This window comes from Euprymna scolopes, chromosome 38, assembly GCF_053919585.1.
Source record: "Euprymna scolopes isolate OS-2025 chromosome 38, ASM5391958v1, whole genome shotgun sequence".
NCBI classification, from domain to species: domain Eukaryota; kingdom Metazoa; phylum Mollusca; class Cephalopoda; order Sepiida; family Sepiolidae; genus Euprymna; species Euprymna scolopes.
In genome coordinates, this window is record NC_136519.1 from 84,189,789 (window position 1) to 84,261,877 (window position 72,089).

Below are 72,089 nucleotides of genomic sequence, written 5' to 3' on the forward strand. Positions count from 1 at the left end.
TAGAATATATAAATAGAAATATAACAATCTATGTTTCTATAAAAGTGAAAATGTCTTTGTTTGTACATTTTCCTACACAATAACTCTATCAATTTTCGGTCTACAAACTCGAGATTTCACATAAGGGATATTGAGATTTGGGAAAATCTTTTTGATCAGTTTTTTTCGGCCAGACATTTTGTTGTTAGGGGTCAAAGTTCAACGATTTCACCTTTGAGAACTCTATCAAACTTCTCCGACAATTTTAGGTCTAAACACTTGAAAATTTAAATATTGGTTCTTTGGACATGGATCAAACTTTATAATTTTATTTGAGCCCAAAGCAATAAATGCTAAAGGGTCAAAATTGGGGTCAAATTTAAAAAATACTCACCTAATTTTGGATCTAAACATTTGAAGGTTTACATAAGGTGCATTCAGACATAGGGCAACGTCTTTTTTTTCTTTTTTACACGGTGGTCACCACTTATCAAGGCTCGGAAGCCACTCAGGGATAAGGGTTATTGGAAGTACATTACGTTAATGTGGAGATTTGATGAAGTGTTTACTTAAGGGGGCGGTTCATTAGGAATTTGTTTACGTTGGACTTGAACACATCCAGGTTTTAGTCAGGTGGGAAGTAGGCAGACGGAACAGAGTTCCACTGGCGTGCAGTTCTAAGAAAGAAGCTTTGCTCATGGAATCTACGTTTTGATTTAGGCACAGATAAAGAGTGGGGAAAATTTTTGACAGTGGATTCAGTTAGAAGGGTGTTTTTTGTGAAAGATTGGCGAGGGGAGGATCAGAGATTGGAGCTCAGACGAGCACCTGCCATGGAAATGAGGGTAAAACAAGGATAGGCTCGCAACGTCTCTTCTGTGGGAGAGAGGTTGCACGGAAGAGATAAGGGCATCCCCCACTAAACCACGAAGTCTATTTTGTACTCTGCTTTTTATTCAGTTTTTGGCCGAAACTTTGGCTTCCAATGAGTCAAAGTTCAAAAGATTTGACATTTGCGGTCTCTAGCAAACTATTCAGCCAATTTTGGGTCTAAACATTTAAAATTTTACATAAAGGATATTCAGACATGCAGCAAGCTTTTTAATCATTTTTTGGGCGAATGTTTCGCTGCCAAAATGGCAGGGTTGAAATAGTTGACCTTTACAGACTCTACCAAATTCCTCCGCCAATTTTGGTAATAAACATTGGAAATTTTAGATGTAGGTTACCGAGACATGGGTCAAACATTTTAATTTGATTTGAGCCCCAAACAATAAATTGGGGTCAAAGTTTAAAAAATTTTTTACCCCTGCACTCTCTACTAACTTTTCTCTATTATATAGAAAGGCATTACCGTATATGTGACCACTTTTTAATACATACATGTGCACATAAAGTTATGAACAGTGCATAGCGCCCGAGTAAAGCCGGGCTGAACTGCTAGTTAAAATATGATGGTACTCACGATATACTTGTGTTCCAACCGTCCATTTTTCAATGGATGAATCTCCTTGCTGCTTCGGTTGCTTACCGACTGGGTACAGCTACCAGTGAACAATCCGTTGATAATCACCCCGACGGGTGCGGGCCCAATCCCTATTGGACTCGAGGATGTCGCCCAGGTAGTATCTAAGAGGTCCACCCTTCCAGACGTTACCGCCCGGCTTTCGGGTGGGGAAAGTTTATCACTTACTGCTTGAGGCGCCCTTAACGGTGAATGCCGACGGGGCTGTCTAGGAAGTTTTTGTTAGGCCAGAGTGTTTCTTCTTTAGGGGCACTGGCTTGAACACCTTAACATTCTGCCTTTGTGTCACATCATGCTGAAGTGAGAAGCATGGAAATGTCTGCTTGTTTTTCAACTGATCGTCATAGAGACGGGTAGGGTGATAGGTCCACCATGTGTGACTTCCTCTACAGTATTTCTCTGTCAATGACACGCCCACAACGTTTGCTTTCCGGCATCTCAACTTTTTTCCGTGTTATTTAATGCAAGCGTGTTCATTTTGTTAAAAGGTGTAATATTTCCAATATTTATTCATGGTATTTGGTTTGCTTGTTTTGTAGATGAAATTGTTGTTTTTGTTTTTGACTTAGCAGAGCATGAATAATTTTTACAAAAGGGAACGAACAAAACGATAACATGAATGTTTGGCGCATTTTAGGCCAAGCTGGTTGGTTGGTTGGTTGGTTGTTTGTTTTTGTTTTACGGCATATCAACCCTTTTCAGGTTATTTAATGCCGAATCAGGTGATTTTGAAGAATTTTTTTTTAACAGAATATATTTGTTTTTTGCAAGTCAGTTTCTATTTAACCCATAGTTGGGACCCTAACAGGTGCTATCACTCCGGGTCAGAGTGGACCTGGGAGCAATGGTAATTAAAGGGTGGCTCCACACTCCCCAGAGCCCGCAAGCTGGGGCCTCACCATCGGATATAGTTTAAGGTTATATCCAGGACCCCCATTGAGGGACTTTTACCCTCTCCAGGGGGGGGGGGCAGTCGGCGTATTCTAATGCCCCACCGACAGGGCCTTTAGGTCAGGCAGCTAATATCTTTAAACTGCCTGATCTGTATGCACCAGTGCTAATGTCTATCTTAGAAAACTTGTCTATATTCGAGTTTTACAGTTAAGCTCATTCATGTATCTTTGAATTCTGCTAAAATCATTTACAAGAAAAAAAAAACCCTAATCTTTTAATAAAATCTAGTAAACGTGAAAGAGGATAATGTTTAAAATGCATATGTAAATATACTGAATGATTTATTTTAGAGGAAAACCTATTTCCGGTATGGATGGACCCTTCTTGCTTCAGTGTACATAGATGCACGCTAAGTTCCTGGTGAGAATAGATTAAAATCGATTTTATATATCGGACTGCGAGATAAAACGCTAACATGCAGAATCATGGAGAGAATATAGATTTTTATATTCATCGCAACAAATCAACAACGAACTCTGGACATGCAACAGAATCATCAGTGAGGTGACGGTAGCTTAGTGGTTAACGACTTGGGGTAACAACCTAGGTGTGTAAAGTTCAAACCCAGTTCATTCCACAGAATCACTTTCAGTTAGGAATGTTGGCAACCTTCACGTAGTCCCTTCCGTAAGTATTCGGTATCCTTGTTGAATGAAGTCTAATAGAAACGAATGTCAACAAAAACCGCCATCATAAATGTTGGCCAAGCATCGTATTCGTGACACATTCTTGTTCCAACTAGTATATGTGGAGACGAGTGGGGCGATAGGCCCCACCATGCACGAGTTCCTAAACAGTGTTCCTGTGTAAATGATACGGGGAGGACCATTGGGAACTGACTAAGCTTGACAAGTGTTTCTCAATCGCCACTATTCGTTAAAATGACCCAAGTCTGTTCTCGGCCAACTAAGCCCGTAATGGAACGAAATTGAAACCACTATCTCCAGACAATGCCCACCGGGAACCGTAGAAACTCGACGCGTATATCCACTCCGCCACGCGCAGCCAAGGTTGGATTTTATAAATCAAATTTTATGTTCTTATCTGGTCTTCAGTTATCAGGGTCGTACCGAATGGTATTATATATATATATATATATATATATATATATATATATATATATATATATATATATATATATATATATATATATATATATATATATATACTCGGGGTTTTTTATATTAAAAAATAATGGACTAATGAATTCAACGAGATTGTTAGATAGTGCTCAATAAAAAGAGCTGATAATTCTTGTTTATTGTTATATAAACAAGTATTATATATATATATATATATATATATATATATATACGCGCAAACAGTTAATAAAACATGTTAAAAAACACATTGAAATGAGTTAAAAACATATTTAATCTGAAAAGGAAACACTAGATAAGTGGATAGTCCTTAATCCGCGGAGTTTCGAAGAAATACTTTCCTTCTCATCAGAGGGTAGGAATTAGCAAAATGCGGGATCGGATTTTGTATGCAAAAGTATTTGATGAAACAACAAGTAAGTGAAAGATCTTACTTGATAACAAAAAAAGTGAAGCAGAGGGAATATGGTTAAGAAAAAAGTGATTAAACATGAATGGATAGTCTGGTGGAAGATAAAAAATCCAGTGGCGGTAAAATCCAAATATATAACTTCAAGAAAGTTAATTGAATTTCCATTTGCACAAGTATTTTATATTTTGCACGTTATATATATATATATATATATATATATATATATATATATATATATATATATATATATATATATATACATATATATATATATATATATATATATAATAATCCACATACAGTCTTATTTCATTGCATCACAACTCATCAGTGCCGCTAGACATACACATTTACCCAGTCGTGGATCGAACCTATAACAGCAACTGTTGCACTGACAGTTGGCAGCTCTAACCATCGGACCACGACTCAGTGCCGTCTATATTTCTTCTCGAGTGTGTATTAAATCCACACCCGGCCGTCGCAACAAACCACCAGTTTTGTTTACAAAGTAACAGTGCGCTTCGCTTAATTGCTTAAATAAGTATCGTATGCAAATATATTTCAAGTTACGGCAAAATCACATTGACACACCGGTTCTCGCTATATCACCGAAGTTAAGCAACGTTAAGCCTGGCCAGTACCAGTTGGGTGACCATTTGAGAAGTCTGTGCATGTACCGCGCCGAGTTGTAGAAATTTCCAGGTTGGTATATGGAAGCGCATTAATTCATTGGGAGAGATGCACCCCCTCATCTTCGTTAAGACATGCAACTAGGAAAAGGGAACTGTGATGTAAAAAACTTGCGGTCAACTGTATACTCTATCCCGTGGCAGTTGTCTGCACCGACAAAGGTTAGCAGTAATACCGAAAAGCGTGGTTGGTTCTACACAAAGCCTTCACCACTATAAACAAATCATCTGTGTGGATTTCCGAGCAACTTAATTATTGTGGCGGGAACTCATACGTCGGAATCGATGGAGGAAGTCATATATGTTTAGCGTAATGGTTTAATGCCTTGACTGTCGCTTGGGCGGTCGGGTTTCGATCCTGGCTAGAGGTAGTTGCCTGTCTAACCGCACTGATGAGCTGTGATACAGCGAAACAGTCCTGTACGTGGATGACTATAATGCTCCTCATCTTGAGTTGAGCATATTGAGAAGTGATACACGAATTACCATTAGCGTATTAAGCGATGCACTTTGTGTAAACAAATCGAGCTTAGGTATTTCGGACGATGTCAAAACATCGTTAATTCACGACTCGCACAGAAGCTGCCGGGTGGTCGGGGTTCGATCCTAGCTTGAGGTAATTGCCTGTCTAGCTGCACTGATGAGCTGTGATACAACAAAACAGCACTGTATGTAGATGACTTTATATATATATATATATATATATATATATATATATATATAAAGTTATAAAATGTATATGGCGATTAAGTCGTCCACTCTAGGACTCTTCAGGCTTATATAAGCTTATATACATTTTATAACTTACTAACTAGCTCTACCTACGTATTGAGCACTTTTGAAGTAAATACTTAAAGTTTACGCATAAATCTATACTTTTGTATATTAATTTATGTGAGTAAATTAAGTAGTTATATATATATATATATATATATATATATATATATATATATATATATATATATATATATATATATCCGCGTATATTTTCTTCTAAGTTCGTGCTTAAATGCTTGTATGTTTATGCAGGTAAAAAAAAAAAGGATAAATGTCGATACTCTGGCCAAATCACCGCTAATGAAATAATCCGCGTTCAGCCAGCTTTAACACAGAATCGTAAACTCGGAAACGAACCGAAACGAACTTTATTTTTATTACCAGAAAAGATGCATTTTCCCTGTTATTGATTTAGTTAGAACGAATTCCTATTTCGTTATATTTTTACTGAAATGACATAAAGTTATTAATTCTTTTATATCTTTTTATACGTATTTGAATAAAATTAATTGAAAATGAAATAAATAAATAATGAAATTAAAAAAAACAAACTCCAATTTCTTATTGATCAAATAACCCGACAAATAAGTAATCTATCTTCTATATATCTATAAAAGTGAACCAGTGTGTGTGTGTATGTGTCTGTCTGTGTACATTTCCCTACGCAATAACTCTTTCAATTTAAAGTCTAAAAACTCGAAATTTTATATACAGGGTATCGAGATTTGGAAAAATCGATATGATCGGGTTTCGACCAGAAATTTCTCTGTTAAGGGGGGTCAAATTTCAACGATTTGACCTTTGAGAACTCTACCAAACCCCTCCGACAATTTTGGGTCTAAACACTTGAAATTTTAGATATAGGTTCCATGGACCTGGACCTTACTTAATAACTTAATTTGAGCCAAAAATGATAAATGTTAAGGGGTCATAATAGGGGTCAAAGTTAAAAAAAATTGACCGTTTTTTTTGTTTGTTTGTTTTTTTGCTCAGCATACACCTCATAACACCCGGACAACGCCGGGCCGAAATGCTAGTATATCAATAAAAGTGAACGTATGTGTGTGTCTGTCTCTCTGTCTGTCTGTGTACATTTCCCGACGCAATAACTCTGTCAATTTTAAGTCTACAGACTCGAAATTTGATATGCAGGATAGGGAGATTTGAAAAATCTTTGTAATCCGTTTTCAGTCAGAAATTTGGCTCTTAAGGAGTCAGAGTTCAACGATGTGACCATTGAGACCTCTAGCAAACTCCCCCGCCAGTTTTGGGTATAAACAATTGAAATTTTAGATATTGGTTCCTTGGACATAGATTAAACTTAATAGCTAACAGCATTGGCTTGAACAACTTTAAGTTCTCTCTGATTCTCTCTCCTCTGATATCAAGCGCGTGGTTCAGTGGGGGAAGACGTGGCTGGTTACCTTTAATGCATCTAAAACCAAACTCCTATCTTTACATCATCAACGTCTGATCCCCATCTGGCATCAATTGAAATGGATGACTCTTGTCCAGGAGAAGCCCCATGTTTTGACAAGATTCTGGGTTTGTCCTTTACTCCTGATCTGAAATGGAACACGCACATCAAGTCTTTGATGAAAAACACCCGTCTAGCTGAATCCACTGTGAAAAATTTCCCCCACTCTTTATCTGTGCCTAAATCAAAACGTGGATTCCATGAACAAAGCTTCTTTCTTAAAACTGCATGCCTGTGGAACTCTGTTCCATCTGCCTGCTTCCTACCTGACTACAACTTGGATGTCTTCAAGTCCAACGTAAACAAATTCCTAAAGAACTGCCCCCTTAAGTAAACGCTTCATCAAATCTCCACACTTACGTACTGTACTTGCAATAACCCTTATCCCTGAGTGGCTTCCGGTCCTTGATAAGTGGTGACCACGGTGTAAAAAAAAAAAAAAAAAAAAAAAAAAAAACTCCACAGTCTGATTTTGTGTCACATCATGCTGAGGTGAAAAGCATGCAAATATTTACTCGTTTTCCAACTGATCGCCATGGAGACGGGTAGAGTGATAGGTCCACCATGTGTGACTTCCTCTACAGCCTTTCTCTGTATATGACACGCCCACAGCGTTTGCTTTACGGCATCTAAACCTTTTTTTTTCCGTGTTATATAATGCAAAGGTGTTCATTTTGTTAAACGGTGTTATATTTCAAATATTTATTCATGGTATTTGGTTTGCTTGTTTTGTAGATGAAATTGTTGCTTTTGCTTGCAATATGCAAACAAAGAAATGATTTGCCGTGATTTTAACTGGCTCCTTTTCTTTCATTATAACTTGAATTCATTAATGAGAAAAATAAAAATATAACAAAATGGTAAGATATGCCCGGGCTTGAACACCGACGTATATATCCAGATGACACTATATATGTTTTTATAAGAAGAAATAATTTATTATTTCCCTTAGCCGGCGTAACGTAAAATATTCCCCTGTGAAAATTCTTTTTTTAATCTATATGAACGAGAGACTATTTTTTAAGATCAGATTTTTTCGATTTTAGAAAATGATTCGCTGAGATTTTATTATTTCTCTTGACCGGTGTAACGTAAAATATTCCCCTGCAAAAAATCTTGTTTTTTATCTATGAGAAACGAAAAATATTTTTAAGATCGGATTTTTTCGATTTTAGATACTTATCGGATTAATCTCTGTACATAACCTATCTAAGAACACTGCCAGGCATATTTGTGTTGTTTTTTTTTACATGGAAGTCACTACTTATCAAGGCCCTGAAGCCACACGGGGATAAGGGTTATTGCGTGTACAGTAATCAATGGGATAGTATCGTAGTAATCATTAGTATTGGAGATTTGATAAAGTGTCTTACTTAAGGGGGCGCTTCATCAGAAATTTGTTTATGTTGAACTTGAAGACATCCAAGTTGTAGTCAGGTGAGAATCAGGCAAACGGAACAGAGTTCCACAGGCGTGCACTTCTAAGAAAGAAGCTTTGTTCATGGAATCTATGTTTTGTATTTGGGCACAGATAAAGAGTGCGGAAAATTATTTACAGTGGTTTCAGCTAGACGAGTGTTTATCGTGAAAGATTAGCGAGGAGAGGGGCCAGAGTTGGAGCTCAGACGAGCATCTATCATGGAAGTAACGATAAAAAAAAAGTCATGCTCGCAACGTCTCTTCTGAGGGAGAGAGGTTGCAGGTAAGAGAAAAGGGCACCCCCACTAAGCCACGAAGTCTATTTTGTACTCTGCCAAGGCAATGAAATTTGCAAAAGATAGGCTGAGCGGTTTCAAATTCTATAAGGAAGAAACACCCACACACACACACACACACACACACACACACACACACACACACACACACACACACACAAAGTGACTTTTATATAAGAAGAGATATACTAGCCATCCCTATCTGGAATCTTCAGGATATCTGATTGCTTTAATGTTTTTAAAGTCTTTTTAAAAGTATGCCTGTATAGAAAAAAAAAGCTTTAAGGAAACAAACGTTGATTAAAAAAAAAAAAAGAAAAAAAGTGATCCGTATTGCAGAAGACACAAAGACACGTGTCGAACAATATAACCGAAACGAGCATCGGTTCCTTTTATGGAAGACGCAACGCCGACAAAGAAGAAGAGATTAAAGTCAGGAACGGATAGAGAAGATGGCAGTAAATAAAGCCGCAGCGCCAAATGAAATAACGATCTCGCTGAAGGGACGCTTTGATCGGCTCTCGCCAGGAAATTAAAGAACCAGCTGATATTTATGTAAAAACGAAAAGAACAATCGCGCAAGAATACGTGTTTTTCGTCAAACGGTATGGAGTCGCGAAGCCGAAAACGCGAAACACGAAAGCCATTTTATAGAAAATGAAAAGGATGTTTTCCAGTTCAGGAAGTAAGGGGAGCATGGTGTCTTAGGGTCGGGGTTCTGGGGAGGAAGCGGGATTGTACTAAACAACTTTGTAGCAAAACATGTTCAGCTTTTTCGACGGCATCGGTATGCAAATGAAGAGAACGGGAGTCTGCATCGCGAAAGCGACGGGATAGAAAAAGATGAAAGAATTCGAAAAGGGAGATGAAAAAAAAATGGAAACTTGGAGAAAGGCATCGAGGAAATTAAGAATAATTGGTTTTGGGCCAAAATTCCTCATTTTTTCCTGAACATTATGCCGTTGAAGAAGAAGAAAAAAAGGGGGGGAAAAATGGTAAAATAAATTTGGAGAAGATGAGTTTTGTTTGAGATGAGATTCTGCGATGATGTATTTTCTAGTTCTTTGAATCTTTATTTCTCTTTCTTTTCTTCAACTGTCGATAAACAGTAAGAGGGAGAAGGGGGAGGAGAAAGAGGGAGAGAGATGAGATAAAGAAAGAAAGAGAAAGAGAGAGAGAGAGAGAGAGAGAGAGAGAGAGAGAGAGAGAGAGAGAGGTGACGAGTGAACAATAGTCGCTTTCTGCTCACTATAACAGTTTTATATTAAAGGTCGCAAATCCCGGCATTCAAAAAAAAAAAAAAAAAAAAAAGGGACTAATTAAAATCGAATATAATAATTTCTACAAGTACTTTAACGGTGAATGCTCTGACGAACTGAAAGCACTTGTGCCCCCTCCACGTAAATACCCCTGACAAACCCGACAAGCAGCTAAATCCCACCCTTTTACAGTAGAGATCCCTAGATGTAAGAGAACCTTCTACTCCAGTAGTTTCTTCCCCAGGACAGCTAAACTTTGGAATTCCCTGCCGGGTCCCTACTTCCCCAACTGTACTGACATGCAGAAGTTCAAGTGCAACGTGAACCGACATCTTGCTGCCCAACTTCCTACACAGTACCCCTGATGCCCATGTCCCTGATAGTAGCCCCCTACACGAAAGTGGCAATGTGCCTTGTTTGGGGTGAAAATTAAAAAAAAAAAATTATTAAAAGGAGAATGCGAGAATCGAATGTAGTTATAACAAGTGAAGCATGCATGCTCCCCCGTGAGTGCACAGGTTACGAGGTATAAAAATGACTAAGTTCAGCATTTCCTCCCCCAACAAGCTCTCCAAAAGTCCCCAGGAGAATCAAATCCTGGTGAAAATGTACAAACTGTGCAGTTTTAGGCCTTTACATATTTAAATTTCAATTCAGCACCATGCAAAACTGCTAAATAGACATACACAGAAAATTTGGAACAAATATGGCAAAATGGTCCCAAAAATGGGGTGGTTTATTAACCGTAAAAGAGCCCTTGGGGCACACCCAAGAGTTATCGCGAAGTATAGACAAACAAAATTATATAGAAATCAGTTAGTTAAAACTTTTCAGAAAGTTTTATAACTTCCAAGGTGTAGTTATTGAGAAAAGTGCAGACGGACGAACGGACAAGGGTGAATTTACAGGTCCACCCTCGTTTTGTCGGAGGAATAAAAAAGAATTTGAAACCGTTCCTTGAGCGATATAGTTTTAAGATATTATGTTGGTGCAAAAGTAATGTCGTGTTTTGACGTTCAGCTATATATAAAAAACGATGGGTTGTATTACTGTACACATAGACTCGAAAAAGTTGTCAAAAAGAACAAAAAAAATATATAATAAGTAAATGTTATCAAAGGCAAAATAAGTTACGATTGTGACTTTGGATATTGTCATGAATCAATCCAACAATTAATACAAATTTGGTGTAAAAATAATTATTTCAGCGAAAGAAAGAAAATGGAGGATAATATACAAACAGGCATACACATAACAATGGAAGTAAATAAGATATTGAGGGATGAAAAGGGTCACCAGTTAGCAAGTGCTAACTTAAACAGAGTTTTGTAAAATAAAAAATGGTAAAATAAATTTGGAGAAGATGAGTTTTGTTTGAGATGAGATTCTGCGATGATGAATTTTCTAGTTCTTTGAATCTTTGTTTCTCTTCCTTTTCTTCAACTGTCGATAAACAGTGAGAGGTGGAGGAGAAAGACGGAGGGAGAGAGAGAGAGGGGTGGAGAGTGAAAGAGAAGAGGGGGTGCTTAGTAATCGAAAATTTGAGAAAACGAAATGTTATAACAAAATTTTTACGTCTTCTGAATTTTTGAGATGAGGATTGGTTATTCGGATTCATCAGACAACTCTTCTCACCTTGAGTGTGATTTTCGCAACGTTTTTTTTTAACATGAGGGTCACTACTTATCAAGGCCCGAAGGCCACTCAGGGATAAGGGTTATTGCGTGTACAGTAATCAATGAGATAGTATTGTAGTAATCATTAGTACTGGGGGTTTTGATAGAGTGTCTTACTTAAGGGGGCGGTTTGTCAGGAGTTTGTTTATGTTGGACTTGAAGAATTCCAAGTTGTAGTCAGGTGGGAAAATGGCAAGCGGCAGAGAGTTCCACTTGCGTTCAGTTCTAAGAAAGAAGCTTTGCTCATGGACTCCACGTTTGGATTTAGGCACAGATAAAGAGTGGGGAAAATTATTGACAGTAGTTTCAGCCAGACGGGTGTTTCTCGTGAAAGATTGGCGATGGGGGGACAAGGGATTGGAGCTCAGACGAGCACCTGCCATGGAAAAAACGTTTCGATCGATATAACCTCCGGCCTTTTTTAGGTGTACCTTATCGAACTCAGGAAAGTTTCTGTCTGTGGTTGAATGTGGAAAATTCAATTCGCAGTGAGGGCGATCAAAAATATAATTGCTTAGGACCTCTATCCAGTCATGGCTGATGGGACGAGAGCATGCTACCTCCATGAAGTTAATAAAGAGTTCCGTTCAAATTTTGTCCAAATTATCGAGCAATATACACCCGAAGTAGTGTTACATGATAAGGGCTGTCCCCTTTTCATGTAAGTATAAAAATAGAGAGATTTAGTTAAAATGAAGATGATATAGCATAGGCGAAATTCGAACCTCGTAATTTAGGTTTAGAAATAGATTACGTGTGAGAATTAGAAAATGGAATGTAAAGCAAACGATTGTTTAGAATAGAGCTAAAATATTTCAAGAAAAGAATGTGCACTGTTAATTTTGTTATGAAAATTCAATTGAAAGAATGCAGCTATAAGATAATTTAATAAACATGTTTTAACATATTGGAAATATAGGTTACTGAGTATAGGTTAAAATTCCTTTTGTAAAAAAAGGAAAAGTTTTGGACACGCATGTCTAGAACACGTGAAAGAAGGCACATGTTTTAACATGTGTATGACGTCATGGAAAATAGAAAGTTCTAGAAATAGATAGAAAAACTTTAGAGTTAAGAGAGGAGAAACTGGGAGAAACTCGGAAAGAGTCTGAGGATTCGAACGTCTAGAAGCGAGACGGTCACTTTGAAACTTAATATGTGAAGCTTTGAATTCTTGATGATGAAAACCACGGCCGGTCGTGAGAAGAAATAAAACCATCAGGTGTTTTTGTAAACGTCGTCTTTGTGTTGTGATTCCAGCAAAAGGTAAAGTGAATTGTTATTATATGTCTATATGTCTGTGTTATAAAATGTCTTGATATACACATCTCATATCTACAATGTGAACTCTACATCTCATATCTACACTAAGGCTGTCTGAACACTATCTCCTCACTCTAAGAGCTTTCTTCTTCTACACGTCTAAGTAATGAACTTTTAATAAATATGAATCGTCATAATAACGAACAATCTTTATAACAACAACATCTCACTTTTAATGAAACCTATATAACAGTATAAGACTCACTTTTAATGAAACCTATATAACAGTAGCTCGAAGGTTACATCGACCGAAACGTTGTGAAAATGACACTCAAGATCAGAATTCCAATATGAAAACATTTTCATACCTCAATTATTTAAATATATAAAAAGTTATTTTTAGTCAGTAGATATCACTTATGCAAATTTGTGTTTCATAAAGAAAGTTGAGTAAGCAGACGCAACTCCAAATATTCATAATATGAATAATATGTGAACATAAGTAACCTATCATTGTGAGTATTTGGCAGCGTGGCAGTGGGTTTAAGTGTTGATTTGTTTGCGAGGTTACGTCACAGTGAGAAATATAGAGGGACTGGGTATGATGTGCCCTAAACATGGCTCGACAAAGAGTATATTCAACACGTTTCAACTAACTCATTCTTTGGCCTTCTTCAGGTGATTAACCGCGACGCGATAAGAACGCTCAGTGTTGTAACTACATCCCCATTAATTACTGCCTTTCATAGTTGTTTCATAGGAACTATTTACAATGCCTCCCCACGGGACAGAGTTAGACACCAGGGTCGTTTTTTAACGTGGAGAAAAGGAACAAAAATAAAAATTGTCTCAGTCGTGAAGGATTTCTCCTCCACTGACAGAGAACAAGAATTGAAGTGCAGCATCTGAAGAACAGATACTACACTTTGAAGTATTTATTTGCTCCCCCACCGAGCAAATTAGGCACAAGGCCTATTTTTAATGTGAGGAGTGAAGGGGAAATGGGGACCAACTCCCCGGGGAGTAGGGGAGCTGGATAGTAACTGTTGGTATGAAGGGTTGCCCCTACATTGACCAAGGTCTTATATGTGGGGTTACCCCCACATATGGTCTTTGCTTGCAGTATCTGTCGGAACAGATGGTATTTATTTGCTCCCCCACCGAGCAAATTAGGCACAAGGCCAATTTTTAATGTGAGGAGTGAAGGGAGGGAGAAGGGAAAAAGGGGACCAGCTCCCGAGAGGTGGGAAATGGGAGCTGGTTAAAGGTCAGGCATGTGGAGTTGCCCCCACATCTGGTCTTTGCTAGTCATAGCTGGTCTTTGCTAGTCATAGCTTGCAGCATCTGCCGGAACAGATGGTATTTATTTGCTCCCCCACCGAGCAAATTAGGCACAAGGCCGATTTTTAATGTGAGGAGTGAAGGGAGGGGGAAGGGAAAAAGGGGACCAGCTCCCGAGAGGTGGGAAATGGGAGCTGGTTAATGGTCAGGCATGTGGGGTTGCCCCCACATCTGGTCTTTGCTAGTCATAGCTAGTCATAGCCTGCAGCATCTGCCGGAACAGATACTACACTTTGATCTTGTCCTGAAGGCCAAATCTCATAGTTGTTGTTATATCACCAGGTTTTGGTCAACAAATCTTCTGGCCTGCATTTGGTAGGATAGAGAATACCTTCAAACAATGCTAACCTGGAACTGTATAGACTCAACCTCTCTATCCACTGCGCCAAGAGCACCGACGGGCAATAAAGGTAGGATTTTATGGTCTTATACATCCATGTTTGCGTTCTTATCTGATCTTCCATCGTCGGATTTGCACCGAATGATATTATATATTATTTTTTTCTTAATATTGGAATTCTTTGAGCTGGGGCTTCATAATTCGTGTAATCAAAGACAGAGTACCACTCATTAACACGATAAAGTCTTGTTACACACTGGAGCAGGAGAAAACTTTGTGTTGCGTTGTGTGCACTCAGTATATATAACTGCGTGGACAAATGGTCGCCGGACAAGTTTACCGACGAGTGTATATTTGGAATGACAACTAAAAGACTCGACTGTTTACAAAAGAATTCGAGTTTATTTTAAACAATCTTTCTTTACACTTTGGTGTCGGTTGTCACTGACTCCACTAGCGAGGAGAGAGGTGTAGGGAGAGATAGGTGGCGTGGCGGGGGTGTTGACAGATGACAGACTTGTCTCTCACCGCGTCGGTCGGCTACTCTTTTTTGTAAAACCAAAACATCTTTGTTTATATTGGTATCGGTCACGTTTCTGTAGCCCCAGCTGCGAATGTCAGCTGCATTCCGATCTGGTCATAAAATATTTGTTGATGTTATTATTTTTGATTAATTCAAAGCATAATTGTCCCAATAATCCACAACCGTTGTTTTCGATTGTAGGCCAATTTCCTTTTGTTTGTTTGGCCTTGAAACATCACCGCATTCTAATTATGTGTGTCACTAGCTCAGGTGACGCTCGTGTCCAACATTTCATGTTGCCATGTTTGAAACGTGACCCTCACATCACGTTCTTGGCTTGCCTCTCCGATTTCTTCACAGCCTGTCCCCTTATTATACAACATTTGGAACAAGAGACAAGACGTTATTCTGGAAAGCACTTGTAAATAAATGTCTGTTGTTTCAGCTAAAGATAAAGTGAGTCATGTTATTTCCTTGTCTTTGTTTCTTTGCGACTGTCTGCATACAACGTGTAGGTCCCGAGCATTGACATGTAAAGACTATGTTACAGGTGTACCTTGTTCTGTTTTTGTGTGCATAGATGCGAGTATAAGTTTTTTTTACTACTAGCAAACCTATGCCCCCCCCTCGTCAAACATTCACGAGAAACACTCGTTTGGCTGAAACCACTATCAATAATTTTGTGCCTAAACCTAAATGTAGATTCCCCCAAAAAAGCTTCTTTTTTAGAACTGCACGTCTGTGGAACTATCTTCCATTTACCTGCTTTTTAGCTGACTACAATATGACCGTCTTCAAGTCCAATGTAAACAAGTTCTTGATGAGCCGTTCCCTTTAGGCAATCCAATTTACCAAATTTACATTTCTAACGATTAATATAATATTGTCTTTCTGACCACTGTACACTCTTTAACTCTTATCCTCAACTGGCCCCTGGGCCTTGATAAGTGGTGATACCTTTGTAAAAAAAATCTGTTATTTTTGTCAAAATCTAGAAAACTGAAATTGTCTATCTGTGTCTGTGTGTGTACATTTCTCTACCAAACTACTCTGTATGCGAATTATTGAAGGTTTCTTTGCTATTTACCTCCACCCCCACCCGGCCAAAGGTATGGGGGGGTTAATCGTACATTCTTAGTCCATGTTTGATGCGTCCAGCTGATGTAATTTCATTCTTTTGAGGTCGTTTGTTTTATTGGATTTTCTAACTTATTTTTGAATTTTTTTTTTACGGAAATCGCTCGAGACAAGGCAGGAAGCGACTTGATTTAAGGAGCTAACAAGAACGAATAATAATTATTACAAAGACAGGAGATGCCTGCTGACCTTAACATTGAAAAGCACAAGGCTGTAGGTGGAATGGAAAATAATGAGGGGAAAGAGAGTTCCACGACCTTGCAATGCTTGGAAAAGAAACTGTATTACAATGCTGTATTAAAACTATGAATTGATGAAGACCAACGAGCCAAACGAGCTGGCAAAAAGGAAGCAGGGCATAGATCAGACAATTCTGTAGAACACGTGCCATAATAGTATTTGTAGAAAAGACTGGGATTAGCAACATCAAGTCTGTGAAAGAGAGGTTACACTAAAGAATGTGTGGAGCCAATCAAATTACAATTACTCACTTTTTTTATTTTACTTCAGTAAGTTTTAAGAGATCAAGGGGCTAATCCCTCCTGGAGCTAACACTTGATTCTTATGATTTAAATTTATATCCGAAGGTTCTTTTAAGAATGGATACTGTTCCCTTTATGGCTGCTATTTGTATTTCGTTACAGCTTGGTCTTCTAGTGATTGCTTATAAGTATTTCTGAAGAATCTTTTTTATTGAGTCAGTTGCTCCTATCACGACCGTATAATGTTCATTTCTTTCAGAGACCATGTCGTTTTTAGATCATTTTTTAGGTCCTGATATTTAGTTATCTTTTCCCGTTCAGCGCTCTGCAATTCATGAACCTTCAAATGGGATAGAAATTCGCCAACCCAAACATGACTTCATACATGGTATGATAATATATTTGTAAAGATAGGCAATTATCCCCGAGCGTGAGAACATGTTTAGAGGGATAGAGAGAACTGATTTTGAAGAAGCAGAAAGAGCAATGAATTTAAGAATTTTGGGTAAGTTTATAGCATGTTTTCTTTTCTTTTCTTTTTTTTTTGCATGACGTGACCTGTAGGTTCAAACTCCGCACGTAAATCTTCTTTTTTCTCATTAACTGTAAAGGATTTTATAAGACTTGAAAATTTACGTGTTTTTTGTTTTGTTTTTTTTGCATGACGTGACCTATAGGTTCAAACCCCGCACGTAAATCTTCTTTTTTTTCATTAACTTGCAAAGGATTTTATAAGACTTAAAAATTTACGTGTTTTTTTGTGCATGACGTGATCTGTAGGTTCAAACCCCGCACGTAATTTTCTTTATGTTATTTTTCATTAACTGGAAGAAAGTTTAGATGAAAAAAATTTACAAATGAAACAGCAGATTCTGTAGAGTGCAATGTAGAATAACATATTTTGGATTAAGTTACTGCATGGAGGCATGTGAAGCTTCCTCCCGAACGATTTCACGGATTTCGATGACAATAAAAATTTAGGAGTGTGAAATATTCATTGATCATAATTCAATCCCGGGCAACATCAGTATATCTATAAAAGTGAGAATATGCGTGTGTGTGAGGACACTTTTCAACCTATATACTCAACGATTTTTTTATCTACAACCCTAAAATTTGGTATATAAGGTATTCAGACATGAGAAAACATTTTAATCGGTTTTCATCCGGAAAAAGAACTGATAAAAGGTCAAAATTTAAAAATTGGTACTTGGGGGTGGGGCGTTACAGGATTTTTATATGCTTGTCAACTTTTTCGCGATTACGCATGCGTGAATCGTTCACAAGACAGCTTCCTTATGTTAAGAATAGGTAGGTTTGAAAAAAATTCTTTTTACGAACGTGGCAAACTGGTCTAATGGCTATCATACTTGACTCACTGTGTGTAGGTTTTGTTTCGATCTCAGCTCGATTATTATTTTTTTTAGTTACAAGAAGTGAACTTAGAAAAAAACATAATACTCGCATGCACGTCATATTTTATTTGTTTTTTTTAATTTTGAAAGGAATTCCACGTTACGTTTAATACCGGGCAACGCCGAATACATCTGCTAGTAGTAAATAAGAAATTCCTAACAAATAAAGCGAATGTCATGGCCGGAAATCGAAACCAAGACTTTAGCATCTTAAGTCTGATACGAACCGAGCCATTCAGGTATTCTCATGAATATACCTTAAAATTTTACGTTAACGAAATAATTATAGCTTTGAAATGACGTCATGCAATTGTTACTGTATGTTTTATTTAGTAAATTTTTTTGCAGAATAGTTAAAAAAAATACTCCCCTAAATATGTTAAGAATGGCTTTCTAAATTATAACGTTATTATTTCAGCACGGTTTGCTTGGCCTTCGGGCCGGGATCAAGGTGTAATATCTGTTCTAATGTTTTAATTCACTTTTTTCGTCTCGGTTAGTGGGGGAAGGTCCTTTATGACTGATACATTTTTATTTTTGTTCCTAACCAGAATGCTCCTTTTTTGGGGAACTGGATTTCCTCCACATTAAAAACCGATATTCTGTCCTCGCGAGGAGACAAGTAAACAACAACAAAAATTATTTTCATTTCCATTGCCCGACCCTAGCTCTATCCAACAGGATACTGAGCGATGTATTTTTCTAAGATATTCTGCTTTCTTAATCCGGTTCTGTTTCGATTTCTTTTTTTTTTTGGTTGACCTCATTTTATGAAGTCATCAACTCTTTTTCTTGACTTGTCTGTTGCAATTTAGAAAGGTTAAACAAAGATGACATTGTGTCTGACTCTGGTGGCCTTTGTAGCGCGTGATAGTCGATGGCCATTTTGCAAGACACGATATCGATAATGATACCAGTACCTTATTTTATGTTCGATTCGTTTGGTTTGCTGGACGGAAACCAAATATAATTATCTTTTTTCTTTTTTTTTTTAGATGAACGTCTTCGATATTTTTCACATGCAGTGCCAACAGCAGTCGAGCCAGCACCTCAATTCGATTAACATGAAATGTTTACGCAATACCTTAGTTTCAAAAGAAAAAAAAAAGAATTGGAGTAAATAGTCAAACTGGAGGAGTGTCAGAGAATAACATGCTTAACAGTTAAATTAGTTAGTATCAACCTATCTATCTGTCTATCTATCTATCTATCCAGTGTTAAAATAGTTTTTTTTGTTTTTTTTTTACACGGTGGTCACCACTTATCAAGACCCGGAAGCCACTCAGGGATAAGGGTTATTGCAAGTACAGTACGTCAGTGTGGAAATTTAATGAAGTGTTTACTTAAGGGGGCGGTTCATTAGGAATTTGTTTACATTGGACTTGAAGACACCCAGGTTGTAGTCAGGTAAGAAGCAGGCAGACGGAACAGAGTTCCACAGGCATGCAGTTCTAAGAAAGAAGCTTTGTTCATGGAATCTACGCTTTGATTTAGGCACAGATAAAGAGTGGGAAAAATCTTTGACAGTGGATTCAGCTAGACGGGTGTTTCTTGTGAAAGATTGGCGTTGGGGGAGACCAGAGATTGGAGTTCAGACGAGATTATATTGGAAGTTATTTATTGTTTAGCTGAAGAGGTTTACATAAATTAAGTTAAATAAACTAAATAAGTTATTACGTAAATCGATTTAAATAAACAAAATGACCTTCAACAGTTGCATGCGTGACAAACGCCACACGTAAGGAGGTGTGCTTTTGATGATGACGTAACGGAACTAAGGTTAGAGCTCAGGAAGTTTAGAGTCGGGAGTTGGAGTTTGATCGTCAGAGTGAACAGACGACAGAGTTGGAGTCTAGTCATGGGGGTGGACAGTCAGCAAGGAAGCGGCCTGGAAGAATAACCATGTAGACGAAATGTAGACCCTGTAAATCCATTTGAGACAACTGAAATAAATTTATATTATAAAAATATAAAGTGTTGGTTTTGTCGTCTCAATTGGATGGTGCTCGTCAACTCGTGGTTCGTCACGGAGCTCAGCAGGAAGATGGAAGAATTCTTGAAGGAAGAATGTATTATTCTTCTTATATATGAACTGTAATATGTACCCGTGTGATAACTCTCTGATACAACATGGCTCAGTTTATACGTCGAAATCATATCCTCCTGGCTAAGCAAATATACATACGATTAATACGTTTTAATATAGGTGTTATAAGAAAAGATCATTAGCAAAATATCAGACTCAACATATAACATAGGACACGTTTTATAATATCAAGTCCACCTGACCATATAACAGTTTTTACTACTTTGAATAAAAATACCACAAGTCAATAGATATCTTCTTAACAACATGCACTAACGTTTTACTAAATAAAATGGCTATTCGTAATTACATATTGCTATGAACCGATTGATTTTGTGAAATGAACCAATTGCTCCACTCATTTATCAAAACTTAATAGTCGGAAAAATAGAGAATTCTCTTCGACAGGTAATTCTTGAAAAGTCGGCTATTTAGCTATTACTATTTTCTCACGATTTATGCCCCCTTCAGTGATTGGTAGTCTGGAGCAGATGATTTGTCGCCCTAGGTGGCGCTAATGCCAAATTTTGAAATCGAGGCCGAAATTTACATCGCAACTGTTCTTAATTGTTAACCAATCAAAATCGATCGATCGCATCGGCTGCGGCTAATTGATTGATTGATGTTTTTCAGAAAAGGAATTACGTCTGTTTTACAAACTAGATTTCGATAATGTTAAACTTATGTTCTTGGTTCTGAGATATGGGACTATTCTCCCAGACTGGGACAATCTGTGGTTACACTAAACAATAATCTTAATATCTTTACACGAAATCCGCGGTGAAAATGGAGGCAATGAAATAAAAATTACTCTTTAAAGATATATTTTCATAAATATAAAAATGGTGTACTAAACCCAAGGAGCAGAAATCCTTCACGACTGCAGACATTTCTCTAAGCAATTGCAACTAGTCAAGTATGTTTTTTAGCGTTCCAAATAAAATAGTGCCACAATTGTTACAGAATGGATTGAGAGAGAGAGAGAGAGAGAGAGAGAGAGAGAGAGAGAGGTGACTAAACGTGGAGTGTAGACACGTTTACCAGAACCGAGGGTCAGCTGACCAGATTACGTATGAGTGACGTGGTCAGGTTGGCTAGATCTGTGAGACTGGATTTGGACTTTGAAGAAGACGGACGGCTTAATAGCTGTTCCCTCCCCTTCACTGAGGGTGGGGGACGCTGACGTGTTCAAAGCAAGCAAGATTCACTTCCATATTCTGTGTCGACATCTGGAAGGTAAATAAAAAACTATAAAACCAATTCATCGTCTTGGAGTGATAAATCTTCGTCTAACAGGTACCAGTCTCCCTCCAAGAGAAGATGAATTCCAGATGGATCAACATCGACGACACATGAAGTAAGGTATGTCGAAGAAAATGCATGTAACACACACACACACACAAAAGCATATGAACAATTAGAGATGAACACACACAACCGCATATGAAACTAGACGATCATACGCACACGGAATTCTTTTATGACACGCATAATCTCCTTTCATTTTAATAATAATCATTCCATGACAAAAAGTACAATTATGGTCCTCCCCTTTTATGTTATACACCAAACGTCAATTTGGTGCCCCTCTATGATAACCCTAGTGATAACTCAATGATAACTCTATGTAACACAATGCATATCAAGTCCTCCCAGGGAGGAAGGTAATGTTGGAACGATTAATCAGAATCGGGAATCGTAAAAATCGGAACGTTTTAAGACAAAGACCGGACACCTTTTTACCTTTATTCCGATGCCAGAACCGATTCTTACTTGTCCTTGGATTTGTTTTTTGTTTAGAACTTAATTTTCCATGTTATCGTATTTAAAAAATATGATAAATATTCATTGATTTCTAAACTACCATATTAATTAAGCTCCCGTCCAAAAAAAAAAAAAAAAAAAAAAAGGGAATTAATTAATTTCACTCCTTGCAAGTAGCATTTTGTATTGACCTTCATGCAAAATCAAAATATGTTCTTATTTTTTTAGGTCTTAGAAAGCTATAATCCCAGTTATTATCTCCTCCAAATATTTGGTGCGAAATTGATGAAAAATCGGAAGTCTAGTATTTCCGTCAAGAGTTATGTCCCCTTACAAAAGAAAAGATGATTTGGCGCTTATGTAGATTCGCACTTATAACGGAAACAAAAATTAAAAAAAAAAAAAAATTAAATTGTACCTACTCGTCACAGAATAAAAATATCATATTCCAAAAATCACAAAAATTGATCAAGTAGTTTTTTTTTTATTTAGGAAAAACAAATTTGCCGTTTTTTTTTTTTTTTAGAGATTAGTGAGAGACGAAACCATGTTTTCATAGAGAAGATAACAAGGAGAGATAATCAGCGATTATTTTCACAATTTCCACGTGCATTTGGTTATCTGGCTTTGTCCAATAATTTGAGGGGCGCTTTTTTTATCCTCATTGAAAGAGTAAAATTTTATCTTCTTACAATAAAGAAAAATTATGTGATTTTTGGAATATTTCATCTTCGTCCTGTGACTGGTACGTACATTATACAGACTTTTCTGTATTTTTTTTTTAATCTTAAATGCCGCCACGAGTGCCAATCTGAATAAGCACTGATGTTTTGTCACCGCTAGATGGCGCTATTGCCAAACTTTAAAATCGAAGTCGTAATTTGTATTGGAACGGTACCCAGTTGTTAGCCAATCAACATCGATCGATCACGTCGGCCGCGGCGATATAAAATTGATGTTGTTTTAGAAAATGAATTTCACAAATAAAGGTTTGTTCTGAGTCCTAGGGGGTGGGGAAATTCTCCCAGACTGAGGTAATCATATATGCTGACGGCAATACCATCTAAGGCAACACATCAAAGGCCGTAAATGACCAAGTTCTCTCCGATTCTCTCTCCACTGGTCTTGATCACGTGGTACAATGAGGGAAGAGGTGGCTGGCTACTTTTAATGCATCTAAAACCAAGATTCTATCTTTACATCATCAACGCTCTAATCCCCATCTGACATCAATTGAAATGAATCGCTCTCCTCTTGGGAAGGCTCCATGTTTTTACAAGCTTCTGGGTTTGACCTTTACTCCTGATCTGAAATGGAACATGTTCATCAAATCTGTTGCCAAGAACGCTGGAGAAATGGTGGCTTCCTTCTGCCACTTTTATACCGAAATTAGATATCTCACTGCTGATGCAATTCTCTATCTATATAAGAGCCAGGTACGTCCAATAATGGAGTACTGTTGCCACATCTGGGCAGGGGCTGCTAGAAGATGCTTATCCTGCCTGGACAGAGTTCAAAATAGACTTCGTAGCCTATTAGGGGATGCCCTTTTTTCTTCCCTGCAACCTCTTTCCCAGAGAAGAGGCGTTGCGAGCCTATCCCTGCTTTATCGTTAATTTCATGGCAAGTGTTTGTCTGAGCTCTAATCTATGGTCCCACTTCGCCAAACTTTCACGAAAAAACACTCGTCTAGCTGAAACCACTGTCAATAATTTCCCCCGCCCTTTATCTGTGCCTAAACTTAACCGTAGATTCCATGAAAACAGCTTCTTTCTTAGAACTGCACGCCTATGGAACTCTCTTCTGTTTGCCTGTTTCTAGCGGACTACAATTTGGTAGTCTTCAAGTCAAACGTAAACAAATTCTTGATAGACCGTCCCTTTAAGTAATAAAGTTTACCCAATTTCCACTACTAACGATTAATGCGATATTATCCCATTGACTACTGTACACTCAATATCCCTTATCCTCGAGTGCCCTCTGGGCCTTGATAAATCCATTCTAGACTGTAGTAATTGTTTATGACTATTGTTATCAATCCTGGAAACGTCAAACTCCACATCAATGCTTCGGTGAAAAATGGGCGAATGATATTTAATTTTTCTCCAAAATGTGAGCGAAATATGCCCCCCTCCCACACAATAAAAATAAAACTCGAACAGATGAATCGGTGCATTTCATTTATTTATTGCGGACTATTATCCTCATATTTGTTAGTTGTTGTTTCAAGACGTTTCGGCCAACTATTCCCCTGGCCTTCTTCAGGTGGCACTAATTGCTGAGAATGCAGTTAGGTGATTCGGAGTTCCAATCCAGTCGCGGTTACCACCTGGCGAAGGCCAGAGGATTAGTAGGCCGAAACGTCGTGAAACAACGACTAAAAGATGGGGATAATAGTCCGAAATAAATAAATGGATAAATAATACTCATCTCAATAAACTATTAAATTAATAATAAATAATTAATTAAATAATATATACCTTTCGGTACGGACCCAAAAATGGAAGATCAGATAATAATTAAACGTGGATTTATGAGATAAAAAAAAAATCCAACCTGGCGCAATGGATAGAGACGCGGAATCCTTCCGGTTCCACCACCTGACGAAGGCCAAAGAAAAGTTGGCCGAAACGTCGTGAAACAACAACTAAATGATGAGGATAAATGAATCTTTTTCTGATTCTACTGAATTCTGAGTAAAATTTCGTCAGGTGTAGTGCATATATTACCCGCATCTGCGATTAAATATATTCCTCGATAGTAAACCCCGAAGGTCTACACAGATCGAATGTGTTATCATTCGTTAAGGGTATCGAAGCGGAATAGCATTCCAGAGTATTAATTTCAAGAAGATTATCAGTGGAATTTCGGGCGAAAGATACGGCAATTAATAGACTTTCAGGCATGAGCTGCATATCAGTTGTTTATTGATCTCCTACTTATAAGATCACGCAGTTTAGCGCTAATAAATTCGATATGGGGCTACAAAAATAACGCGGGCCTGTGCACGCATTGCTCATTAGACTTTGAATGATCTCTAGGTCATCTAAACTTCTGGAATGACATTTTCTGCCTCTTGGCGACCGTTGAAGTAGGGAAGACGTGTGTAAAGCCTCCTCTCTTTTTGAAAAGAAAATGCAGATAATTTATTGAATGCAGCAAAATAAGACACGATATCTCTATTTCTACTATTATACGAAAAGGAATTCTGTGTGAATTCGTTCCCTATGGACTCTGAAACTGGACCGATTTTTATGAAATTTTACAAATACAATTCACGTATCTGACGGTGTTCTTAGACAGATTTCGTATTGTGTCGTCCAGTAGGGTTCTGTATAACATTGGGGTTGTATATATGATGTGTCTATAATGACGTGCAGAGGTATTTAGGCATCGATATATTTAATCATTTACATATGAACATGTCTGTTTATCGTCTAGTGATCATTTCAACAGAACATATAACAATTATAACATTAAGGGACAAGTAACAGTCTCCTAGAGTTTTTACATCGGCCAATATGGAAACATACCTTCTTCATCTCAATTGATCTTGATTTGACGAGTTCTCAGAATAGTTGTAAACAAAGATTCGTATGACCCAAAGTCCTGCTGATATTTACAGCAGCTTTATTTCGGAGGTTTCCCTCATTGGAAAGTTGCAGCGCTTGTCTTGGACTTTCATTCACTATGGTCCACGGATCGTCCTCCTTCCTCTGACTATCGACATTTTGTTTATGTTCTAACATTCTTTTTCACCAAGTCAACATTTTTGTTTGTGCTAGTTATGAAAACTAACATTCCTTTCTATTAAAAACATGTGAAAATAAATGATTTATCTGTGAATATTCATTTCGCTTTGATAATATATTTTCTGACATTCTATTTTTACAAATATTAATAAGAATCCTAATAATCATTGTCCAGCACATCTTTCGGCATTGCCCGGTCAATATCTAACAATTGGAAAGTCTCCAATAAGTATCGATAAGAAGAAACAAACAATCTGACCAAAGTAAACACCTTATACAGCCTTACATCACAAATTCATTTGAAAAGTTTTATTACTACACAGGCAGAAAGGCCAGGCAAATAAAATGAACAGCAGGTTCTTTGATATACCATAGGCGCGTCTAAAATGAATGTTTCTGCTTAAGGCATAATTCAGCAATGATATCTGACTACTTCATTTTAAACTTAAATTAAAACTATTATAACTGCACAAGCAGAAAGGACAGGCATATAAAATAAACAGTAGTTTCTTTGATATGACAGGAGCGCGTTCGAAATAAATGTTTCTGTTTAAAGTACAATTAAATCATGATACTTGACTTTTGAATTTAAAACTTACATTCAAACATTTATATACAAAATTAATTTATAAAATAAGTTGATTCTCTACAGTGCAATATAAATAATCATAATGCATTGTGATGTATAATGTATTGCAGAGTAAATAACTGCTAGAGGCATGTGAAGCTTCCACCATGACTAGTCCCTAACTAGAAGAGGCAGACAATCGATCTGATTGAAAAATGTGTGATTTCATCGATTTTGATGACAATGAAAATTTGGGAATGTGAAACATTCATTAATCATCATTGAATCCTACGCAACTTCGGGTTTCCCTGCTAGTTTGTCTATGTTTTTCTCTCTCTTTCTCACGCAAGTAACCTGGCTCTCTGGTGCTTTCTGTACTTTAATTGTATCGATATTAAGCAGTAAACTTAAATTCAAGCCATTATCACCGCACAAGCAGTAAGGTCAGGAATATAAAAGCAACAGTAGCTTCTTCGATATGACAAAGGCGCATTTTTGTTTAGAGTACATTTGAACTATGGCACTTATCTTTTTCATTTTAAACTTTAATTCAAGCTTATATAATTATATGATACATTATATATAATCATCATTCAATCCCGACCAACCTCGTATATCCCTGCTAGTTCATTTCTCTCGCTCTCCTTTCCAATCCCCCTCTCTCTCCCTGGCAAGTAACTCGTCTCTCTACTGTTTTAAATACTTTTCTTATTTCAACATTAACTCCAGAGTTGTTGCACCGACTCTATCCAAAGAATTTACCGTCTCTCAAACGAAAGTTGACCTCTTGCGATAGTCCAACACAGTAGCAGGTACGAGTTTTAGTTATTTTTCCATCCGTAAACCTCATAAAGGTGTAGTCTCAAGATTAGCTGGCAAAGTGATTTTGTTAGATGAAATCTGTCAATGACAAAAATCAAGAACCCGGCTGACTAAAATTTATTTCTTAGGTAAAACCAATCATTAAATAAAAATTCATCTTTTTATGTTGATCAGTTATTTGACTTGGAATTTGGTGCAAAACGGATGAAGAATCGGAAGTTAAAGAATGGAAACAATTACATCATTCGTTTATCAAAACTTTCAGTCGGAAACCTCGACAGGCACTTCTGGAAAAGTCGGTCTTTTAACCAACTATTATGATTTCCTTAAAGAGTTATGTCCCCTTCAGTGATTGGTAGTCTGGAAAAGATGATTTGTCACCCTAGGTGGCGCTAATGCCAAGTTTTGAAATCGAGGTCGTAATTTGCATTGCTGCAGTTCTCAGTTGTAAACCAATCAAAATCGATCGATCACGTCGGCCGCTGCGATACAAGATTGATGTTTTTCAGAAAAGGAATTACGTCTGTTTTACAAATTAGATTTCGGTAATGTTAAACTTATGTTCTGGGTTATGAGGGGTGGGGAAATTCTCTTAGACTGGGGTAATCTGTGCCTACACCCCACTGTGATTTTGACATTTTTTTTTACAGCCAATTCTTTAAAATCATATTTTCCTTAATGTAAAAATTGGTGTTCTAAACCTGAGGAGCAGAAATCCTTCACGACTGAAAACATTTCTTTAAGTTATTCTTACCAGTCAAATCTGCTCTTTATATATATATATATATATATATATATGTATGTATATATATATATGTATATATATATATATATTGTGTCGTAAAACAATAGTAAAAGAAGAAAATCAAGTCGAGGTTGGTTTAACAAACGAAGTGTATTGACATCACAGGCACAAAGGTAGGAATACGAGTATAACTGACTAGCGCTCAGCTAGGCAGTGGAATACTGTCGTTCCTTCTTAAAAGTGTAGACATTACTGGCACTATATATATATATATATATATATATATATATATATATATATATATATATATATATATATAGTGAGAACCGGTGTAATTTCCCTTATGCATAGAAAGCCCGGTATAACAATAAAAAAAGGATCACAACCAATCAAAATCTTGGTTCTGAGGTATGGAGCTATTCCCGCAGAATGGGGTAATCCTGACATTTTTTTTACACCCGATTCTCTTGTGAAGATTAGGGCAAGGAAATAAAATTACATTTTAAAATTAAAAATTTTAAATTTATTTTCGTAAATGAAAAAAATGGCGATCTAAATCCGAGGAGCAAAACTCCTTCACGACTGCAGAAACTGATTTAAATAATTGTTGCAACATTAAGTCCTCACGGTGAGATAGGTAGTGTTGGGATAATTAATCGGAATAGGGAATCATAAAAAACTGAACATTTTGAGGTATGAGAAGCGGGCAAATTTGTTTCCGATGCCAAAACGTTTTTAAATTGTTTTTTTTTTGTTTTTGCTTCAAACTTTCCATGACTTGAACTTGCAATAAAATAATGAATATTCATTGATTTTTAAACAACAATAATATTATTAATATTAATATTAATATTAAACTGTCGTTCAGGGCAAGAGGAATAAAGTTTTTCCATTCCTTGCACAAAACATCTTTGACCAACCTACAAATAAAATCAAAGTATGATATCTGTTCGTTTAGGTTTTAGGAGGTCATCCTGCCAAGTATTATCTCCTTCAAAAAGCGAGAGGAATTTCTTTCCAGCAGAGAGTGAATGTCAGTATGTAAAATAAGATTCAACTAAAGATAACGATGATGATGTTGGAGTATTTAAACAGGGATTGCTGATGGGTCTTATAAAAGATGAAAGACTTGTATTTTAACATAAAAGTCCAAAAATATTATCGAAACGCGGTTTCATTAGCAATTTTGGAAATGCAAATGGAGTATTATGTAAGTCAGCGGGCAGTGGACAATTAATCAGGTCAACATAGAAAGGAATGGAAACCTGAAGTTGACATTTTAACGATAGATTACTGGCCAAGAAAAAAATTTGTTGCGTGCGTTTTGTTTTTAGCTGATTTAGAACTAATCTCGTACGCTGAATCAAAAAATGATATTGTTCTTTTTTTCTCCATCAGGTCAAGTTTTTGAGTTATAGCTACATATTTATTATGTACATGTACGCATGTGTGAAGCATTTTTGAAGTTGGTGGAGGTAAAAAAAATGACTAGAAAGAGCTTGTTAAGAATATGCTGACTGCAACATAAGCTTTAAGATGCACTATTTTCACATATAGACCGGTTTCCTGAGAACCTGGATTCAATGAGTGACGAGCAGGGAAAGAGATTCATCCAGAGCCTAAAAAAGATGAACACCAGGTATCCACGTCGCCGAGACATAGTCATGATGTCTGAATAATGTTGCAATCTGAAAAGTTATCTCACTGCCGCTGATCTTTCTAAGAGTTCGATGAAAGGGAAGTTTCAGTGCTGAAGTTTGAACAATGGTGAAGCAACACACAATTTACGTTTACTGAACGTTCTTAAAGCCCAGCATTCAGTTTACAGTAATCGATGTTTGCAGGCAGTGGATAATTAATCAATTAATTAAAGTCTATAAATTGATGTTTGCCGAAAACAATTATAGGGATCAATCACATGGGTGTATTTCATTTTATATGCACATATGACATGGATTTTTAAACTAATATAAAAAAAATCATTAAAAAAAAACTGTATAGTTAAATATGTATAAGGAATGAAAAAATACCAGCGGTGGTTGACGTTATGTTTTAAGAAAAATAGAAAAACCGAATGAAATTATTAAAAAATCAACGTTTCGTCCTTATTTCAGAGGACATCTTCAGGATAATTGAAATAAAAATGTAAGAAAAAGAAAAAGTCATAGATCGTGCGAAAAAGACAGTTTTTGAATCCTACCCATGTCGGGAGATACGCACACATGTTTGTCCTTCCCGACATGGGTAGGATTCAAAAACTGTCTTTTTCGCACGATCTATGACTTTTTCTTTTTCTTACATTTTTATTTCAATTATCCTGAAGATGTCCTCTGAAATAAGGACGAAACGTTGATTTTTTAATAATTTCATTCGGTTTTTCTATTTTTCTTAAAACATAATTAAATATATAGGAATTATTAAAGAATTAGAATCGGTAATTGTATCGGAATCAGGAAAAATAATTGGAATCATCACATCACTAAAAGAAGGTGAATGACATTTTCTTATTACTTGAATTTTTATCCTGCCTTCGAGAAAAATTTAAGCACAATATCAGCTATGTTCGGTTCTGGTAAGACATCTTCCCAGATATTATCTTATCTTGAAAAAAAAAAAAGAGGTGGATTCGTTTCTGGCAGAGAATACATGCTAGCATATAAAGGGAGATTAAACCAAAGGGAGGAAATAAGAAAAATAAAAAGATAAAAAAGATTAAGAAGATTAAGATGATGATGATGATAGCAGCAGCATCTGGAGATGATGATAAAAAAAGAAGGAAGAGATGAAGAACATGAAGATTAAGATGATGAAGAAAAAAAAACGATGATAAAGAGGAAGAAAAAGATGAGGAACAAGATAAGGAAGAAAATAAAAAAAGATGACGGGAAAAAGATGATGAAGAAAAGAGATGATGCAGAAAAAAGATGAAGAAAGTGAAGAAGATGACGACGACGGCGATGATGATGATGGCTAGAGCATCTAAAGGTATCTGCAAGCACGTAATGGGATATAAGCCGAAGAAGTAGAAGAAGATGTTCAGGGGTCGATCCTTTGACCTTTATTATTCATAATATTCATAAATGACCTCTCTCATAAAATTGTCTCTGAGATGGGTATACTTGCTGATGACACTACGCGCTATAACAGACACGTAGGGAAAACAAATGAACATATATCTAAGGAAATGGCTAAAGCAATAGAGGAAGGACACTAATCTGTGTAGAGATGTGAACAAAAATGAATGGTCAAGTATTTTAATGGCTGATGCTCCAATGAACTACAGACCCTGTCGGTGGGGCATTAGAATACGCCGACTGCCCCCTGCAGAGGGTAAAAGTCCCTCAATGGGGGTCCTGCATATGACCTTAAACTATATCCAGTGGTGAGGCCCCAGCTTGTGGGCTTTGGGGAGTGTGGAGCCACCCTTTAATTACCATTGCTCCCAGGTCTACTCTGACCCGGAGTGGTATACCCTGTTAGGGTCCCAACTATGGATTAAATAGAAACCGACGTGAAAAAAAAAACAAATATATTCTATTAAAAAATATTTTCTTCAAAACCTTTGGATTCGGCATTAAATAACCCGAAAAGGGTTGATATGCCGTAAAACAAAAACAACCAACCAACAAATGAACTACAAACCTTTGTACTCTCTCGACGTAAATACCCCCAACAAACCTGATAAGCCGCAAAACCTCACCCTACGCAGTAGAGATCCCTAGATGTAAGAAAGCCTTATACTCTAATGTTTTCTTTCCCAGAACTTCTAGACTTGGAACTCTCTTCCCGGTATCCACTTTCTCAACTCTACTGACATGCAGAAGTTCAAATGTAATGTGAACAGACATCTTGCCACCCATCTCCCTTCATAATATCCCTACAACTTATGTCCCCGATATTAGCCCCCTACATCAAAGTGGAATTCCCTTTCGGGTTTCTGCTTCCCCAACTGTACTGACATGCAGATGTTCAAGTGTAATGTGAACAGACATCTTGCTGCTCAACCCCCAACATAGTATCCCTGCAACTTATGTCCCTGATAGTAGCCTCCTACATCAAAGTGGCACTGTGCCTTGTTTGGGGGTGAAAAGGGAATTTAAAAAAATAATCCAAGATGACTGCCGTGTCAGGAAACTGTATTCTATTTTTAGGAGTTTTTTTTATTATTTTACACTCTTGACTCTTATAGAAGTTAAAAGCAGTGCTCAGTTTGAGAATTGTGAGAGTAAACGAAGGGGGTTTTATCCTTGAAAATTTGATGCTTCTGGCAAAAATACAACTGATTTAAATTCTCAGACAATTGGGTCAGAGAAATGGTCACTACAAAATGCAATGCCTTTTTCGAAACTTTCTACAGGGTGGAACGATAAAGCTGCCGCCCTAAAGAAAGCAACAGTACATGTTCATTTTAAAATTTTCATTGAAAAGGAAAATCAATCCAGGTAACTTGATTATGTAGGAGAGCTTGCATCTGTTCAATGCAGCCGCCTTCAGCCTCAATAACCGGCACGATACGGGTGCAGAACTGAAAGCATGCCTTTTCCACAAACACCAGCGGGAGCTCGGCGAATACTCAGTGGATGGCGACGACCATGCTGGCGTTGGTGTTGGGGGAGATAATGTTGGTGATGTTCCCTGCAAATTATGTCCCTGATCAAAGTGGCACTGTGCCTTGTTTGGGATGAAAATGTAATAATAATAATATGATGATGATGATGATTAGCATCATCATCATATGATTCAAAATTGAGAACACAATGGTGCTTGTCACTCCTGGGAAACACCAATTTCCTCTCCACCCTTCCCCCTCTTTGTTTGATCCGTAATTCATTTTCGATGCAGTAAAATCCGCTAAAAGAAAAAACCCATTAAAATTATCAAAACCCATTAAATAAAATTTTTGCCTGTTTTTGCAACAGATATTATCTTCTGTTGGATCGTAGTTTTCGGTCGGATAAAAATTCCGTCGACGTTTATTGGAGTTTAATTAGCTTTTCTTTCATATGGTTATTTGCGAAGACATTAAATTGTAATTTCAGATTGAAACGGGATGCAATCCAAGCGTGTTGTATCCATAAGCAGAGAGATAAAGAACATAAAAAAAAAAAATCAGATAAATTGAAAAAATTTTTTTTAATTAAATGGTTGGAGTATTTGAAAGAATACAACATTTAATAATGAAACTTATTTATCAAAAACTAGCAGGCATGCTCAACGTTGCCCGGGATTAAATGATGAGCAACGAATGTTTCACACTCCCATATTTTTATTGTCATCAAACTCAGTGAAATCGAACATTTTTCAAACAAATCGATTGATTGCCTGCTCTAGTTAAGGATTTATCGCGGTACATATGGAGCAAGCTCTACAAGCCTCTCCACAGTGACTTACTTCACAATACATTGTAATCTACATTGCACTGTAGAGAACCTATTGTTGAATTTATAAAATTATTCATTATATTTAAGAACTTGAATTAAAGTTTAAAATTCAAAAGTAAAGTATCATGGTTGAATTGTGCTCTAAAATGAAACATTAATTTCGAACGCGCCCCTGTCATATAAAAGAACCAACTGTTGATTTTATATGCGTATGCTTTCTGCTAGTGCGATCATAACAGCTTGAACTATAGTTTAAAATGAAAAAAAATCAAGTATCATGGTTCAATTGTGCTTTTAACAGAAACATTTATTTTGAAAGCGCCCCTGTCATATAAAAAAAAACAAAAAACTATGGTTCATTTTATATACCTGGCTTTTCTGCTGTTACGGTAATAAAATTTCTCAAATTCACTTGTGATGTTAGGCTGCATAAGGTGTTAACTTTCGTCAAAATCGCCCGTTCCTTATCGTTTATCGATTATTTTTGAAGACATTTTGATACAAAATCTATCTAAGAACACCACCAGTCACACGCAGTAAATTTCTTTTGAATTTAAGTAAAGACCGACCCAGCTATTTCGGCGTATATAGGGAATGAAGTCATACACACGCAGAGAGAAAGTTTATTTTATATAACAGTAGAAATATTCCGTGATACGTTAGTAATCTCTCTTATTTGGATTTTAAGACTATTGTTTTCATCAGGGCAGGTCGAGTTGCAACTTTAAATAGACTTTACATTAAAATGGAAAATACTAAGAAAATCCAAGGCATACAGCCCAGGATCTAAATACTACATCCTATGTAACGCAGAGGCGACCGAGATTATAACGGCGCCTAAAAAATTAAACATCCTCAATTCAAAACAAGAGATAATTTGCAGTTGCAGGCACAAGAGAAAGTTCAAATACGTAAATGCAATTAATGCCACTGAAAATGCGCTACCGGACAGGAACTAGCTTATTGCGCTTCATCGCCGTCCATAAAATGCAAAAATATCAATCACTAACCGTTTCTCCTAGTATAGAACTATTGGACAATAGGGCAGGTCGATTTGCAACTTTTTTCAGAAAATCAACATGGCACTGGTGATGATAGTTGGGATTTGATGTGATAAGAACATATACCAAAAATTAGATTCCCATCTTGAACAGAAAATTGGACATTTAATTTTAAAAATCGTGTAGAAAAATGCTGAAAAATCCTTCATTTTCATAGCATTTTACACAACACTGACTTTGAAATTTCACTATTTTTATTAAAAAAATCCAATTGAAATTGATATATTTATATGGAATGCATTGAAAGAAAAATAAATACATGAATTATAATTTTAATTATGATTCACAACTAGCAAAATATCTCAACTTTTACTGCATTGATTTAAAATTTTTTGTAAAACCAAGCTAATTAGCAGCTAAGTCTTTTAAATTTCACAATTCAAAAAGATATGTGGCGATGTATTACATAATATAACAACTTGATACAAGTTACATAACCAGGTATTTTAATTTTTTATTAAATATAAACTGTTATAATAGAACTAGAAATGAAGGTCTACTTTGATGACTTTGTAATAATGTGTCTATGTCTTGCTTTCTGCCCATATACAACTTTTTGAGAAAAATCAATCAAATTTGACCAGTGTGTGGCTGCAAAATTGATAGCAGTAATCTTTTCATTTTTTTTGAGTTGTTCACTATTTCTAGAAAAAACAACACAAAAAAACAAACAAAATTATTTGAAAACACATATTTTTTAAAATATTTTTGTGATGTAATATGAATAAAACTGACTGTGGTTTGGGTAAATTAAGAAAACTAATAAAAATTAATGGATAAATATTTATTTACCTAATGGACAAAATCGTTTCGCTTCCAATTCATCTAATATCATCGATAGTTACAATGCAACCATATTAAGAATGGCTTTCTAAATAACAAAGTTATTTTAGCACAATAACATAGATGCACAAATAATGAAAAAACCTTTAAAGAAGTTTCCTTATTTACTTGCATTAATCTTTGCGGGTTATCTGATTTTAAAACAATAATTTTAGAAGAAAAACACTGCTTAAAAACAATTACTCGCTAAAAATAAAAGAAATTAAAATTTGACACTAATTTTCTGCAAAGTATTTTTATTAAGTAGAAAAACTTGAAAATTTACGTGGTTATGTTTCGTAAAGAATGTGTAGAATAAAATTGTATGGATTATATTTTTGTTGCTGTTTTAATATAAAACTGGAGTATTACCATATTTTAATAAAAATTTCAAATAGAATTTCATGTGAAATATTAGGTTGGTGCAAAAATAATGCTTTGTTACGTTCATTTGAACGTAAAAAAAGGACATTGTTTTTGTGTCAACTTAATAGAAAAACAAATTAAAAAAGATAAAACTAATATGTTTAAATTCACTGCAGACACGTAAAATGTAATAATATATATTTTAAACAAGCCTTTTTCGTTTAAAAATTAAAAAGAACAACGTTTACAAGTGTTTTTGATATAGATCTACATATGAATACTTTGATAAGTATGTTTTAACTTAAATAGAGATGGTATAAAAAATTGTGGGGTCTGTGTTCGCGCCTGCCCTCCATAGAATGGAAATAGGCACAAACTGTAACGAAGACTTTTCATATCTATCTGCGTAAGTATACTTTGATAATTATGTTTCAGTTTTAAGAAATATGGTATAATAAAATTATGGGGTGTACGTTCGCGCCTGACCTCCATAGAATGGAAATATGTCACAAAGTTTAACAAGGTTTTTTAATATAGATCCACAATATATTGTGATAAGTGTTTCAGTGTGAACATGTATGGTATGATAAATTATGGGATTTATCTATTTTATTTTTACTTTCATCATATTTAGCTTTGGTTTTGATACCCCCAAATTCGAAGCTATCTCTTTACAACCCTTCCTTTTCATAACCTATCATACTTTCATAAATCAGAGTCCATTTTCTGTAGGCTGTTTTTGAATCCAGTCAAGGACGGGTACTTTTGCTAGTATATATATATATATATATATATATATATATATATATATATATAAAGAGGAATTAAAAAGAATTTGAGAAACCCTTTCAAGAGAGACTTATCGGGATAATACAAAGATCAGCATTTGAGGTAGAGCTTATATACAGAAGGATAAAACAAAAAAAAAACAATAAACAAAAACGCTAACGTTCATTCAATAGAGAGATTACATTAATTAGAGCTACATATTAAATATGTTCTTTATACTTAAGTATTTCGAAGCCTAATGCTTCTCATCAGGAGAGGAAAAAAGGTGCTAAGTAACATATTAGACATGCGCCGACTAGCAATACCTACTTATAAAAAGAAAATCGTCATCGTCCTTAGCATAACCCGGATATGAGTATACATTTTACTCAGTAGGAGTGAACCAACCCCAGCTACGAATTGTCTTAGGTGATCCACGAGGAGCAACTTCGTGTTGTACACACTTCAGATGTCACCATTTGCTGCGGCTTGACATGCAAATTCAGGAAGACATCTTGCAGCAGATTGCCTGTATACAAATACGTACAGTACCACCTTGTCGCCTCCTCGCCAGGCAAGTATATTCGGAGGTTCACCCCCCCCACTGATTTAAAAGCGCTCCTAGATACTAACCTGGAAATTTCTACGATTCGATGCTTAGCCTTCCCAAATGGTCACTCATCTGATACTGGCCAGGATCATTCTCGTTTAACTTCGGTAATCTAGCAAGAACCGGAAGTCAACGCGCGCGATTGTGCCGAGATAATGAGCGTGAAAAGAAGAGATAAAAAAGGGTATGAATGTGGAGGGAGGAAAATCGGAGAACTACACCGATTAAGGTGGAAATCACGTCAGGGATACAAGTGGTATGTACAGGGTGGAACGATAGAAAAGACGACATGATCCCATTTCCGTTTGATGAAAACCGGTTTTCTTATATTTGTTGCAGACCATCTACTCGTTTTGGTGTTTTTATAAGTTTTTAAGGTAAACATCTGAAAAGTACGTGACTAAATATGCAGCAATAACATAATTTTGAAGACTTTAGCAAAACGAAATATTGTAATAGATACCGTTTGAATAGTAATAAATAATCAACTGAAAACTTGATATGTAATTTGGAGAATGTTATATATATATATATATATATATATATATATTTTGTGATGAGGAGACTTTGTTTTATAAAATCAAATGATAAAATTATTGCTCAAGACTTATTGTCTGTCTCAATAAAAACGTCGTTTTCGAAACGATCGTACAATTTATTGATTTTGTTTGTTCTTCCTTGTGAAACCGATTTTAATTTCTAATTTTAACTATAAAATTATCAATCATTTTACTCAATATTAATATAGCTCTAGGACATATATGCCTACCGAGCTTATTGTATATCTACATTACAACGAGCATTGTTTTCTTTTCTTTTATTTTAATTGTATTAATGAATTTACTAATACATTAAAATATACTCTGCTCTTCAGACTGTTGTTCTAATCTCCTTAAAATTATATATATATATATATATATATATATATATATGGCCATCCACATGTGACACTATTTCGCAGTATCATCAGTGCGACTAGAAAAGCAACTACTCTAAGCCAAGAATGAAACTCGACCGTCCAGACGACAGTTGGCGCTTCTAATTGTTACACTATTCGGCTGCTGCTATGACGGGCATGTGAATTAACAACGTTCAAACATTGTCCAAACGCCTAAGCTCAATTTGTTGACAAAAAGAGAATCGCTTAATATGCTAATGGCAGTTTGTATATCACTTCCCAGTATGCTCAACCCAAGATAGGGAGCATTATATAAAGTTTTAGAAAAGAACATACTTCGTATTATTTGGATTCATCGGGCTATTGTTCTCATCTTGAGTGTGATTTTCACAACGCTTCGGTCGATGTAACCTCCGACCTTCTTCATGTGTATCTTATCAAACTCGGGAATGTTTCTGTCGAACTCGGGAATTTGGACGGAATTTCGAGCGGAACCCTTTATTTAATTCACGGTGGTAGCGTGCTCTTGTTCCGTCAGCCATCCTTAGAGATCCTAAGTGATTCGCAATTATATTTTTCGGTTACCCACACTGAGGATTGAACCTTCAATCTTCAAGAGAATACCACTTTTTACAATTGATTTTTCCAGGTACTCTAACCACTGCGACACGGTCCTTTTAGAAAAGGGCATACTTATCTCCGCGTATCACTTCCATGATCATTAAAACTGTCTCTTTCGGTCTGGTCACTTGCTTTTCCACTGGTGAGTTAAAGAAACCTTTCGCTGCTGAATTGGCGTATGACAAGGGAAGACAACCAAAGTTCAAACTTGACTGCGAAGACAATTTGAACTCAGATTTTTTTTGATTTTTTTAATTACATTTTCATCCCAAACGAGGCACATTGCCACTTTGGTGTAGGGGGCTACTATCAAGGGCAACAACTACTGGGGTACTATGTAGGGATTTGGGCAGCAAGATGTTGGTTCACGTTGCACTTGAACTTCTGCATGTTAGTACAGTTGGGGAAGCAGTGACCTGGAATGGAATTCCAAAATCTAGTGGTTCTGGGGAAGAAACTACCGGAGTAGAAAGATCTTTTACATCTAGGGATCTCTACAGTGTGGGGTGGGGATTTTGCAGCTTGTCGGGTCTGTCGAGGGTGTTCACGTCGTGGGGGCACAAGATGCGGAAGAAATTTAAAATTGATGCGGAAGACTTGAAGGTCATCGTTCAAGACAACGGAAACTTGTGTCAAATCACTTTCTCCAGAACTCGGGCCTTAGAGATGGAAAAATTGCATTGCAAGTTTCTTTGAGATATTAACATTGGTTCAATTTAGCAAACAGCCACAAGTCGGCGATTTCTGCCAGGAATTCTGTCTCTTAAAAATCATTCGTGCAAACCTTCAGGTTTTATTGATTTGAAAAATAAATATAGATGATGCACAGGCTGTTTGCTATATAGCTTATGTTTGAGAATATATATATATATATATATATATATATATATATGTATATATATGTATATATATACATGTATATATATATATATACATATATATACATATATATATATACGCTGACGAGAGGTGACGACCTTGAAACACGCGTGTACGTAGATTACTATTTTTAAAAATAATAAATAAATGAAAATGTTATATACGTCCAAATTAAAATGGGCGACTTTCTAAGTGAATAAAAAATGAGCTCCGAGGCGGAGCCAATATTAACCGTATGTATCGCTTGAAAAAAAAAAAAAAAACAATAACAAAATCTCTCTCTCTCTCTCTCTCTCTATATATATATATATATATATATATATATATATATATATATTCAAGCTAATATTAAATGCAACGGAGACACTTTGCTTTATGATTCTTTTTTTCTATGTTTCAATTTTCCGTATAATCTTGTTTTTATATCAAAATCATAAAATATTAATAAAAGTTCCATAATTGTTGCTGTTACGAGCGCTTTCGATTCGTCCACGAATCATCTTTAGGTGTTTAAGTAAAAGTGCGAAGGAGCGAAAATGAGAATTAAAAGTGAAAACTGAAATATACAGTAAACGGCGTTAGGCGATGATAATTTAAAGTACATAGAGTCGATGAAAAGTCGATCACAAATATAGGTAGATAAAAAATTCGAGTGTTAAAATCAGCAGGTTCGTGGACACTGTTAACAAAGTCTGTTCACTACGAACTACGGAAGACATTTTAGAACGTTACTGCTTTTCCCGAATGCAATATCATTTCTAGTGGGTTGAAGAGTTCTAATATATGAGCTTCAATAATTTTTAAGAATATATTACGATTTATCCTACGATTTATGGCGTCCTTACTTCTCCTTTATTTCTTTTTCTCTTTCGTCCGAACTGCCGATGTATCAGACGTACCTTCCGTTCTCCTCGTCAGGCGTAACCTTCGTTTTAAGGCAAGACGACACATGTATGCACTAACTCACAATGAAGTTATCGAAACTTTTCCTTTGCACACAACGAACATACAACAAATCTTTCAAGTTAAAGCATGTTTATGCGTGTACACCCGCACACACACGTATACACTCTTGTCGTTTCTACTTAGTTCGTAAATAAATGATTTTTTGTATATATTGTAACTCGGTATTTGTTATATTGTTTTGAGGTCGGAGTTTTGAACACCCATTACTACACGGTCGTTTCCCATCAGCCAGTCGCTTTACCTGTTTAAGTTGCCTTCACTCCATTGGAAGTGGACTATTGCAAGAACAGTGAGGTTATTCACAGACAAAACAAACAAACCATTTAAATTTAAGTTTTAAGCTGTCAGAAACCCGCACAAAATGAAGGCTTGTGTAGCACCATCCACACATTTGGGAGCGATTGATTACGTAATAATTGCCACAGAAACAGCAGACAAAGCTTCAGTTTCCTTCTTTCTGATGTATATTTTAAAGAAAAATTAAAGGATACATCTCTCCTAGTGATCTAAATACGCCCCAAGACACCAACCTGGAGATTTCTAAGTCACGGTGCTAAATTCACACACACACACACACACACACACACACACACACACACACACACACACACACACGGATGTATGGTAACCCTTCAAAAGCTCAGTGGGTGGCTAACAGATGCTACACCTTTCCCAAGCTGATTTGGAACTGTGCAAAGTAGGGGCGTTCATCTCTCTGTGTGTGAAATTTCCAAAACAGTCAGCCCAGGCGTTTAGGAGTCCATCTGAGAAGGCTAAGCGCTGTATGTAGAATAGTAGACATTTATAGGTATGTATCTGGAGACGCTTATTAACTGGGAAAGATGGACCACGAATAAACTCGCCTGGTTCGACGTAGTGGTGTACCAGCAATCTGCTGCAAGAAGCCTTCTTGAACCTGCATGCCATATATATATATATATATATATATATATATATATGTTGAATCAATGACAAAAGTATATATTCCAAATTCATGATGTTGACCATCTTATAATGTATCCCTTTAATTCAGTCGCCATTTACAAAAAAATGGCGCGATGTAAACATATTATAAGGTATTTGCAGCTTCTCTTCCAATTTTCAAATTTTAATCGTGTCAAAACACACTTTATTTCCTTTTGATGGATTGATTGTTGCTATTTCTTCTGATGAGTTAAGGGCAAAATAGATTCACTGTTTGATATAATGATTAAGTGATTGATTTTGCTCTACGAAACAGATACTGTCAAGAATTGTAAATTATATTATATATTTTATTACCGTTTTTTATCTGCTTAGTTACACATGCTTCCACTATCAGAATCGATTTAACTATCCGATAATTTCGTCAGACTTTACAGATTTTAAAGTTTATTATGGGTAAGAAGAAATAAAAATCGGGGTCTAAACACTTGAAATTTTAGATGTAGGTTACTTGGACATGGACCAAACCTTTTTAATTTGATTTGAGCCCAAAACAATTTGAGGAGGCAAAATAAGAGTCAAAGTTAAAAAAAGATTTGACCTTTCAGCCAATTTCTAGTCTAAACATTGGAAACTTTACATAAAGTGTATTCAGACATAGGTCAAGCTTTTTAATCGGGATTTGGTCGAAAATTTGGCTACCATTGGGTCAAAGTTCAAAAGATTTGACTTTTGCTTTCTCTAGCAAACTATTCAGCCAATTTAGGGTCTAAACATTTGAAATATTACATAAAGGGTATTCAGACATGCAGCAAGCTTTTTAATCAGTTTTTAGCGAACATTTTGCTGCCAAGAATTCAAAAATTTCTACTTTTCAAACTCTACCAAACTCCTCGTCAATTTTGAGTCTAAACACTTGAAATTTTAGATTTAGTTTACCTGGACCTGACTCAAACTTCGTAATATATATTTAAGCGCTTATCTCGGCATTGTTTCCAGTCAGCTTGGTCTTCTACTTGTCACTGGACCCAACTAGTGTCGACCCAGGAGAGGTCTGGTTAGGGATTGCGTGACTCTTACCTCACAATTACACGCGCACCTGCCCCTACATAAGGTATCCTTTGTCTTTCGAGACTGAACGGAAGCACCGATCGATATATATATATATATATATATATATATATATATATATATATATATAACTACTTAATTTACTCACATAAAATTAATATACGAACGTATAGATTTATGCGTAAACTTTAAGTATTTACTTCAAAAGTGATCAATACGTAGGTAGAGCTAGTTAGTAATTTATAAAATATATATGGCGATTAAGCTACACTGAATATTCGGCGTTTCATCCACTCTAGGACTCCTCAGGCTTATGCGAGAATTCTGTGGTTGTTTATCGTTTTTATAACGATAAACAACCACAGAATTATATGAACGCACAAGAAGTTATTAATAGTGCATAGGGTCCGAGCAAAGCTGGGTTGAACTGCTAATGGTTAGGAGCTTTGACTGCCGTACAGACGGTCGGGTTTCAATCCTGGCTTGAGGTAGTTGCCTGTCTAGCCGCACTGATGAGCTGTGAAACAGCGAAACAGTACTGTATGTGGATGACATATATATGTGTATATATATATATATATATATATATATATATATATATATATATATATATATATATATATGTATATATATATAAGTTTGATTACCAAAGTTATTCGTAGCAGAGAATCTGAAAATGACATGGAATTGTAATTTGAGATTAAACACGAATGAAATTCTGGCGTGTTGTATTCATTAGCAAAAAAGAACGGAAAAAAATTTTCGTCGCATAAATCTGAAAATTAATTAAAACGTTGGAATATTTTAAAGATTACGACATTTGATATTCATCAGGAGAAGTTTCTATTCATCGGATTATTATTCTCACATAGGTCATTCCAAAAGTAAGGCCCCCTATTTTGTTTAACAGAATTAAAAGCACCACGAAGACGGGAGTGGTATCATTAAACGAGCGACTATTTGTCGCAAGAATTTATTTTTTCCACGTCACTCTCAATGTACTCTTGCCAGGAATACAATTGTAATTGTACACTCACACATGTTTACACATGCCTTAACATGTAGACAACACGGCCCAACACGTTGTAGCAGAGTACGTCGCAAGGAACAGAGAACAAGTAATAACTCGACTCTTTTTCTTTGTAGCAATGAAATTTATTTCCGAGTACTTTACCCGAATAAAACGTGATCGTGACCTTTGTCCTCTCGATGGTCCTTCATGTCTCTAACGTGATCGTCTTCTGTAACATGCTCTTTCCTCTTTTCATAGTATTTTTTACCGTGATCTTATTTCACACACGGTTCGGTATTTGCATATATCCACTATACGTTAGAGAATGACAAGTCTCTTCTGTCAAAATGAGATAATAAATAAAAGAATGACATAAAAATGCATAAGAAAAAAAAAGCTCCGGACAATATGGCAACAAAATAAATAGAACACTACACTTTTAATTGTATTATTTGGATTATTCCGACTACCAGTCTTATCTTAGATATTTATGGACATTTTTTTCAACGCTCTTTAAACACATTATTTAAAAATTCCTATCGACTTCAGCGATTACATTCTATATCCGAAGAGCGTTTTCTTGATTTTAGATTTTTTTCCGTCAGTCACCGTTTTTTTTCCTCGACTAACAATCTTTGTTCATTAGAAAAAAGTTGTTAATTAACACAATTTCTGCACTTTTTGTTGTATTATGCTCAACTCGGAAGAATGACAACACCTTGGTGTATAAAATTAGCATTATTGTGGATTTTAGTGATAGCGACGATGAATCTTGTTACAATATTTTTGGAGTATAATGGGGTATGATCCTGCATAGTCGGGAGATTCTATTTATAAACGATACTGCTAGGAACTGATGAATCGAAGTAATCACATTCTGCTACCAACCATTCAGAAACCAGAATTGCTCCATAAATATTACACCTTTCTGTAGCAATTTTGCATATGTTTTCTCCATCTCAACACGGGTAGAATCTTTTGCTCTGTGTGTCTACTGCAAACCAGTCACCTCTCAGGACTTGTGTAGAACAACGAACCATCGGAACCTGTCCTAAAACTAAACCTGGCTTACACTTCTAGAAATCTGATCAAGGAAAACGATGATAGGTTAGTAGGTAGTAATTTGCTGAACTTTCTCTCTCCCAGATTTTGCCTGTCAAAACCACAAAGTCCAAGTTAATTCGGTTGCTTGCTATGTAATCGCCCGTAAACTTGGACACCTGGCCTCTTTTTCTTCCGTCAATCGATTCAGATCTTCTGATGTTTCTATTTACAATGCCTCCCCACGGGGCAGAGTTAGACACCAGGGTCGTTTTTTAACGTGGAGAAAAGGAACAAAAATAAAAATTGTCTCAGTCGTGAAGGATTTCTCCTCCACTGACAGAGAACAAGAAATTGAAATGCAGCATCTGAAGAACAGATACTACACTTTGATCTTGACCCGCAGGCCAAGATGTTCGTTGACAGTTTCATTCTGGTTGATTTAAAATGACATTTAGGAAATTTGAAATATTTTTATTTTAAATTTGCTGGCCATCGTTGTAGTAAACATCGTTTTTCGAAAAGCTTAAGTGTGACAGACAAAATAAAATGCTATTTCAAACTTAAGTGTGAACGTCAAAAAAAAGAAGCTTTTTCAAAGTTAATTGTGACAGACAAAAAGAAAATGCTTTTTCAAACTGAAGTGTGACAGACCGAAATGCCTTTGCTCAGTTAAGTGTGACAGACAAAAATTATTTTACAAACTAAAGTGTGCTATTTTTAACTTAATTGTGACAGACAAAATGGTTTTTCATATTTATGCGACAGACAAAAATGTTTTTCCAATTTTTGTGACAGACAAAACTGCTTTAATAAAAGTACGCGCAACAGATAAAAAATCTTTTTCAAACTTGACTGTGACCGACTAAAAATGCTATTTCATATATATCTGTTACAGACAAAAATGTTATTTTATATATATCTGTTACAGACAAAAATGCTATTTCATATATATCTGTTACAGACAAAAAATACTATTTATTATATATCTGTTACAGACAAAAAATAATATTTCATATATATCTGTTACAGACAAAAAATGCTATTTCATATATATCTGTTACAGACAAAAAATTCTATTTCATATATATCTGTTACAGACAAAAAATTCTATTTCATATATATCTGTTACAAACAAAAAATTCTATTTCATATATATATGTTACAGACAAAAATGCTATTTCATATATATCCGTTACAGACAAAAATGCTATTTCATATTTATCTGTTACAGACAAAAAATTCTATTTCATATATATCTGTTACAGACAAAAATGCTATTTCATATATATCTGTTACAGACAAAAAATGCTATTTCATATATATCTGTTACAGACAAAAAATGCTATTTCATATATATCTGTTACAGACAAAAAATGCTATTTAATATATATCTGTTACAGACAAAAATGATATTTAAAACTGAACATATCAAGTAAAAGAAAATATCATTTCAAACTAAAATGTGAAAGACGAAAATTGTTTTTCAAACTTAAGTGTCACAGATAAAAAGAAAATGCTTTACCAAACTTAAACATGACAGAAACATGACAGAAAAAACATTCCTTTTTAAACAAGAAAATTGCGGATAGAAAATGCTTTTTCAAACTTAAGTTTGACAGACACTTAAGCGTGATAGTCAAAAGAAAATGCTATTTCAAACTTGCGTGTGTCAGTATCATATTTTTCTTTTTATCTTTATGCTGCTTGGAAATGGATATTCCATTCATGTAAGGAACACTGGCATCAAGATGTCTGCTTCATTCCTGCGGAAAGTTTCCTTTCCTGACAGTCAAACTCTCCGACATCTCCAGTTCATCTTCTCCGCCTCTTTGTCAGTATTTTTCGTGAAAGATTCGCCGCTGCCTCCTAATGGCGGAATAAAAGAGATGGAAGCGCAAAGATCGACACAGATAATGTTCTTCGCTTCAAGACATTGCTACAGATGAAGATTCTGACTCTCCGTGCTTTTTAGACGTCATCGTATCCACAATGGTAACGTACCGGTCTGTTTTCTTCTCTTTTTTATTTTCGTTTTCTTTTCTCTCTTCTCGTTTATATATAATACACGTACAGATACATTTAAAAGCCTATAAGTTATGCTTTCAATGCATCATCTAGCAATCGTTCCGGCTGTTCATAAAATTGTATTCCCAGTAGTTGAAGCTGGCTCATTTGACATTTCCAATTACCATCATCAGATTTCGATGGTCACCCATTTCAAATTCGATCCACAATTAATAACCCAGAGGGAGTACAATTTCAACTGTAGGGAATAGGGTCACCCCCCCATTTCGAGAGAAATTATTTTTATTGGCTAGAGTTATTCCCCCTTAGTAAAAGGAGATTGGTTGAATTTATTTATGCTATGGGATTAGTTGCTAATCTATGGCTTATTGACCTAGATATTTGTTTGAAACCCCTGGGTGAATAGTAAGAGTGCTTATATATATATACATATATATATATAAAGCTGAAGGTGTGTGTGTGTGTGTGTGTGTGTGTGTGTGTGTGTCTGGTCACGAATAGGCTCCTATATGGTTGACTATTTTAAAAAACTAATTACATATAATGATAGATGTATCGAGGATCAGAAATGGGTATGTTTGATCTGGCAGAATTTTAATGAACCGCTGTTCTGCCGGATCCAACATACCCGTTCCTGTGCCTCGATACATCTTCTATCATTGACCTAGATATTTGTTTGAAACCCCTGGTAAGAGTGCTTATATATATATATATATATATATATATATATATATATATATATATATATATATATATAAAAGCGAAAATGTATGTGTGTATGTATGCATGTATGCATGTATGTGTGTTCGCTTTTTCTGTATTCTACAAAAGGCTTTTTTCAGAGAAACAGTCGGTCGGTTCACAACTTTTTAAAACTTCTTATATAACATATAAATCGTAATATCTCACAGTTAGCAACGAAGCGCGCCTGTCTATTTAATTTGCTCGATTTCGGGAAGATAAATATTCAACATTTGTCGCTCGCACCATGTGGGTTAGTCTTTTTCCTATAAGATATTGGGAAAATAAAAGTCCCGCAGTCAAACTTGACCTCATTAACTCATTAAAACGGGCACCTGCCAAATCCAAGTAATTAAATAAATTCAAACGTGTTTCCATTAGCATTTCGCGGTGGCGCAATGGTTAACGTCGCACTTTTTTTTCACTTTAATTTACCACTTTGCCTCAAGGGTTCGGGTTCGATCCTCATACTTACTTTTTTACCCCCCCCCACACACACACTCTGAGTTTCCACACACACCTCCGAACACCCGGGCAATGCCGGGTACCCTCGCTAGTATAATATAAAGCCGAACGTGTGTGTGTGTGTGTAGTCACGAATATGATCCTATATGGTTGACTATTCTATAAAACTGATTACACATAATGATAGAAGATGTATCGAGGATCAGGAATGGGTATGTTTGATCTAGCAGAAAAAATAAAAAAATGTTTACAAGTGTTTTTGATATAGATGTACATAATAATACTTTGATAAGTATGTTTTAACTTAAATAGGGATGGTGTAATAAAATTGTGGAGTCTGCGTCCGCGCCTGGCCTCCATAGGATGGAAATAGGCACAAACTTTAATAAAGACTTTTCATATCTATCTGCGTAAGTATACTTGATAATTATGTTTCAGTTTGAAGAAATATGGTATAATAAAATTATGGGGGGTTCGTTCGCACCTGACCTCCATAGAATGGAAATATGTCACAACGTTTGACAAGGTTTTTAATATAGATCCACAAAATATTGTAATAAGTGTTTCAGTGTGAACAGGTATGGTATAATAAGTTATGGGGTTTATCTATTTTATTTTTGCTTTCATCATATTTTGCTTTGGTTTTGATACCCCAAATTCGAAGCTATCTCTTTACAACCCTTCCTTTTCATAACCTATCATACTTATTATAGCGGGGGTACCCGGCGTTGCCCGAGTGTTTCGAAGTGTGTGTGCTCTTAAATAAAAAAGAAACCGGGGGGGTAAAAAGTTTTGGTAAGTTGGTAGGATCGAACCCGAAACCCTGAGGCGAAGTTTGAAAATAAAATGTGAAAAAAACATGAACCGTTCAGCCAGCCAGAATGAGTTACTTTATTTAAGTAAGAACAAAATTGACAGATGCCCGCACGGAAGTCGTAGAGTTAAGGTTTTCTGCGAGCGTGACGACGACGACGACGTAAGCAGTTGTTTTTAATGAGGTAAATGACCATGTTTGTTTGTTATAAGCGAAGTAAAAAAAGAAAACATAAAAACGAACGTTAAAACTTAAGCGGGGGGGGGGTAATCAAAACATAAAAAAAACACAAAAAAATAACGTAAGGCAAACGAACGATGTTAAATGTAAAAATCTGAAAAAAAAACAAAAAAAAACGAGCGTTAAAAAAACATATGAAAAATGGCTTAAATAAGACTGTTTCGATATTAAAATTTAAAAAATAGGTGGGTACCCGAGTGTTTCTGTGTGTGTGGTCGGGGTGGATAAGCGAAGTAAAAAAAAAAACAGAAAAACGAACGTTACGTGAAAAATGGCGTAAAAAATCGAATAAAAAAAGAAAACGACATCTTACACCACGATTCGAACCCACAACGTTCAGGTAATGACCCAACGCGCTAACCAACTGAGCTTACACAACGTACATGAAATTTAGTCAGTTCTTCAACTATTTAAAGTAAATCAGGTCATGACGTCATCTGACGCATGCATAGAACCGGTCGTCGTCACGAGATGACCGTTTTTGTTGAGTCCTCCCCCTGTCGAAAATTGTCGATTTCGGGGTGAAAAAAATGAACGTTTTTTGACAATTTTTCGATATTTTTCGGGCGAAGGATGCGGCTTCAATGTGATACCAAGATTGTGAATTTTCGTCGTGTATGTCGAAAGTTTTTAGTGGACACACAAACACACATACATACATACAAACATGCATACATACACACATTTTCGCTTATATATATAGATGTATATATATATATATATATATATATTGCTTCGAAAAGTATGAATGGAGTCATTATGGGTGAAAAAAAAAAAAAGAAACGGGAAATTGTATAGAGACAGATCGACTAAAAAGAATTATAGGTAAAAAAAAACATCGAATAAAAAAGGATCCATGCGAAATTTCGTGTAAAAAAAAAAAAATTAAGGGATCTAGAGGTTAACCTTTCGACCGACCCTTTTCAATAGATCTCGTCGGTAAGTTGTCAATTGGTGTTCATTTGTACGAAAATAAAACTTGTGCTAAGCATATTCTGATGAATGCTTCCGCATTTTACATAAAGCCCGGAACAAACAGCACCTCAACATCTTGGAGGCCGTCAGTGTGCTGATGCGCAAACCAGCTTTATGTAGACAAAAAGAACTTTCACATAATTAAGAGTTATTTAAAGAACTCTAAAAAAAAAAAAAAGTCTACATGAACGCTGGTTTTTCTGTTTTGTCTATACTTACTTGTAGACAACGGATTTTCTTAATTATATATATATATATATTTTTTTTTTCTCGGCTTCATCTCCTCCACTTTTTCCATTCTCATTCGTTAATTTAATGCAACTTATCGACGAGATCTATTGAAAAGTGTCGGTCGAAAGGTTAACCTCTAGATCCCTTAATTTTTTTTTTACACGAAATTTCGTATGGATCCTTTTTTATTCGATGTTTTTTTTTACCTATAATTCTTTTAAGTCGATTTGTCTCTATACAATTTCCCGTTTCTCTTGTTTTTTTTTCACCCATAATGACTCCATTCATACTTTTCAAAGCAATATTAAAATTGTGTACCACGAAACATTTGTTTAAATATTTTAGGAGTAGGTACTCAAAATCCGTCAGAGATGAATTAAATGACATCATTCGAATTAGGGGTAAGATCATATCACTTCGAACCAAGATAGAATTTCTTAAATCCTGTTTGGATAATTATGTTGCCCCAGGATATATTTCTGGCCGTATTGCCAAAATCAAAGCCAGAAATATTCTCAACTTGGAACGCGCATTTATCAATGATGAATGTTTGTACTTTGAACGCATCCTTGTTTTCACTGTTGCTAAATATCGTCGTTTATGGTCGGTTGCGTGGTCCAACCTTACCTTTTTTGATATACTACGGTTTTCGAAAATTTTTTATCAACTACTGATAATTTTCGCAGCAACAAGGCGCGTTCGAACAACCAGAGATGTTTGTCCGCACTTATTCGCACCAGGCACGTGCTGCCACATCTAGGCAGGAGCTGCTAAAAGCAGTCTATTCTGCCTTGACAGAGTACAAAATAGACTTCGTATAGATAGAAATGAATACTGGATGTGACACTGTCGTTTTTAATGTGGGAAAAGTCTAGTTGTTGTACCTACTACAGTGATATACAAATAAGTTGAACAGAATGCCTCTCGGGTTGGTGAGGCTCAATGTTTTGACAAGCTTCTGGGCTTGATCTTTACTCCCGATGTCTGTTGCCAAGGTCGCTCGAAAATTTCAGGGATACTTCTAGCATTCCAGTAGATATCTCACTGCTGATACAATACTCTATCTATATAAAAGCCAAGTATGTCCAAGGATTGAGTACTGCTGCCACATCTGGGCAGGGCAGGAGCTGCTAGAAGTAGCCAATCCTGCCTTGACAGTTCGAAATAGGCTTGATGGCTTAGTGTGGGATGCTCTTTTCTCTTCCCTGCAGCCTCTCTCCCACAGAAGAAACGTTGCGAGCCTGTCTTTGTTTTATCGTTATTTCCATGGCAAGTGCTCGTCTGAGCTTCAATCTCTGGTCCCCCTTCGCCAATCTTTCACGAAAAACACCCGTCTAGCTGAACCTACTGTCATTAATTTTCCCCACTCTTTATCTGTGCCTAAATCCAAACGTAGATTCCATGAGCAGAGCTTCTTTCTTAGAAGTGCACGACTGTGGAATTCTCTTCCGTTTGCCTGTTTTCCACCTGACTACAACTTGGATGTCTTCAAGTCCAACATAAACAAATTCCTGACAAACTGCCCCCTTAAGTAAAACACTCTATCAAATATCCAATACAAATGATTCCTATGATACTATCCCATTGATTACTGTACACGCAATAACCCTTATCCCCGAGTGGCTTCCGAGCCTTGATAAGTAGTGACCTCCATGCAAAAAAAAAATAATAATTATATATATATATATATATATATATATATATATATATATATATATATATATATATATATATATATATACGTATATTTATTTGCCAGATCAATAAAATGTTATTTTTTGGACGAATGATTTTAAAGGAGAGAATTCATGGCAGAAATCACATACATATTGCTGGTGGCTCAACGAAACCAATTTATCATCTCAAAGACACATTAAATGCATATATCAGTCTCAAACGCATGTGTTCTTGATGGTGTTATTTGGCGCAAGTCTGCGTTGTCTTGAAATATGACCTCTTTATCCTTCGTATCAATTTGACATTTTTCCGCATATGATTTCAAATTGTCTTCGTAGTCAAGTTTGAACTTTGATTGGTTTCCCTTCCCCATTTTCCAAAAGTTTTCTTTAACCAACGAATGTTATCTCAGTGAAAGAACAGATTACCACACCAAAAAGAGAGAGTATAAATTATTGTAGAAGCGATACACGAAGATACGTTTGCAGTTTGTGAAATGTTGCTATATATATATATATAATTTCAGCCCGGCGTTGCCCGGGTGTTTGGATGTGTATGTTGAGCAAAAAAAAAAAAAAAAAAAAAAAAAAGAAAAAAAGCGGTACTAGGAAGGCAGGTTCGAACCCGTACCGCGAAGGAGGAAAAGAACACAAAAAAACCTGACGTCTTTGCTGTTACGACCACCGCCAAACTGGAAGTGACTTATGTTTAAATTAAGGTTAGACAATCGAAAGAAGAGGATGACTTTTAAAAATATCGGCGAAAAAAGCGACCTCTCCTGTAGAAAAGTGCCCAGTTTAAAAGCTTCTTTCTTAGAACTGCACGCCTGTGGAACTCTTCCGATTGGCTGCTTTCCAGCTGACTACAATCTGATTGTCTTCAAGTCCAATGTAAACAAGTTTTTGATGAACCGTCCCCCAAAGTAATCCAACTTACAAATATTCCACTACTTATCTTTACTACGCTATAATCACATTGACTAATGTATACCCACTAACCCTTATCCTCGAGTGGCCTACGGGCCTTGATAATTAGCGATTCCTGCGTAAAAAAAAAAACTATTTTCATTTATATACACATACACACGATACATACACAAACACACACAAAAATTGCTATTGTAATAATTTAAGAAACTCGGATCTTATAGTTGAGCAATTTATAGTTGAAATAGAATGTCGGTTACCTAAGCTTGCATACATAGATTATTATGTTATAAACATTAGATCGCTATGGCCGGATGTTACGACATTTAGAACATAAATATTAAAATTTTAACGATATTTCTCACAGTGGAGATTTGCCGTGAGGTTTGTTCCTTACTAATGGAGTCAGAGATGGCTTCGTGACCGGGTTCAAATCCCCCGACCGGTATAATAATCATTGAAGATTTTATATCTATATCATTAATTGCTAGATGAAAGATAACATTTTTAAATTGCAACAAAATGTACATTACATAAATTAAATCGAAGTAATTTTTTGATTCAATTTAAATTAAATTTTTATACCTTACTTTGTGAAATTTTTCAAAGTGCACTTTGAGGATAAATAAATTTCAATTTGAATCTTGCACATTTATTTTTAAAGCCTATAGTAAAAACATTTTGTTTAACAATTTTCATGCCTTGGATGAAATGCTTTTCTAACTTGTATCTTATCTTTTTAAGATTATATTTTAAGACTCTCCTTCTCTCTATTTCAGTTTGTATTTCTCCTCACACAACAACTCATTTTTGCAACCCCCTCCTTGTATTATTACATGTCTGAATATTCTCTCTGTTTCAGTTTGTATTTCTCCTCACACCACAACTCATTTTTGCAACCCCCTCTTTGTATTATTGCAGGTCTGAATATTCTGTTTCAGTTTGTATTTCTCCTCACGCCACAACTCATTTTTTGCAACCCCCTATTTGTAATACAGGTCTGAATAATGAGAAAATCTGAATTTTTTTTAACAAAAAATTTAAAATAACTTTTAAATTAAATTTTAAAAAACTTCTTTCAGAATAGAAAATCTTTAAAATTTAATAAGGAACATATTTCATATAGGTTTCATTAACAAATGTTCAGTACATAACGAGAAAAATAGAGATAAAAATTTCAAAAGGACTGTATAACTGGTTACGGTCAATAGTAGTCCTCGCCAGCGAAAGTCTTTGTTATTGTTATTCTATTATTATTATTATTATTATTATTATTATTATTATTATTATAATTATTATTATTATTATTATTATAATTATTATTATTGCTATGTTTGCAGGTTGAACCAAATAACGTATAAGGCAATACAAATGAAGACTCAACAAACACAGGTAGATCAATAAGAAGTGCATTAGGAAAAGTATATTTACAGTATATTTACATAATGGTTGTCATATAAGAGAGTCTTGGCTGGAGAACATATCTGCTCTCGGCTCGGCCTTCGGTGGTTTCGGTTAACACACCCTCAGACTAACCGAATCTTGTTATTTATGTGTAATATTATCCACATACGTAAATGAGTGGGTGCCACCACAACACCCTCCTCCCAAGATTTGAAGTCAGACAAATTTCAATATCTTTTTCTCTTGGGATTTAACATTAATGGTTCATTAATTATTTAAAACATTTTGTGTCCTGCTCTTTCGCGCGAGGAATAATATATAATTTGCTTTCTTTGATTGAACACTATCAACGAACCTGGTTAAAATTCAGTTATTCTTAATTTTTGCATATTTTTCTACCTGCAATATATATATATATATATATATATTTCTATAGAAATATATTCTCTTATAATATATACTAAGCCATTTTTTAGAAGTTCAATCAATATAGAGAATAAATGATAAAAACTATATTCCAAAATTCATGATGTTGACCATCTTATAATTTATTCCTTTAATTCAGTTTACTTTTACACTTATATATATATATGTGTGTGTGTGTGTGTGTGTGTGTATAATACAGATATATAACTAACTAGCAGGAAGATCCGACGTTGTCTGCGATTGAATATATAATTTGCTTTCTTTGATTGAGCACTATCAACGAACCTGGTTAAAATTCAGTTATTCTTAATTTTTGCATATTTTTCTACCTGCAATATATATATATATATATATATTTCTATAGAAATATATTCTCTTATAATATATACTAAACCTTTTTTTAGAAGTTCAATATAATTACAGAGCAATATAGAGAATAAATGATAAAAAACTATCTTCCAAAATTCATGATGTTGACCATCTTATAATTTATTCCTTTAATTCAGTTTACTTTTGCACTTATATATATATATATATATATGTGTGTGTGTGTGTGTGTGTGTGTATAATACATATATATATAACTAACTAGCAGGAAGATCCGACGTTGTCCGCGATTGAATAATGATCAACAAATATTTTACACCCCCATATTTTTATTATCATCGAAATCGTCGAAATCGCCCATTTTTCAATCAAATCGATTGATTACTTGTTCGGTGCATTGGGAGGAAGCTATACAGGCAGTGACTTAGTCCAAAAATACATTGTAGTCTACATTGCACTGTGGAGAACCTACTGTTGATTTTATAATTTTTTTTTCATATACTTACTGAAATGCAAAAGTCAAGTATCATGCATTTATTTTGAACAAGCCTGTCATATCAAAGAAGCTACTGTTGATTTTATACGCCGGCCTTTCAGCTTATGTGGTAATAAAACTTCTGAAATGTACTTGTGATTTTAAGTGGTGTTAGGTGTTAATCGCCTGTTCTTTCTTACATCGGATTGTTTGGATTATCGATGCTTATCGAAAACATCCTGATACAAAAGCTATCTAAGAATACTACCAGGCACATAAATTACCTTTGTATGAAATTTCATAAAAATCGGCCCAGCGGTTTTCGAGTCAATAGGGAACAAACCCACAAACACTGATACAAACACAGTTCCTTTTATAGAATAGTATATAATACATATTTTACACATATAGATTATAAGTATATTTATATATAAATACGTTTTGTTTATTTTTTTATGTGTGTGTGTGTGTGAAAGACATATATGAGAGAGACAGACAGACAAATCCCTAGCGAATCCTAAAAAAATTTCACACAAATGTACTTTATGTATTTGGGAGTGTTCTTAGACAGAGTTCTATTGAAAATCAATAATAAAAAAAAAACGTCTGATTTCGAACTAAGTAAACACTGTGATACAGCCTAACATTACAAGAGCATTTGAGGTGTTTTACAACCGCAGAAGCAGAAGGTCCTTGCGTATAAAATCCACAGTAAATTATTTGATAAGACAGGGGCGCGTTTCGAAATGAAGGTTTCTGAACACAATCGAACTATGCCACTTGACTTTCGCATTTTCAACTTTAATTGAAGCCATTATGCATAAAAATAAGTTTATAATATCATCCGTAGGTTCTCTAGAGTGCAATATAGAGTACAATATATTATGGACTCTCACTGCAGGAAGGCATACAAAGTTTCCTTCTGGTGTACTGCACTGGGTTACCGACTACATCAGGCAATCAATCGATTTGATTGGAATCGTCCCATCACTAATCTATCTATAAAATTGAAAGTGTCTGTATGTCTGTCTGTCTGTCTGTCTGTCTGTGTACATTTCCCGACACAATAATTGTCAATTTTTAGTCTACAGACTCGAAATTTGATATACAGGGCATTGAAATTTGGGAAAATCTTTGTAATCGGTTTTCGGACAGAAATTTGGCTGTTAAGGGGTCAAAGTTCAACGATTTGACTTTTGAGAACTCTACAAAACTCCTCCGACAATTTTGGGTCTACACACTTGAAATTTTAGATATAGACTCCTTGGACATGGATCTAACTTAATAACTTGATTTGAGCCCAACACAATAAGTGTTAAGGGGTCATAATAGGGGTCAAAGTTAAAAAAATTGACCGCTTTTTTTTTTTGCTCAACATACACCTCCAAACACCCGGGCAACGCCGGGACTAAAATGCTAGTATATATATATATATATTATTGATGTGATGATTCCAATATTGTTCTAGATTTCGATACGATTCCGATTCTTTATAAATTTTTAAATGTTTAACTATAAAATGGTTATTTTTCCTGATTACCGTAAAAAAAAAAAACGTTGAATGTGCATATATTTTTCTCAAACGTAAAAACACACGTGATTTATAGATTTGAGTTTTACTGGTAGTTTAAAATCAATAAACATCGATTATTTTATAATCACTTCAAACAATGGAAGATTTTGTTTTAAGCAAAATCAAATAAAAAGAAATAGATAATTAAAGGAATCGTTTTTGGCATCAGAAAATAGGCACTATTATTTTTCTATTCTGATATCTCCAAAAGTTTCTATTTTACCTATTAACAGTCTCAACACGAATATAATTTAAGATTATTATTTTCCAGAAGTAAGGTGACCAGTGAAGTACAACGAGGTTAATACAAGAGTGCTCAATACCGAAGTAGAGCAAGATATACCTTTAATTTGTTTTTACATAAGCAGTAATGTGTTGCTACACAGTCATGAGCATGTCACGGGAATTTTATCGTCACGTTTAACGAATTTTATCCCGTTGCACGAGACTAAGTGTTCTAAAGAAATTTAATCACATTAAAAAAAATAATAAATAAAAGGGCCAAGGTAAACCGGTATAAATTTTATCAGAAAGAAAAATAGGAAAGAAAGGAAATGTATAGTTCGGCTGGGCTGACAAATCAGTCCCTCTGGCGGTTCATAAAGAACACTCATAACAAATATACTTTTTACTTGCTTTTTTTTCTTTTGGCATATCAAAGTTCGCAAAACCGTTCTGGTGCTTTAGTTCGAAGGTCGCAACACCGCTCTGGTGTAAAGCAGAGCCCGCAAATCTACTCTGTTGTAATTCCAAAGTCGCAACACCGCTCTGGTGTAAAGCAGAGCTCGCAAATCTACTCTGTCATAATTCCAAAGTCGCAACACCGCTCTGGTGTAAAGCAAAGCCCGCAAATCTACTCTGTCGTAATTCCAAAGTCGCAACACCGCTCTGGCGTTTTCAAAAAGCCTAACCCTGCTCTGGCGTTTTCCTTTTCTTCTGCCAGTCTGTTGTGTTTTTTTTCTTCTTCCTTTTATCGAATATCGCGAGACACAGCCAGAAGTAGCAGCACCAGATTCACCGAGAGAGGGGGAGAAAAGAAGGGGAGAAAGAGAGAAGAAAATATATCAATTAGAGGGGGGAAAGGAAGGAGAGGTAAATAAATAAAAATAAAAATAAAATTTCTACACTTGTTTCCGTCTTCTAGTATTTAGTAAGTAGAGACCTCTTCAGGCAATCATGCTTATATTGGAAGGACCAGTAGTGAATCTGAAAGTCATATTGCAGCAAGCGTTCAGCTGTGCGTAAAACAATGCTGATTTCATTTTGTTTGTGTTGGGGTGAGGGACTGAAGTGCTTAGGGCCTGGGGGTAAGAAAGTCAAGTTGAGGATAGAGTAGGGAGGGATGTTATCTTCGCAATGTGTCTTAAATTTCCGTGAACTAGTGTTTGTAGAGTAAGTTAGGAGTGGGTGTGTTTTTTTTTTCTTATTTCCATTTTGGTATCCTTTTGCAAAACGGTTAATATTAACTCGGACTAAACTGGATCCGTGAAAGGGAGAGGGAGGAAAATGAAAAGTATAAGATGTAAGGGTGGAGGAAGGAAGGGAAGGGAGATAAAAGATGATGGGGAAGATGAAGGAGTCTATATATATCTTGCTAGATTCAGCCATTCTGATGAGTCGTAGACGATGAAACACGTGGATAATTATATTTTAAAAACAATATATATATATATATATATATATATATATATGTATGTATATTTTGGCAGCAAGTAATTATTCAAGCACATCTGATTGAACACGACAGAGTAATACTTTTTTCCTATTTTTCTGGATATTTTTCTCGGTATCTTTTCCATTTACCGAGCGGTCTTTTTTTTATTTCAGTTGGCATGTTGTATAAAATGGCGCCCAAAAGTTGTTGTTCAGCCATATTCTTCTCAAACGCTTTCTATCGGTGCATCCGATCGTCGTCAGGAGCGATTGTTGTTGTTATCTTTTTCTTTGAGACTTACTGTATTTATACTTTTTTTTATTATTGGTTATAAAGGTGGGTGTAGGATGGCTAAGATGGAATTATTTTATTTTTAATTTTTATTTTCTTATTTTATATTTTATTTATTTAGTTTCTTGTTAGTTAGTTAATACTGTTTTTTTCCCTTCCTTTGAAGATTGTAATGCTGGGTATGGGGCAGCCAAACCAGCTGTCAACATTGTCCCGCTTTTTATTGAAACCAACCGAGATCTCTTTTTAGTATTCTCGCTGTTCCCTTAAGTGCAATTGTTTGGATCTCTTTTGCACTTAGTTCACCAGGTATATTAGTTAGGTAGGTTTCAGATTCTTCTTCATAAGCCCTGTGGCACCTATAATAACTGGTATGATTGATATCTCCCTAAGATTCCAGTTTCTTTTCATATCATACATGAGATCTTGATATATGGTCTGTTTCTCTCTTTCAGCTCTGTTCAGACTGCCATCATTAGGGACACTCACTTCAACCAAGGTTGCCACTCTCTTTGACTTATTCCATATAACTATATCAGGTTTAACAGCAGCATTTTCAAGGTAGGGATTACATGGTCATAATGTATGGTATATAAGTCATTTCCAACTGTTCTTTCAGGTTGATGTTCCCAGGACTAGCTGCTTCACTGGATGTTTAATTTTTACAGATGGTCCTGTGGAGGTACTTGCATACTCCATCATGTCTCGCTGTATACTAGCCGTACCCTAGAAGAACTTTGCAACTTGATATCAGATGACCAACACTTCCCAACTCTGTATGGCAGATAGTATATTTGACCCCGTGTTAAATGAGATCCGGTTGAAAAGGGGATCTGTGTGTATGTGTATATATTTTTCGGTGTCAGCGGCTAACTAGCACCGTGTGTGTTTGTGTGTGTTGGGGTGGAGAGAACTCCTGTAAGCCGTGGTGAGGGCAACCTTTCTAGGAGAAGCAAATCTCTGATTTAAAAAACCATAAAACGGGAGACCAGTACCCGCATTAAGCTGGTCTGCAGTTTAACTTATTACTGGCTATCTTGCTCTTGCTTGTTGCTGGATCTCAACATTTTGAACCGTGAGAGAGAGACTTAGCTGTTGTACAAAGCTAAGACTCTGTAACATCATCTGTGTACAGATACTCCCTCGGGCATTTGTCTATAAAAGTGGTCCTATGGCGATGGAAAAGTTGTGACGCGTGGAGGCTTGAAATGCTGGCAGCTTGTAATAATTGATTTCAATGACCATCTTCAGTGTCATGCTTGCTTGAGCGTGTGAATTCACCGGTAGGACTAAAAAAAAATTCATTTTTGGGCTCACGGATTTAAGTGTCTGAGGGAGTGGCACTCGTCTGACAAGACGCTGCAATCATTATATGTATATATACATACACACATTTTACATTTCTAAACGTAAAAAATGCGTATTACAATTTAAATATTTACATTGTAAACAACGTTTATATTTCGGAGAAAACAGTCTTAAGTATTAGATTGTGCCAAAATAATGTCTTTTTTTGTGTATATATATATATATATATATATATATATATATATATATATATATATATATATATGTGTGTGTGTGTGTGTGTGTGTGTGTGTTATATGTACCAAACAGATCTAAAGAACGCATAACATGGATTTACCAAGCAAGCTGGGTCTAAAAAAAACAAAAAAAAAAAAACTTTCATATCCTTTTTCTGCAAATCCTCCTGCTACAGGACTTCTGATAAATTTATTATTTTAACTTTGACTTTCCATGTCTCACTGACTTTAGCAAATAGGGTGCATACCTTTATAAGTATTTGCTAATATTTTCTCTCCTCTGATGAGATGGTAGACATCGAAACCCCACAGATTAAGGTGATAATTTTATAAAGTATTCTTTGTCTTGCTTAGAATAATAAAAATTCTTTGATATGAAACTCAACCACTTAATTTCACTAAGGGTTTTTTGAAATTCATTGAATTACAATTTAATTTATTTGCTCTATCTTGCATATCGAGCAATTCTTGTTTAGATGGGATAACTTATAGAATATTACTGCCAGTAATATTTTGTAAACCTTACAATCTCACGTTCCCATAACAACTGATTGTTAAATAAAAAACTATTCTTAAGTGTGTGTATATATATATATATATATATATATATATATATATATATATATATATATATATATATATATATATACAAGTATATATGGCATAATGTCACCGTTTTGTTTCATGGCAATATTTTCAAATGTCCAGGACAGCAGGACGCATAGCGCGCATGAATTAAATTATTGGCTTGGTACAAAAATAATGGCGATTTTTGACATGAAGTTGAACGTAAAAAAATACATTATTTTTGCCCAATTTAATACTGAGGACTGTTTTCTCCGAAATATAAACATTGTTTAAAATGTAAATGTTTAAATTGTAATACGTATTTAAACGTTTAGAAAGCTAAAATATGACGTAGATTAAAAAAAATGAACAAATATTTATTTGTTAATTTTTTTTTGCGACGATCATAGCGTCTTTATCAAGATAAAGACAACATTATGTTTTATTTATCTTTACTTTTTCTTTCTTCTGCGTAGCATGATGACAATATAAAAAGGCAAGTATTATTCGTATATTTTTATATTTGTTTTCTTTATGTATATATGTATATATATATATATATATATATATATATATATATATATACAACTACTTCATTTACTCACATAAAATTAATATACGAAAGTATAAATTTATGCGTAAACTTTAAATATTTACTTCAAAAGTGCTCAATACGTAGGTAGAGCTAGTTAGTAAGTTTTATAATATATATGGCAATTAAGCTACACTGAATTGTCTTGGCCTTCGGGACAAGATCAAAGTGTAGCATCCGTTCTTCAGATGCTGCACTTCAATTTTTGGTTCTCTGTTAGTGGAGGAAAAATCCTTCATGACTGAGACAATTTTTATTTGTGTTCATTTTCTCCACGTCAAAAAACGACCCTGGTGTCTAACTCTGTCCCGTGGGGAGGCATTGTAAATAGGTACACTGAATATTCCCCGTTTCATCCACCCTAGGATTCTTCAGGCTTATGCGCGTATTTTGTGGGTGTCTGTCTTTTTTATATACGCACCTTCTATTGAGATTTTAGTTAGCCAATCAGCTTTCTAGTATCCACCGCGCCCTTCCTATCAGCCAATAAACATGCACTTACCGGACAAAGGCCTATTTCATCTCTGGTTGACCTGTTCCGTATATAAAAACGACAAACAACCACAAAATTCGAGTATAAGCCTGAAGAGTTCTAGAGTGGATGAAACGCGGACTATTCAGTGTAGCTTAATCGCCATATATATTTTATAACTTACTAATATATATATATATATATATATATATATATATATATATATATATATATATATATATATGCTTATATATACACATGTACATATATATGTATATATACACTTGTGCCCGATATTATTCATACCCCTCGGATCTTTGAGATTTCTATAAGAATATTGCTCAAACCAGAAGGTAGACAATATTAAAGGGATTTCAAACAATAAATCAAGCATAAGCATTTAATTTAAACTCAACAAATAAATAAATTATGCAAGTTTGAAACATTATACAAAGAAAAACAATAATGGCACTAGTTCAAAATTATTCATACCTCTCTTACTAATAGTCAATAGCATGCCATTTATTCTTAATAACTGCCTGTAACCGTTTGGGATATTTATCAACAAGGTTTTTACAAGCATCAACACTGATTTTTGACCATTCTTCAATGCAGTAGTTCTCCAAATCCTTCAAATTTCTAGGTTTCCGCTTTTTAACCTCAGTTTTCAATATGTGCCAGAGGTTTTCGATAGGGTTCAGGTCGGGACTCTGGCTAGGCCATTCCAAAACATTAATTTGATTATCCTCAAACCATTTCTTGACTATTTTGGCAGTATGTTTTGGATCATTATCCTGTTGAAGGACCCAGTTTGGTCCTAAATGGAGCTTCTCCGCATCCTGTCTAATGTTTTTCTGGAGTATCTCCAAATATTGCTCCTTCTTCATGGTTCCATCTATCTTGACCAAACTACCTGGACCACTAGCCGAAAAGGAGCCCCAAAACATTAGGCTACCACCACCATGTTTCACCGTGGGTATGGTGTTCTTTGGGTTGTAAGCTTCTCCTTTCTTCCTTCAAACGTAAGAAGCATCCATATGGCCAAACAATTCAATTTTTGTTTCGTCAGTCCACAAAATACTTGAGAAAACGGACTCTGGAGAATTCACATGGGTCCTAGCAAACTTCAGACGTGCTGCAAGGTGTTTTCCGGTGTGCAATGGAGTCCTTCTTGGTCTTCTTCCTTTCAGACCATTTTCATGCAGAGTCCTTTGCAATGTTTGCCTTGATATTTTTATGCCAGAAGACTCCAGATTTTCTAAAATGTCCTTATTAGTGGTGGTTGGATTTGAATTAACACTTCTTACAATATTCCTGGTGGCTCTAGCAGACAGTTTCCTTTTCCTTCCTCTACCAATCAAGTTGTTTGTTGTGTGGTGGCTCTGGAATTTTTTGATGATGCTCTGTACTGTTGCTGTAGGGACCTCAAATTTCTTGGAAATTGACTTGTAACCTAAACCATCCTTATGTGAATTCACAATTTTAGTCCTAAGATCATTACTAAGCTCTTTTTTCTTCCCCATTCTAATAATTTTTATTCTTTTATTGGTTTTCAGTTGATATCATTTTAATTTCTGAAAAATGCAAAAAACGAAATGAAATTAATCAAAGGTTGTATAAAAGCATTCAAAATAAGAATCAAACAGGAAACAAACAGTCAGAAACTCGATTAATACTGAAAAAATAAGGGGGTATGATTATTTTTGAACATTGCAGATTTTATAAATAGCTGTATATTTCTTTTATTACAAGTATCCCGAGATTTTAAAATGACGAAAATGATCAGAAGAGGTTTATTAAGAATATGTATCAATATGGACGTAAACAATAAATTCTTACAAAAGTTACACCTAATAAACTCAATTTTCAAGGGGGGTATGAATAATATCGGGCACAAGTGTATATGCATATATGTGTGCATAGATATTATAGGTATATATACATGTATACCTATGCATACATATATATACATGCATATATACAAATTTACCTATATATGCATATGCATAAACATGTACACACATATATAGTAGTGATGGGACGATTCCAATCCTTTTCCCAATTCCGATACAGCTACCGATTCTGATTCAGATTCCTTATAAAAATCTCTAAATATTTGACTATAGTGTTGTTATTTTTCCCGATTTCTGTAAAAAACAAAAACAAAAACAAAAACACATGTTAAATATGCAGATATTTTTGTAAACATAAATATAACAAGAAAATGAAAAGAATCGCTTTAGCATCGGAAAATAGACACCAATTTTTTCGATTCCGATACCGATTCCCATACCCCCAAATTTGTCGATTTTTCGATTCCCCATTCCGATTAATCGTCCCCAACACAAATATATACATATTTACCAATATCTACACATACATAAACATATATATATTTACAAACAGGCGGTTTGAGCACTGTAAAAGTGGTAGATGGATGTTTGTTTAAATAGACATTCGCACAGGTTATTTACGGGCATCACTTTCGTAGTTGAGTGGGAGAACTGCCGACTGTCAACATAACGGTTCTAGGTTCAATCCTTGGCTTGCGAGAGGTGCTAGTCTCGCGGCACTGATGAGTTGTGATACAACGAAACAGGACTGTATGTCGATGACCACACACACACACACACACACACATATATATATATTATACAACATTCTTATATTTTTTATTTTCTTTTATTTCAGTCGAAGTTCTCAGAAATCAAGTTGCCCACTACCTGCAATTAACACCTGAACTCTACATGAGAGACATAGATATTTGAATGTTCCATTCTTCAGCTGTCAAGCACCGAGTTAGTAAAGAAATTGAGAAAATAATTTTCCTCTCCCCAAGTAACCATTTTCATATGTTGTAGTATATCTTTCGTTTTGGTCTTCCTGAATTCCAGTGGTGGATGGACGTTTGTTTAAATAGACATTCGCACAGGTTATTTGCGGGCATCGCTTCCGTGGTTGAATGGGAGAACTGCCGACTGTCAACACGACGGTTCTAGGTTCAATCTTTGGCTTGCGAGAGGTGCTAGTCTAGCGGCACTGATGAGTTGTGAAAACGAAACAGGATTGTATGTCGATGACTATATATATATATATATATATATATATATATATATATATATGTGTGTGTGTGTGTGTGTATATATATACATAAATATATATATATGTATATATACATACACATATAAACACATATATATATATATATATATATATATATATATATATGTGTGTGTGTGTGTGTGTGTATATATACATAAATATATATATATATATGTATATATACATACACATATAAACACATATATATATATATACATATAAAGGATGGTTATATCTACAGCATATTTTAATATTTTCCCTTCATAGACATATATATGTACATAAGTATACACATGATGATTGCAGCGTCTTGTCAGACGAGTGCCACCTCCTCAGATACGAGCCCAAAAATTACTTCCATCGCCACAGGACCATTTTAATAGACAAATGCGTGAGGGAGTATCTATACACAGATGATGTTACAGAGTCTTAGCTTTGCACGACAGCTAAGTCTCTCTCTCGGTTCAAAATGTTGAGATCCAGCAACAAGCAAGAGCAAGATAGCTAGCAACAAGTTAAACTGCAGACTAGCTTAATACGGGTACTGGCCTCCCGCTTTATGGCTTTTTAAATTAAAGATTTGTTTCTCCTAGAAAGGTTGTCTTCACCACAGCTTACAGGAGCCCTCTCCACCCCAACGCACACATACATACAAACACACACGGTGCTTGTTGGCCGTTGACCCCCAAAAAAGGGTTCATTCGCCCTTTGGAAGGTCTTGCTTTTAATCCTTCAGGGAGACTAGCCACCCTCCTCACCAAACAAGTCTGGTGGGGGAACCAGTTTAGTCGCCGGTGACCCGACCATGAGGCAGGTAGTACTGGGTTACATGGTACCAGTAGCATATGACATGACCTGACATAAAGAGTACAGATTTATACACACACACACTATATATATATATATATATATATATATATATATATATATATATATATACATATATATATATATATATATATATACACACATTTATAAAGGATCATATCTACTAGAAATCAGCTCAGTAGATGGCCTCGAACGCTGACAATGGACCTTGATGGAATATTTTCATTATGAATCTGAGGCACTAGATGTAGATGTGATATGTTACCGTTATACTGAACTAGCTGTCTGTATTTCGTAGTTGGTATTGGGTCCTTTTTCTTAATGAGGATATGTGACAGCTTTCTTTCTGTTTTCAAAATGAGATTCTTTTTTTAATTATAGTAGCCACTAGAACCTATTAGATCGACAGGGTTTTTTTTTTGACTATTCGCTTCTATCGATTAACACTTTAGCATTGTCTGGCAGTATCATTATGTGTAGTGATATTATAGTCAATACTTCTTCCTTTTGTTATGTAGCGGTGAGGAGTGCTTTGTCTGTTGCGTGTTTATCTTATTAGGTGTGTCTCTTTGTCTCTATCTATGTATGTAATTGTGATACGTCTAGTATCTATATGGCTCAATTTTGTTTCATTATGTCTTTTCGTCTAGTTAGTACGTGTGTATAACCAAACCTGGACACCTTTTTTCGACATGCATAAAATAACAAAGCAGAATCTTCTTTTAGTTAATGCTTGGTTTATTCTTTCTAGATCTTAGTGCTGCACATTCTTTCTTGTCGGCTGTTCTAAACTTATTTGCGTTTCTTTCTCAGATACATCTTTGTCCCAATCTCTACGCGTCTGCTCCGTCCAACATCAGAAACCAGACTGTCTTGCATGCGAGAAAAATATATTTTTCCCTCTTTCTTTCTTACTTACTATGTTCTCTTTCACACATACCCGGTTGTTCTATTTCAGGTGCTATCGTCGACCCCAGCTACATAGTTTTACATACGTCAGCAACTTAACCTTTTAACTCTTCTTGCACTAACCAACCTTCACAGCAAAATCATAATTTTAACGTAACCTGGAATAAATTTTAAATCACTTTGAAAAGTTAGTCTTAATAATTAAAATGATAAAAATTATCAACCCTAATTAACAAAAAACTCTGAAATATAATGTTGGATTCATTGTAGACTAATAAGGTGACCTGGCGTTGCCCTGGATTGAATGATGACCAACAAATGTTTTACACTTCCATATTTTTTTTTACATCGAAATCGGCGAAATCACCCATTTTTCAATCATATCGATTGATTGCCTGCTCTAGTTGGGGACCGATCACGGTGGACAGGGAGGAGGCTTCACAAGCCTCTCGTAGTGACTTAGTTCATAAGACATTGTAGTGTTCATTGCACTGTAGAGAACAGACTGTGGATACTAAAAATTATATATATATATATATATAATACACGAATTATCATTAGCGTATAAAGCGATGTTCTTTGTGTAAACAAATCGAGCTTAGGTATTTCGGACGATGTCAAAACATCATTAATTCACGACTCGTACAGCAGCCGCCAATTAGCGTGATGGTTAGGAGCCTTGACTGTCGTACAGGCGGTTGGGTTTTAATCCTGGCTTGAGGTAGTTGCCTGTCTAGCCGCACTGATGAGCTGTGAAACGGTACTGTATGTGAATGGCTATATAAATATATATATATATACATATATATATATACACATATATACATATACATATATATACACATATATACACATATATATACACATACATATATACATATATATACACATATATATACATATATATATACATATATATATATACACATATACATATATATACATATATATATACATATATACACACACATATATATATATACATATATATATATACATATATACATATATATATATATATATATATATATATGTATATACATATATACATATATATATATATATATATATATATATGTATATACATATATACATATATATATATATATATATATATATATATATATGTATATACATATATATATATATATATATATGTATATACATATATATATATATATATATATATATATATATATATATATATATGTATATATATAGTTTTTTTTTTGTTTTGGTTTTAGCGATATGTTTTGAATGAATTCAATTATTTACGAAAGTGCATTTTTACCTAAATGCGAGTTGGGAATAATTTTCCCTTTTAACCAATTTGGTACCCCCACATGGGGAGCGGTATATATATTATTTTAAAAATGTAATTATCCACTGACACGTTTTTCGTCGTCTACGACTCATCTCGCTAGATACAGCCACTCTGATGAGTCGTAGACGACGAAACACGTGTCAGTGGATTACATTTTAAAAATAATATATATTAATGAAAACAAAGGGATGTAGTGTTTACCTGATATACGCAACGGTAAACATCAAACTAATATAAATACCAGTATTTATATATAGAAAATTTAATCCCAACCGAATAAAAAAAGCTCAATACGCAGTAGAGAGTAGAACTTATTATAAGAGAAAGAAAATTAAAACTGTAAGTTGAACTTTACAATCAAAATTTATTGTTCGACTGAATACTCCAAAAAAAAACAAAAAAACAAAAAAAAAACAATTTACAAAGTTTTTACTCCGCTCTGATGAGAAGAATAACAAGAATAGCATTCTTCGAAACTCCATGGAATAAGGACTTTGTAAATTGTTTTTTGGAGTATTTAGTCGAACAATAAATTTTGATTGAAAAGTTTAACTTACAGTTTTAATTTTTTTTTCTCTTATATACTGGCTTGAATTAAGTTTAACATGCAAAAGTCAAGTATTATGCTTTAATTGCGTTCTAAACAGCAACACTCATTTCAAACGCGTGACTGAAACAGAAAAAACTACTGTTGATTCTATATTGCCTGGCCTTACTAGTTATAGTAAAGACTAAAATCTAAATAAAGAATGAAAAAAGTCAAGTATCACGGTGCAGTTGTGCTTTAAACATAGACATTCATTTTGAACGCGTCCCTGTCATATCAAAGAATCCACTGTTGATTTTATATATATCTAGCCTTTCGACTTGTGTGATAATAACACTTCTCAAATGCACTTGTGATATTAGGCTGCGTAAGATGTTAACTTAAGTCAAAATTGCCTGTTACCTTCTTTCATCGGTTATTTCGATTATGGATACTTATCAGAGGCATTCCCATACACGACTTAATTAAGCACACTGCCAGACACCTTAAGTACATGTTTTTTTTGTGAAATTTTATAAGAATCTACTCAGCCGTTTTCGAGTCCATAGGGAGCGCACTCAAACACATACGCAGACACACACAAACGGGTTTCTTTTTATATAAACGTAGAGATAGAAATTAAGAAGGGTTTAATCCATAAAGAAATGCATTATATGAGCAATGTTGAAGCTGTTCACTGACTTTTTCAATTCCATTATTTAAAAAAATAACCAGGAAGACTGTTAATGCTAAATTCAAGCTGAAGTCAAGGATGCCTTTCCCATCTTTTCTATCCTACGACCTCGTATTGTGACAAAAAAAAATAAATAAATAAAAATAAAAAAGATAACAGCCCTAAAAAAAAAAAAATAAATAAAAAGAGAGCAATTTTTTTTCCTTTCATGCCAGATAGCATCGGTTTATTGTTCACAATTCTGCAAGTTTTGCAAGATCTTCCGGAATTAATCATTCTATCTTTCGGCAGAAATTCTTTGCGAATATCTTCCAACCATTTTTTTTTTTTTGCGTGTATCCGATAAAGGCTTTGCATGCAAGTCCGGGAATAGTCTTTTGTATTCAAGGTCAGAAGGAACCTAGAATTCATTCCCGTTTTCAATGCTTGTGAAGAAACTGTTTCCCCTGGTAACAAGACTGCGCGAAGAATCGGAAAATACCCGTGCCGAGGTTTTGACTATCATTTGTTTCGTCTTCCGCCATAGAAATAATCAATGACATTAGCAACCCCATGCAACTTTTATAGGATTAGTTATTCATATTATTTGGAATTTTCGGGCTACTGTTTTCAACCTGAGTATCACTTTCACAATGTTTCGGTCGAGGTAACTTTGTTGAACTCGGAAATTTGAACGGAATTTTTGGTCCACAAGGACCAGTGGCGCAGCGGTTTAAAGTACTTGGAAAAATCAATTGTAAAGTAATATTCACCTGAACGTTGAAGGTTCAATTCCCAGTGTGGGTGAACGAAAAATATAATTGCGAATTACCTAGGACCTCTATCCAGTCATGGCTGACGGAACAAGAGCATGCTACCCTCGTGGAATAAATAAAGGGCTCCGCTTGAAATTCCGTCCAAATTCTGGAGTTCGTCAGAAACATTACCGAGTTCGACAAGATACACCTGAAGAAGGTCGGAGGTTTCATCGACCGAAATGTTGTGAAAATCACACTCAAGATGAGAATAGTAATCCGATGAATCCAAATAATACGAATGACCAATCCTCATCTAAAAAAAAAAAAAAATCGGAAACGTCAAAGATGCTGATTATTATGTCAAATGTGTATATACATTTTAAAAATAAAAATATTGATTCCATTATGGAAAAAAAAAATGGCTGACAAAACAACAGAACACTGAGGATAGCTGCTATCGAGTAATACAATAGATTAGCGTACAAGAAGACGGAAAGATTTATGCCGGCGATCTCGTCTTATGAGGACTTGATTATGCTGATCTAGGCATTTCGGTCCTGGATATGACCTTAAACTATATCTGATGATGAGCCCCCAGCTTGCGGGCTTTGGGGAGTGTGGAACCACCCTTTAATTGCCATTGCTCCCAGGTCCATTCTGTCCCGGAGTGGTAGTTCCTGTTAGGGTCCCAACTATGGCTTAAATAGAAATCGACTTGAAAAATACAAATATATTCTATTAAAGATTTTTTTTTTTTTAAATCACTGGATTCGGCATTAAATAACCTGAAAAGGGTTGATATGCCGTAAAACTAAAGCAACCAACCAACCTAGCATTTCATTTACATTTTCCTTCTTCAACGTTTCGGTTGATATACCTTCCAAGTTTCTTCAGGTCTGCTTTGTCTGATAGAAGATCCTGACCGCCTGCCACTCGGGAATGGATTACTTAGTCTTAAAAAAAACAAAAAAAAAAAAACAAAACAAAAAAAACCCCGCTAACAAACAGTAACCAACGCGGAGTAAGTAAATCTTGATATTACGGCATTCAACTTACCATTCGATTGTAAATATCATCTGTTAAATTGTGCCTTTTTTGTTACATTGTGCTTTTTTGTATAATAAATCTGTTATACTCCGTGTGTTGATCCTCTTCCAGGGTATATGTCAAAATATATGTCAAAATCGGGATTTTTTCGGATGGCCTCGTAAGAAATTCGTATAGAAGTTTTACGTAGAAGAAAAGAAGGTGAAAACGAAAAAGCAGAGTGGCGCAGTGGAAGTGCGCTGGGCCCCAAACCTGTTAAGTGTTAAGACATTATGTTGAACAAAGATCGCGGCAGTAAATCAAATCGGCGAAGAATCAATGCAGTCACGATTTCGAGTTTTGAGTAATTCTTAGTGACAAAGATGGCGGCATAGGATCAATACATTCCCGATCTTGAGTGTTAAATGATTCCTAGTAAGAAAGATGGCAGCGAAGAATCACGATTCAGTCGTTTCAAGACGGAGGCTGACGGCGAACTGATTTAATCCAAAATTTGACATTGTTTATTATAACTTTTGAAGCTTCTGATTGGTTGATTGTCGAAATCATTGAAGTCATACAATTTTAACAACGAAGAAAGAAAATGAAAGAAAAGATGAAAACGAAAAGAAAAAAAAAACACAGATTGCAAAGACGAAAAAGACGAAGAAAACGTTTGAAAAGAATAAGTTAAATATGCTTAAAAAGAAGAGGATTAAAAAAGAAAAAAAAGAAAAAAAAGAAAAAAAAAACACAGATTGCAAAGACGAAAAAGACGAAGAAAACGTTTGAAAAGAATAAGTTAAATATGCTTAAAAAGAAGAGGATTAAAAAAGAAAAAAAAGAAAAAAAAGAAAAAAAAACACAGATTGCAAAGACGAAAAAGACGAAGAAAACGTTTGAAAAGAATAAGTTAAATATGCTTAAAAAGAAGAGGATTAAAAAAGAAAAAAAAGAAAAAAAAAACACAGATTGCAAAGACGAAAAAGACGAAGAAAACGTTTGAAAAGAATAAGTTAAATATGCTTAAAAAGAAGAGGATTAAAAAAGAAAAAAAAGAAAAAAAAAGAAAAAAAAACACTGATTGCAAAGACGAAAAAGACGAAGAAAACGTTTGAAAAGAATAAGTTAAATATGCTTAAAAAGAAGAGGATTAAAAAAGAAAAAAAAGAAAAAAAAGAAAAAAAAACACAGATTGCAAAGACGAAAAAGACGAAGAAAACGTTTGAAAAGAATAAGTTAAATATGCTTAAAAAGAAGAGGATTAAAAAAGAAAACAAAGAAAAAAAAGAAAAAAAAA